General features: G+C 46.6%; 1 pseudogene; it reads left to right on the top strand.

Moving 5' to 3' along the window:
• The first annotated feature begins 27,931 nt into the window (after window positions 1–27,931).
• Window positions 27,932–69,708, top strand: LOC115325652 (annotated as a pseudogene).
• Window positions 69,709–72,089: the final 2,381 nt, after the last annotated feature.

The raw sequence follows: 72,089 nt of genomic DNA, 5'->3' as shown, positions 1-72,089 counted from the left end.
ATGCAAAGGTAGTTCTGAAGCTGGAAGGCTTTCTTTTATATACTTTCACTCCATAACATAGAAAAATAAACTCCGGTGTACTGCCCACTCTTACCAGACACTTGTGGAACCTACCCCCTCTCCGACACAAGTGCCCTCCCTCTGGCTTGTAGCTTTGAACACATCTTATGCTTTCACCCGCATGCCCTTCTGCTTCGGAATCTCTGTTGTTCTTGGGCTTGGCCACAGCCAAATTGTAAGAAAATGTGCTTTGACGTTTTGCCCAGTTAGAACGGTGCGGTCAAGGGAGCAATCGGCTTCAGGAGACCTGCCGGCTTCGTCGGCGGTTTCTTACGCCGCTGGCACTCGTGGCACGATCGTGTGTAGAGGTGAACGGCCTTCGGGAGCTTGGGCCAGTAATACCTTTCACGAATTCGGGACAGCTTACGGCTGTAACCGAGGTGTCAGGACGCCGGGTCGTCGTGGCAGGCTTGGAAAATCTCTCTCAGATCGGTAGGGATTACCAGCAGCCATGGCGAGTTCTTGTCTCTGAAGTTCTTGTAAAGTCCACGTCAGGGATCTCGAGAAGACACGGGGGACAGTACGCCCTCGTCTTTCGAGGTGATTGATTAGCGCGCGCAACTCAGGATCGTTCCTTTGACGTCGCTCCATGTCGTCGATATTCACTGAGCCTAGGAAGCACTCGTCGTCGTCGTCGTCGCCGTTACCGGAAGATGTCTCGACAGGGGCTGTGCACAGGCAGCCGGCGCCGCTGTGCTTGCTGCCTGACTTGTAGACCAGTCATGTTAAACTCCTGCAGTCCATCGAGCGAGGCGTCCTGAAGGGTTCTTTAGGTTCGCGACCCAGCAGAGCGAGTGGTGGTCCGTGACAACGCGGAACGGGCTCCCGTACAAGTACGGGCGAAACTTCGTGATTGAACAGATGACTGCAAGACATTCCTTTTCAGTAGTGGGGTAATTTACCTCCGCTTTGGACAGTTTAAGCGAGATGTATAAAATGCAACACAATTGTTCATGCCCTGCCCCAATTTTCGAGGACACTTATGCATCCTGCATCAATGTCAGGTATTGTACTTTTCATTTATTAATTGTGTTAAATTCGTAACATAACTTGACAGGTTGGGGCAGTGAAGTACTACGTTCTTATATTTAAAAAAAATATATTAATCAATTAGTGTAGTTTATACGCTGGAGGACGCTAGATCGCCAAAGAAAAAAATGGGTTGACAGAGTTTTGTTAGCCAGGCAAATAAAAATGCGACTATTAGTCATATATAAATATTTGACAAATGTTAATATAAAACTAAAATCCACACGTGCCATACGACCACAGTCATATACAAGTATCATGCTAATGTAAATTATTTATATCTAGTTGAAAATATAATGGTGCAGAAATATATGAGAACCGAATTCGAGCTTCCGAAATATCGGTGACGATATTCACAGGTTCGAGATCAGTCTCCAAAATGCTTATGCAAATAATATCTGAAGTAAAACCAACAAGAAACAAACTTGAAAATAGTACAAAAATACAAATATGTGACATTACTAAAAAAGCGACGAAAAAACTGGAAAAAAAAACTTTATAGACACTTAAAATCACCAACCTCGGCTAAAAGCTGAAGCTCAATATTTTTGTGTTTTCTTTTTCAATATTTTGGCATGTTTACGCCATTGTTTTCTGTTTGTACCGAAGACGGCACTACACGGCGCCGTTGAGGTAAGCTCTGAAGAGGATTGTCTCTCAGCCCGCAATGTAAGCGACGAAAAAAAACAAAAAAACAAAAAACACTACACTATTTTTGTTATACGTGCGTGTGCCTGGGTGTCCATGTGTGCGAGCGTGTCACCGAGGTCTAGGCCCCTAGTGCGAGCGCTGAGGCTTTCAGGGAGGAGTCTCGCAAAAGTGACTGTAATTGTGCCTTTCATTTCGGAAATACTGACACTAGAATGTAATTAAATTTCAATTAGAATTTATTTTAGCCAAAAGTAATTTTTTGCAATTACAAGTTACCGAAACATCAATTCAGTTATGGTATTTCAATCATTGCAATTGAATTACAACCCAAGTATGGGTCCAATGAGATGAAATGTAACGACTGCAACGTTCAACTGTGGAGGATCAACAGACGTCTTTAGAAAACTATCTGCACGCAACACTGTGCGTGTTGCAGAATAGCGACTGGTTGACTATGGAGAGAAGTGGCATGGTTTTGATTTCGACTGCCCGGTGTACGAAGTAGTGCATCTCACTACTGCGAGCATATCAAGTCAGTGTTCGCTTTCATTGTAGCCGGCAATGTTTGTGAGAGCCCTAATCAAAAAGCGAACCTCTAGCGGCTGTAAGAACCATGTCTAGGATAAGAGAGGAGTACGAGTACGGCCTGCGGCGCCCCATACCTTTCTGGCGGATGGGCTGCCGCTCCAGAGCCAGCATGACTTTCCCAGCTCGCGATTAATATAAGAATTTGAAGAAATCGATAATGACAGCTAGCCTAATGTACTTCTCTCATGCGTCATCGTCCTCCTGTGTTTACCTGTGTTCAAACTCCGGCACGCCGGGAGCTCGAACGAACGAGCCCCAGCATTCCCTTTCTATTGGTGAGCAATATCTACAGTATTAAATTCGAAAACAAAAGCACTGTATTTGGTCGTGACGGGATGTTCCAAAGTGAGGTTGGCCAATAGAAACCGAAACTTAGAGGCCAAGCACTATCCAAGGTGCTTCGCGTGGCATCTGGCCGCTAGGATCGCTTCGGCTCTGCGAGAGGACTATGGGGCCTGTGCAGTACAACCGGTAATTTAGTTACCTTTTTTAGAAACTTCACAATACAGTGGCAATTTGGGAATCGAAAGAGGTAATATAATACAATATGTAGTGTTGATTTATTGCTTCAGAAAGAACCACGAGTAGAGTTACGAACTACTTTTTACGGAAGTAATTAGGAATGCTACTTGCTTAAAGGTATGTGTGGGCTAGTTGTTTTACGAGCATCCTGGTTTAAAACAGCGCGACAAGACGAGGACAAAGTCTTGTCAACCATCCGCCGGGATGGTTGGCGGCGTACCATATCTGTGCTGCCTGTGCTAACCGGGTCGACTTTTGTCTGCGTTGTGGCGATGGACAGAACCTTAGAAACCTTCTCGTCTTGCAGTGTCACCGAATAAACTTATTTTGTACCGCAGCCGTGGCAGGGTCCCAGTAGCTTCGACAAAGCGCTGGTGTAGCAGACGACGGTGCCGGTACAAAGAAGAGGGTCGAGAAAGGGGATGCTTCGCAAACCAGCAAACGTGATAACCTCTCCCCTTTATTCGGTGGGCTCGTCCGACTCGGCTGGTCAAGCGTTGTTGCCTCCGTTGCCTCCGCCTGCTCGTGTATGTCACGTGGCAGCGGGAGGCAACACAATGAGAGAAACGTACCGAAGATTCCCATAATTCGTAGCGCGACGCGCGCGGCCTTTTGGGATTTTAGCGAGGTGTCTATACGCACCAGGGACAGATGTAGGCACGGAGCGATGCGCGCCAACGCGAGGTGTCGCTATCGGGGGTGAAGAGAATGGCATTAAATAAAGACGTTTCCTCAACTAACCTCTGAGTTAAAAACGTGCCTCCAGGTTGGGCGTTTAAACAACTGTGGCGTTCGGTCCGGTGTCAAGCTGCATTCAGAGTAAAACACTTAGCATATTCCCGTCAACAAACAAAACTTCAGCGCCGACTTTCTCTCTATTCCTTTTCGGTAGAATTTCGTGTTGCGAAGTATATTTTTTGTGCAATTCGGAAGTATTTTTTCAAAGTTTAGGTTTCGCTAAAATGCGGCGCCTCTCACATTTTTTTTTGTCATTTAGATCTTTAATTTTATTTTTAAATTCAGTGTGCAATTTTACTGAGTTTGTAACATCTTAAATTAAGAATAAAAATAAATGTTCAGAATGTACGAAGGAGTAAAAGCGATAGCTGCAGCATGGTTGTGTAACGCGTATGAAATGGTGTTGTCACGTACCCGTGGGCTGAGGTTCGACGTGGCTAATTCCCATTGCCGTCGTGGTTGTCGTCGTGGATGCCACTGACGACCGCCACGAGTGCTCAGTGATCCGTAAAGGAAGTGGGTAAGCGCAGTGGAAGTGTATAAAGCCATACAACATTACCCGTAGCAACTGAATACTGCCATAATGGTATTTCGTATAATGCGAATAATGTTTGAAAACAAGTGTTTGAAGCAAACGACAGAAAGACTGTCCCTTCATCGCGCCGTTACTGGCGGGACGCCGGCGCTCCCATTTTTTTAAGTTTGCGCGGCGAGGCAGTTGGGAAGACCCCACTTCCCTGGCCTTGCACGAAGATGGCAGAGAAGGGGTTTTCCACAGCTGCGACAACAGCCGACAACCTCGAAATCTCTGCAAAATGTTGCCCTTAAAGCTATCGCTTTAGAAATATACGGGCAGGAACGTACCCATTGTTCATAAGAACTCACCTGCATCGAATGATATTTCTGCGGCTGCATTCAGAATCGGCGCCATTGGCATTTGACGATTCTAATTGTTTCATGACAAATCTTGCAAAAACGTATTGCTTCAATTAACGCCAATACTTGGAAACTGCTAAACACCGGTGGAGGTGGTCGTCAATAAGGACAGAAGCTCCAGCAGACCTGCCCCCTTTTATAAAACCTGCAAGTTTGTAGATTTCTTTGTTATAACAACACCATACCGCGCTCCAAGAAGCAAAAAATAGTATGCTTGCAGCTGGAGACAAGAACAGTGGCTTTTGTCTTGACTAAGAAGTAAAATGGCCCTATGTTCAGAAGAAACCCACACGAGATTTACAGTAAACCCGTTTCTCAATAGTCAGAGATTTCAAAGGAAACTGAGGTTTGCACCTCTCAAGACCACAGACCCTATACTCTCACGAATTTCTTTCACAAAACACCAATTTCCTTTGATTTTATTGCTTATTATATTACCATCCTGACCACCAAATTTGAGTTTTTCGGATAAATTCAAATTCACGAAGACGTTACCGGCGAGTGTTTGTCGGATTTCTCTGAAAACGCTACAATTGTTCATTTATGTTTGGAGCTACAAGCTGGGTCGAAATTTTCTCCTTGGCGTGCAACTTGCGAAGATTGTATACTATCGCATCAATTGCAAACTCTTTCACCTGCCAACTGCAATGCCATCGGTAATGCTTGCCAACTCCAATATATGTTCTTGGGGGAATCCTGGAGGTAGAACAGTCTACAAAGAAAGCACTCAAGGCCCGGCCTAATTGGCATAACCTGCCTGCTCCTTGACCGTCGATTGGGGTCGCTGGGCATGTAAAAAAAAAAACGGTTGTAAAAGAAGAAATAAAAATATGATTTAAAAAGTGTCTACAGGTTGCTTTGGTCAAATATTTTAAACTCTTAATCCTAAAACTGAACAAAAATATGGAAAAATTGAATATTTAGGCAAGAAGACAAAACGAAAGACAGCAAAAAATATAAAGCTGCTCTTTAAACTTTTTTGTTATCCCGATCGTGAAACAGACTCTAACCTAACATCTGATAAGGATATATATATATATATATATCTGCACATAAATACTTATACATGATGTTTGCTTTTAATTCGAACAAATTTATTTTTAAAAAATCTTTGAAATGTTCGTTATTGCGGTCTGTACAGCTGAGTCATACGGCCAGGGGGATATAACAAAGGAGGTAATCCCCACGTTGTATAAGTTAATTAACTAAGCAGCAGTTAAAATTGAAAAGACAATGCTCTTTTCTACGAACAGCGCGTCGCCACACCTCCCTAAAAGTGACAACGAACTGTACCCGTGAATTGTTAAGGCTTCATAGCTTTTGTGTCATGCTTGACGTACAGCAATTAAATTTTAAAAAAACGAAAAAAACGCCCTCATTTCATGAAGTGTACGCAACCATATCATTTAGATGGCTTCCGACAGTGTGCACACAGCTACAAAATATAATAAAAACTTTTTGCGGAAACATGGCTGAACCAAAAAGATAAGCACCTGCGTTTAGATTAATATTTTAAAATTCACGTAACAAAGCAAATGGCCCTAATCTTGGTTGGAACAAAGGAGTACCTTATCAATTTTACGATTTAAGAGGTCTGGCCGCCCCCTTGACGTAACTCACTAAGAACGTGATTAGGCTATAAATCTGAACATAAAAGGCAACGACTGCCAACTTGGTGCTAGGTCCCGCTGCAACCTGGCTCTCATTCGAGTTTGTCGCCTCGTCTCTGCGGACAGGTAAGGTTCCCTTGAAAGCTAGCTTCCGAAGTGATTATATACGAAGGCTGTTTGCTTTTCAATATCTGATTAACTAAACAAAAAGAGCGACACAATGGTCTAAGGTTCGCGAACATTTAGATCCACACGCTAGCTGCTCCTCCACGTAATCACCTCACAGATTTAAACGCTAATGATGATGTAGAAGTAGCTTTCGTATGCCTTCCTCAAAAAAGGTGTCCGCGTGGGTTCCCCCACTCATTTCATCGCGCACCAGCACCCGCCACTCATCAGTCAATCACAGGGAACTTGTAACCTGTAAGGAGTAAATTACATGACGTTTCTGGGAAGGTGAACACAGTCAGTGATGTTGGAGGTCACGGAAAAATGGCTGTGACGATTGCAGGTCTCATTGAACATGGGACGGAATGACTGAGAACCTAGGCGGCAGTCTCCTTTGAGAACGACACCTGAGAGTTTGTGCGACGTCCTCACAAGCGTAGATATATGCGGGGTGATTGTTTGTAGAAGTAGCTATTGAATTTATCTAAATGTTGTGTACATTAAATCATTTTTAATCAATCCTATTTGGTTTAGCCAATTTATCGGAAGATAAAAAGTAACAACAGATCAAATAGACCTAGCATAAAGCACCGATCGCCACAAATAAATTGTTCATTCTTAGGATGTGGCTTTGGTCCATTTAGTCGGTATCATCCAATGCAGCCAATACGAAGCATTTCAAGAGCAACCAGTTTTAATTCGGAAGGCGGCATTTTCGCTCTTGTTAGATATCACATTTCAGAAGTCCGAGGGACTAGAAAGTATTCCAAAAGCATTATTAAAGGGAAATGTAGAGCGGGTTTCAATATATTTTACGCTAATCTGGAGCTTTTGTCACAAATTACAATTTCACTTTCTTATATTTGCTGAACCGCTAAAGTCGTGCGTACTTCAAGGCTCCAATAAATGATGCGAAAATAATTACTCACTTCACACACATACACAAGTTGTAAAATAACGTTACACGTGGTATCAAGATCATGATATATGACTGGTTGGTAAATAATAGCTTCTTCTACAATAACCAACATGGCTTTAAACAAATACTTTAAGCAGTCATGGAATTAAGTTGTTGTTTTTTATGATTTTCGAAATGCAATAATATGGGGGGGGGGGAACTGAAATAAAAATATTTCTATATATATCGCAAATGCTTTTGATAGAGTTCCTAGTCCCCATCTAAAATTTTTAATTGATACTAGCTATCACAAAATTGGTTCATTAGGTAAGAGCATTTCTTTCAAAGAAAGCAGTTCCTTGAAATACTGGGTGATATTTCGTATTCGAAAGAGTATTTTTAAAAAAGAGTTCAGACTGCTAGCAGAAGCCATATTCGCAGGGTGTTTGTCGAGTTCGACGGACATTAGAAGAGCGAATAACTGCCACAAATTATCTTTTTAATTAGTAAAAATTAACATCTGTTTTTTTTTAGAAACCTGCTGAGCACCACTGAAAACCACTAAACCAATCAAGTTTAGAACTACTAGAAGCACGTGGGAGACGCGCGGGGGACACCAGAGTTACGACTTGCGAAGCAGGCGCAAAGCTAGTGGTGGGGAAACGCTGATGGTATCTTATCATCCGCGTTTTCCCACCGCTAGCTTTGCGCCTGCTGCACGAGTCGTAATATTAGTGCACCCCCGGGTTTCCCATGTGCTCTAAGTTGCTCTAAAGTTGATTAAGAAAGGTTCTGGGAGTTTATGGCGCAAAAGCTACGAGGCCATTTGCGCTAATCTAATTAAAAAGATAATTGTACTATACTAAGAATTTCACAACAATATAACTAGAAATTCTAGAATTGGTGTCAAAGACCAGTACTACCAAGAGAGTCTATTACTTGTTCAAACGAGACGAGAGGATGTTCTCTTACAAGGAGAGCAGGATGAAATGGGAGGTGGTGTTGGAAAAATTCTGGCAAATAAATGCGGCGCTTGGGCTCAAGTTTGGGACAAAACCACAAGGGGTGCAAAACAGTGAGCTTGTCACCACACTGGTCACGTACTGGTGGATCTCCCCCCAAAGCAGATACCTATGAGCTATAAAAAATATTAAATTCTCTATATCCCATCCCAACTGCCAAAAATGAAAAATCGAGGACTATTAATAAAATCAGAACAACGCGCGGTTGTGTCCCGATTTCAAAACTAAGTCTGTGAAGTGTCATATCTACACAAAAAATCTTAGTGAAGGTCCACCCGATTTCAATAAGATCTAGGTGTCGGATCCGAGTACAAACAGGAACAGTGTACCACGAACATAAGCTTGAGCATCGCAATGCTGGAACTATAGTTGCTGCCGTTTGACAGACGCCGCAATGTCAAAAGACGACAAGGGAATCAATTATGTCATGAGAGTTTTCAACACCACAACTCCTGATCGTAATCCTCCTCTTGTCAGCTGAATAAACATATCTCTAATTTTGACCTCCAGTCTGACACTTGACACAATCATCTTTCGCGAAAATTCTCGGGATTCGGTGTTGTGATAGATATAGTTTTGTTCGTTTACTTTATGTATGCTTCCATCTGTTAGTATATATAGGTCGATTCACAAACCTGGGTTTATTTCTCTGGGTTTAATTACTAACTAGATGCTAACAGTTATTTAAAGCCTAACCAAAAATGTGTCGCAAATTTCGCTACTAAACAATTTTTGTTATATGTGAGTCGCCGCCCTGATAACGGCATTGGTTTGCTATCTCCTTTTCTCACAATTCATGTAACGCGTATCATATGAACGTCGTGGAGGGAATAAAACTTAAACGTAATTTTGATTCGTGCAAGATTACTTCAAAACTACAACAGGGTGATATAATTCTTTTTAATAATTACGTATTGTATATTGACGAAAAAAACCACCCACATTTTTGCTATCTCTAGAATAATTCTATGTTCAATATGTCATGTTTTTTGGACGTCCTGCTCCGCCTAATGGCTGTTAGGCAGCAGTGACGAAAATGCAGCAAGAGCGTTTTCGAACCTTTGAATAAGTAACATAATCGACATGTCCACTTTTTGGCACACAAGACAAACACAGGGTAGAACGTTAAAAAGACGACAAAAAAGTAACTATAGCATTTATATTTCCTCTATCACCAGTTGAGTGCAGATACCTGTTTCGTAAAACGTTTATTGCGATATCAAAGGGGCTGTGTGAGAGTATTCGTTCGGAATACTTTTTTTTTCCCTTTTCATGATATTACTGACACTAGTGGGACCCTAGTATACTCGCAAGCAACGCCATTAACCAAGAAGTATCTTTCTTGAGGTGTAAACTCAATATTAAAAGCGAGCGTTTTCTTTCAATCTCTACATCGCAAAACTCGATAACGTGGTCTGGAGGTCGCAGTGTCCTCCAGTGGCAGACTTGTACGTAGTCCAACTACTCTACTCAAGTTGCCGTAGTTTAACTACTTTTTTTAGTAGTTTAGTAACTTTGAATTACATTTTTATTTCGGTAAATGGTAGTTTACTGTAATTACTTTTTCTGAATACCTTCTACTCAAGTTACAAATTACTTCTTACAGACATTCCTGCACGAAGGAGATAAGATGGTGGAAGATCAGCTGATATTTGCAAAGGGGGGGGGGGGGGGAAGGGCGTGGCGTAGGAAAGGGGGGTCGAGAAAATGGTTTGGAGAGTCTAGGATTTTAATAATACTAAAGAACAAATGGCGCCACTACCAGAATACGCCAGGAACACTACCAAGCGTTCGAGCGGCACGGGAGTACATTCGAACAGCCCCACAATTCCCCTCGTTGCAAGGTTTCCCGGGATTTTCCGGGAAGGTCTATTGTTTCTGCGCCTATCAGTTTAGGCCAAGATATATCGTAGCTAAAACAAACATCCGTATATTTCATATTAGCAATATTTCACACGTTCCTCGAAAGAACTAATCGATTATTGTTACAATTACTGTCGGTTAAAAGGTCTCAAATTGGATTGCTCGATTGCTTACAAAGAAAAGTAATTGGTCGTTACTTTAAAAAGTAGCCATTACATTTTCGATTAATTCTGATTTTCAAAACGAAAAATGTTATGCTGGTTTGAGAACTAGTCTCTCGTGTATAATATTATTTTATTAAAATCAACCAATTATCAGCTACTTATATTATTATATCACCAGTTTTGGTAAACCATCCACTTCTCGGAGACTTCGTTTGATTATTTTTTGGTGGGAAACTTCTGGAAACAAAGGGGGCCTTTAGAAAGGAGAGGGGAGAATAGGAAAAGTCACAAGATATGTTAGTACTTCCAAAACTAATCAAATTTCTGTTCCGATAATTTTTAATGAAAGTGATCAAATTATTACAAAATTACTCTTAAATGTAATCGATTACAAGTAATTTGATTACTCCTAATGAGAACTTTACAAGTCTGGATATCAGTAGCCTCATTTAGGGCAACGCCGTCCAGTTCTTATTTCGATAAAAATGGATGGCTCTTGTTTCGTGAATCTAACATAATGGGGTTTATTATTATTTAGAAATATTTCCCACTTTCCACGTCATGTCATTCCTTTTTATAGGTCTAATTGATGTTGCAAATTTTAGGAATAGGAAAAAAAATAAAAGCTGTGATGGAAAAAACCTATGGTCATTGAATTTGTAGAAAGAAACATTTAATTCCGCAGTGTCTAGGAATTTTGTACTTTTTTTTCTTTCTGGTACTCCGAAGAACGAACAAAAGAGTCTAAATTATATTCAAAATGACAAACGTAAGTAGCCGGTTGAGATAAAAAAAGAGATGTGTTAAGGCATTATATTATAACGAGTCCTTGAGTTTTGCGCCCACTTTGACCTGATGTCGGACTGGTCGTATCATTTTCTGATAGATGAGGCAGAGAACTCTCCGTAATGCATTAAATTAGGGGTCCTCGATTAATTATGAAAGCCATGGATTCTCTTAGTTGAATCCATGCTCAAGTTCCCTTGGCACATAAAATGTACATTATGTACGCTAGACCATCACGCAGTCAATGATGAAAGGGTTCGCAGAGTAAATAAGAGCCTGTGAAGTTCTAGGTCAGCGGCAACCCGACATTCGATCTACTTGGTTGTCACGCCTACTTGGCAGACAGGTAAGCTCACCTTCAGAGCCAGCTTTATACATATTCCATTCGCCTGATTAGAGTCCCAAGCTATAAATATTTCTGACAAATCCAGTTCCTCAAATGTCACTTGAAACTTATGCAGAGGCTCGATCTTAAATGTTCAGCCATTACGTGACACTCTGGAGGTCCGTGATTGGCTCGCACTGCTTCTTGCCTAGGTTCCCATGGCTAGGAATATATGAGAGAAATATTGTGCGCTACATTTCTTTTTTCGCATCTAAAGAAATGAGTCTGCTGTGGTAAGAAAAAGCATCTAAAGTCAACCACAAAACCCCAAGAGGGTATATGCTCTTCCGGGGTTTGGCGTATATCAATTGGATAGAAGAAAAGGAATGCTATCATGTTACCAAAGATCAATAGTGACATACGCCACACTTTACCAGGTATGTTCAATCTTCAACATGCAAGGTGACGTTAGCGTGAACCAGCAGCACACATAGCGGGAGCTCTTGCATAGTCAGGACAAGGGGAGGTGACGTGTGCACATTACCAAATGCAGCGATATGTCATTTTCCACTGGCCTTCGTACTGGTTAAGAAGAAAGACGGAACGCTTAGGTTTTGTGTGGACTACCGGCAGATGAAGACTGTAACAAAGAAAGCCGTCTATCCACTCCCCCGCATTGAGAACACGTTAGACCAACTGCGCCATTCTCGATACTTTTCATTGATGGACCTGAAGAGCGGCTACTGGCAGATCGAATTTGACAAACGGGACCGAGAGAAGACAGCTTTCGTCACGCCGGATGGGCTTTACGAGTTCAAGGTGATGCCTTTCGGCCTATGCACGGCGCCAGCAACTTTCCAGCGTGGTATGGACACCGTACTCCCAGGACTGAAGTGGCAAAGCTGTCTTGTCTACTTCGACGACGTCGTAGTCTTTTCCGGCGACTTCGACGAGCACTTCCGACGATTCCGAGCTGCTCTCCAAACCGTACGGACCGACGGACTCACCCTCAAACCATCAAAGTGTCGCTTTGCTTATGACGAACTGTAGTTTCTAGGTCACGTGGTTAGTTACGAAGGCGTTCGCCCAGACCTAGAGAAGACTCGGGCTGTCGCGGCATTTCCAGCGCCGACAGACAAGAAGGCCGTACGCAGGTTCCTTGGACTATGTGCCTACTACCGGCGCTCGGTTCGGGATTTCGCAAGGATTTCTGCACCGCTCACAAACCTCACGAAGGACGCCGAGAAGTTTGAATGGGCCGAGGAGTAGCAGCAGGCATTCGACGAGTTGAAGCGTCGGCTCAAGATTCCTCCTGTCCTTGGACATTTCGATCAGGACGCGGAAACCGAGGTTCACACGGACGCAAGTAATGCAGGACTTGGCGCGGTACTGGTTCAAGTGCAGGAAGACACCGAGCGAGTTATTGCCTACGCAAGTCGGACACTGTCCAAGGCGGAGAATCAGTTCACGACTGAGAAAAAATGCCTTGCGGCCGTCTGAGCAATCACGAAGTTTCGTCCGTACTTGTACGGGAGCCCGTTCCGCGTAGTCACGGACCACCACTCGCTCCGCTGTCTTGCCGAACTTAAGGACCCGTCAGGACGCCTTGCTCGATGGAGACTTCGACTAGAAGGGTTCAACATGATTGTGGTTTACAAGTCAGGCCACAAGCACAGCGACGTCGACTGCCTGTCTTGACCACCCGTCGAAACACCTTCCGGCTGCAGCGGCGACGATGAAGACGAGTTCTTCCTAGGCGCAGTGAACACCGACAACATGGAACGACGTCAACGAGACGATCATGAGCTGCGCGCACTATTAGAGCACCTGGAAGGGCACGGGAGTACCATGCCACCTGTTTTCTCACAAGCCCTGTCGACCTTCGTCATGCGACAAGGTGCACTCTACAAAGAGAACTTCAGGGACAACAAAATGTCGTGGCTACTAGTAATCCCAACCGACTTTCGAGAAGAGATCTTTCAAGCTTGCCACGACGACCCGACGTCCGCACACCTTGGTTACAGCCAGACACTGGCCCGTACTCGTGAAAAGTATTACTGGCGAAACCTCCCCGAAACCGTTCACCTATACGCACGATCATGCCACGAGTGCCAGCGACGCAAGAAAGCTACGACGAGGCCGGCCGGACATTTGCAGCCCATTTCTCCTCCAACTGCACCTTTCCAGCAGATCGGAGTGGATCTACTCGGCCCTTTTTCGCCGTCGACGTCGGGAAACCGCTGGATCATCGCCGCCACCGATTATCTCACGCGGTACGCCGAAACGAAAGCTCTTCCTTCAGGGACTGCTGTTGAACCTGCCAGTTTTCATCGAGTGCATCGTCCTCCGGCACGGCGCTCCCGAAGTCCTGATCTCAGACCGTGGATCATCATTCATGGTCCAGCTGACGCAAGAAGTCTTTCGTCTCAGCCACACCAGCCATCTTCGCACAATGGCGTACCACCCGCAGACCAACGGGCTGACGGAGAGACTCAACAGAACCATCGCCGACATGATCTCCATGTACGCCGACATGGAGCACAGGACATAGGACGAGGTGTTGCCGTACGTCACATTTGCCTACAACACGGCCGTGCAAGAGATTACCGGGGTTACACCCTTTTAACTGGTTTGTGGTCGCAAAGTAACGACAATGCTGGACGCGATGTTACCCCACGAACCGGCTGTCGACGTTAGCGACGACGCCCAGATGGTTGTCCAGCTGGCAGGATAAGTCCGTCAGCTTGCCATACTCCGGATTAAATCCCTACAAGGTGTCTACACACGGCGCTACAACCTTCGTCGTCGGGGCCTCCACTTCTAGTCCGGAGACAGAGTATGGGTCTGGACACCGATTCGGCCGCCGTGGTCTCAGCGAGAAACTCCTGAAGCGGTATTTCGGACTTTACAAGATACTTCGTGGACTTGGAGATCTGAACCACGAGGTGATTCCCGACGGAACAAGAACATCATCACGCCGCCCACCACGCCCCGAAGTCGTACACGTCGTGCGTCTGAAGCCGTACTACACTGGATCAAACAGTGGACCTTATGTGTTCCCAATGACTCTTTAGTTTACCGTTTTTTAATTGTTTGTTTTGTTTTGTGTTGCATCGGGGCGATGCACTATTTAAAGGGGGGAGTAATGCCGCGCGCGCATCTGGTCACGTAGGCAGCGCGCGCGTGGCCTAACGGTTATTGTTCCTGCGTCCCACGCGAAAAGCCAGGGTTTCATTCGTGGCAGCGACGCACCTTTTGTTTGTTCCTGCAATTCAGCGTTTTGGTAAATTGGAGAATCCTGTTTGGGGGGGGGGGGGGGGGGGGGCTGTTCGAACCCCGAATGTTCTACGCCGTGGAACTTTCTACGTCGAATATTCCAGATGCCCACGCGTGTACATAAGGGGCTTCGCGTAGCGAGCTAAGGTCAGTCTGGCCCCTGCGTTGGATCCTGCTGTTACACCGACTTTGACTCCCGCGACGCTCTATTGTTCTCTTCTGTTCACTTTTTTGGGGGTACAAATTCGCCCCATTAAACGTTTCAGTTTCCTCAGTTATTCTTTGTTTCGTTACATTGTCAGTCGTGACAATATTCAGTCAGATCGATATTGGTTCCCAGAAAATGGAAGTAATCTATAAAGATAGCCGAATGTGAGGCCCGGGGGGGGGGGGGGGGGGGAGAAGAAGAAGAGGAGGGGATAGTATGATCCGATAAAAAGGCTGAACTTACCAGCGGAAGTTACCTCCACCCAGACCGATTCTTGATAAGTTTCTAGATCGTGACGTCCCTGTGCGTTCAAAGATCGCGCAATACACCACCGCCGTATCAAATCCCGGAAGTATATTCACAGTCTCTCTGACACACAAGAAAAGGAAGAAAAATAGTCACTACTGGCGATACCGTCATAAAACCAGGGTTCCAAAGATGAAACAATGTCACAATCTATGCCTAGTATGATAGACATAAATTTATCAGTTTTGGTTCTAAGACCACGGATATTTTTGCAGTATACGCTAAGATTTCGAGCCATGATCAGCTTGACTTAGGCTATTCGGAACAGCAACGCTATGCCATGATAAATCAACCTCCCCAAAAAACGGCGAAAAAGAGAGCCATCCGGCCACACATCGAATCTGTTAAACGCCACCAACGCTTCCTCATCAATGCAAGATGGAACGGATTGTAGGTCGGATGTACTGGCTTTAGACGCCTGCATGTCACTAATTTGTCACCGAAGACGATTCTTGGGGTAGCTTCGATCTCTGCGACCGTCGTGGCTGTCTCCATACCGGTTACAAACAAGCTTTTCGAAGGCGGTGCACGAGGAACCGCTTTAATGTTGCAATTTTTAGCGTGACCAAATGAGCCCCGAGGCCTTGGCCAACGAGCCTGGTTAAAGCGAGGATGATCACTCGCGTTGTGAGCCGTGTTGGCCGACTCACGGTTGCTCAGATGTGCGAACGATGACGATATCCCACGAGTCTGCATTTATGAGAAAATAACGAGCTTGTCCCTCCTTGCGTCAGGCGTCCTGAGCAACAGAGGCGTAGGAGGGCGCCGTTCGTTTCGGGGCGACGGGTGACGAGTTTTTGGAAGCAACCGCTACAGTCTCTTTTCAAATTGCTTGACGAAGTTGAGATACTTCCACTCGTAGGACACTGTTGTCACCTAGAAGCTTTATCGCGGCAGTCAAAATGTCGAGCCGAGACGACAGACGGACGAGTAGACGAAGAATTTCCAAAGAAGCCGCCGCAAGTGCAGATTCACTGTTGTCCCCTTCGCCGATGTTGGATTCCGTGTTCCCAGCGGTGGGTGTGGCCCCGCCATCAGATTCGGCACTGATAAGAGTCCTTGTGGAAGGATCGGCGCGCCTTGAATAGCCTCTGCAATTGTAGCTGCTTTTTCTGGACTGCATAAAGATTCCGTATTCTTCGGCCTGAATATCTAAGCGCTTGCTGTGGAACCGGCAAGTACATGACGTACAGTGTAAAAATTGTTGCCTGCCGAAAAACTGAGCACAGCAGCAATGGCACACGTCCTTGCTTCTAAAAAAAAAATCTGTGCGTCTACTTTCACGCACTACCCTCGGAGAGCCAATCACCGCAATTTACGGAGGCAGCTCAGCGAACGACAATGCAGAAACGTATGTTCAGACCAAAAAACGCAGTCTGAGTTGTGACATTAAGCAATGCAAGCGTGACGTTTAGCATTTCTTAATGTCACAACTCAGACTGCGTTTTTTGGTCTAAACATATGTTTCCCCATCGTCATTCGCTGAGCTGTATCCGTAAGTTGCGGTGATTGGCTCTCCGAGTGTTGTGTTAGAAAGCAGACGCATGGGCTTTTTTTAGAGTGTTGTTCCCAGGTCATACGCTACGCTTTTGACGGGGACCAAGGACGTGTGCGATGATAACATTAATTTAATATTACTGTTAACATTATTAAAGATATATCAAATTAATCAATTAACCAATCAGTGTTTATTATAGTGTCTAGGAACAACATATCGGTGTTAGTGCTAGCACACTTAAAAATACAAGCAAAAACACACACACATAGAAACACACATGCAAACACACATACATACGAGTGCAGAAGGAGAACGTAGTTCACTAGTCTTAGACTAAAAATATTCACAGGTACCAAAGACTCAAATCAACAAGGGAAGTCAAAAGCAGAAAACAGACACATCAACAGGCGTGAGGGCAAAAAGCAAAAACATGGATATCGTACTGACAAAGATCAACCGTTCAAGTGCTCAGCCCTTTTATTGCAAGAGGAAGTTTCGAACAGCGTTTCCAAACTTGCTCCCGCATGACTTGAAGATATCAACTCTATCAGAGTAGCAGTTTTAGCACTTGGCCGACCTTTCGACCGGGTTTAAGTGGCTAAAATGTCGAGCTATATAAAAACACGATTAAATACATGTAGGCGCACGTGGAACTCTATGGCTCACTTCTAACAGAAGGCTGGGAGAGCTAATCAAGCCGTGCACGGTCTTAAACAAACACAACAGATCTGCCTTCACCCGACGTTGCTGCAGGCTGAACAAGTTGACGAATTGCGAGTTACGCCCAACGTTTGAACAATGATAATTTTTCTCAAGGTAACAATATTTGAAGATAGAAATTAATTTCTTTTGCAATCGCTCCACAGATAAACTGTTAGTTTGGGAAATGCAGTTCCTAACCACCAAGGCGTACTATAGGGGGATCTAACTAGGGAACAGTACAGCGTGAAAAAGCGGACGGGCATCTGAATTCATTCGTTATGCGAGACGTGGCACCTAACATGTGTAAGGCCGATTGAACCACGCTGGTAACGTAAGTGTCGAATCTCGGGGATTAATTAAAAACAACACCAAGGTCCCTCAGTTCACTTACACGTGACAGCAGTTCGCCATGAAAACTATATGGAAAAATATATCGTGGGTTTTACGAAAATATGTGATTGCTTTTGTTGTAGAATGATTCAAATAGAGATCATAGTTTAAACTTGAATGACCGAAAAAATATGCGCCATCCTGAAGTCTGATGCAATTCTCTAAGGTCAATATTTTTGTAAAGATTTATATAATCAGCGTTTTGGAGAAATTAAGAGTTTGATATAACCTGAGAGACATCATATACAAAAATATTGAAGAGGAGTGGGCCCGAGACAAACCCCTGAGGCACACCAGAGCTTGCCTTGTACAAAGACGAGGTAGTATATTTGACACGGACATACGCTTGCCTATTGGACGGATAGCTTTTTAACAAATTACATACCGAACCACAAACTCCGTAAGAGGAAAGCTCGTGTAAAAAGATGTTTTGTTTGACTACGTTGAAAGATTTACTCCGGCCGAAATAAAAAAAAAAAAAAAAAAAAAAAAACGTCAAGCTAACCTTTATTACAAACTAATTCGGAAGCAGCAGACGTAAAAGACACGAAATTGGTAGATGTCGATCTTCCGGACATAAAGCCATGCTGGATAGGAATGATTATACTACAAAACGTAAGGGAGAGGAATCGATGGATGACCATTTCAAAGAGTTCGGAAAAAGAAGAAAGAAGGGAAATCGATCTGGTAATTGAGAACGTGAACACCATTTCCAGATTTCAGGACCAGAAGAACCGCTGCCACTTTCCTATCGTCCGGCATTATTCCTGACGTCAAGGAGTTATTACAAATTGTCCACAGTATAGGCGTCAATAGTGCATTATAACCCTTAACAATTGCGGCGGGTATCCCGTCATGACCTGCAGACAATGTGGGTATCATTTTCTTATTACGTAGCCTAACACATCCCTCGTCGACGACAACAGAACCTAATGGGGCAGCAAACCCATCCTAGTGAGGTAATATAGGTGAGTAGCAGTTAATATTATCATTGTAGATTGACGCAAAGTGATCCGGAAACAACCCAGGCGTGCCCTTCGCACTGTCGTTATGCTGATTCAAGATGATTTCGGACTCAATAGTCTTCCCCAAGCGGGATTTAGCGTACCTCCAGAATTTCATCCGATTCTACCGAGTCTCGCCTGGCGATCACGGTTTAAAATTTTCTGATATTGACTTCTGCAAATGTTAAACTAAACTTCCCACTTTGAAAGACCACTTTCGTTAAACCTCCTGTGCAAAAAAAAAAATCTTTCCTGTTAAAAAGTGTCCCGAGTTCACAAGAGAACCAGTGAGGGAAGCGAAATTTATTAGATGTTTTGAGAGGGATATATATGTCCATGGCCTCCTGAAGTACACTTGGGAGGAGATATACTTGGTCGTTGAAGTCAGACGACTCCAAGATAAAAGCCCAGTCAACACCCGACAGATGGTGATACGTTTCAGTGTTGTCCCCCGCTGAATACTGATACAGTGTGTGTGGGGAAGGACCATTAAAGAGACTGAGGAACGGAGGGTCAAAAATAGAAAGAACTACATCAAGAGCATGATGATGTCTATACCCAGGAACCATATAAAGTTCACTTCGAGCCACACGTACACCGTCCGTGTTTGAAAAGCATAAATCTAAAGAATTACCTTGGTCGTTTAGAATGTTATTGTGCTGTCTAAGATCTGAAAAATAAGTAAAGTTGAGGAGATAGTTGCACTTTTGCTTACAATAAAAGCTCTCAGTAAGGACGTTGAACTGTGTCCAGTTAATATTTGGAGCGTTAAAACCCCCCAAGACTAAGGTCTTGCTTCGCTGTGAGTCATTCATTGTATTTTCAGTGTGAGCGAGACATCTTCGGAAATCATCTGGTGTCGTCTGTGGTGGTAGGTAAAACAGACCTATTAAAATACTTTCCCTTCTAGAACACTCAATTTCTACCCACGGAGACTGATGAGACCTTTTCAAATCATCTCGCCTTCGTGAGCTATATTGTCTGTTAGCTGCTACCGATACACTGCCTCCTAATCGGCCCCAGGAAGAGAAATCACGATCGTGATGGTAGACATCCCACTCGGGCGGAAAGTAGTCGGAGTAACTAGCACTAGGACATAACCAAGTTTCCCAAGATCAATCACTATAAACGCATGCATCACACGAATACTTTGTGAGACGTAAGAGGCAAAACAGGACCCCATAATAGCCCTACAAACTGACCTTAGTAGGGCGTTTGACAGGGTGTCGCACTCTTTTCTGCCTGCTCGAGCGTTGCGGCCTTGGCGAACGTTTAATAAACTATGTCAAAGTTTGCTATAAAGCTATAACTACTCGAATGCTAGTCAAGGGGAGCAACACTGCTCCGATAAAAGTCAAATCATCCGTCAGGCAAGGATGCCCGATGTCACCATTATTGTTTTCATTATGTTTAGAACCTCTTCGTAAAACGATTATCGCTGACGGCGATATTTGCGGTATGAATCTAGCTGCGGGACCAACGCAAATATTGGCCTATGCTGAAGACATTGCGCTTGCTTGTTAGTCTAAAAGTGAGCTACAGTTGGCTGTTCAACAGATGTATAACTACTGTAAGGCGTCAGGGGCACTAATGAATAATACCAAATTGACTGGCTTTTGGCTAGGTCCATGGACAAAGACTCCTGAAAATTACATGGGAATGATATGGTCGTACTAAGTATACAGTTATCTGGAGGTTAAGTTAGAGACATCGCGGCTCAGTACTGCCTCGACGGCATTAATTTGAATAGTGTCCAAGCGAAAATTAGGCGGTGGTACGCTCTAAGAAAAAAGGGAGCGCGACTTAGTCCCTCGGGGGACCAAATGCGCTGCCACCACCATTAGTCCCCTAGGGGGAGCAACTGTCACGGGAGCAACTGTTGCGCCCCGTCAGTTAGTCCCTCGCACTAGCACCGTTGGGACTAACTGTTACACCGTTTCAGTTACACCTCGAGGACTAGCTGTTAGGCGCTTACACTTGGTCCTTTGGGACCAACTGTTACACCGTTTCAATTGAACCTCGAAGACGAACTGTTAGACCCTTGCGCTTGAACCCCTGGGACTAACTGTTACACCGTGTCAAATGAACCCCGAGGACTAACTGTTAGGCCCTTGCACTTGGACTCCTGGGTCTAAACGTTGCGCCCTTGGATTTAGGCTTCTGGGACTAAGGGTTTATCCTTTACATTTGGTCCCGAGCCACACATCTCCGAAACGAAATTGTGGAGTTCAGGTTAAACGTAGCTTTATTGCCTCGTAGATACACATCGCATTCAAGGATGACTGAAGTCGAAGTTCCTGGGCGGTAGAATCCACGATAAGGCCAAATTCCGAAGAGTGCGCTTGCGTCGACGATGGCTTGGACACTGGGACGTCTGTCCAAGCCGGTCGTGGTCCCAGCACCGTTTATTGGGGCACCGGCAGCTTCTTGCCTGTTTGCGGGGAATTTGGATTATTAGTAACAGGGCAGCGTAAACACCCAATCGCTTGACAAATATATGAGATATAGACGCTTTACACACGCGCCAAATTGAGCCGCCATAGCCGCCCTTCTGTTGTCTTAAAGAGATGCCGAGCCACTGAAGCGGGTGTTGACGGGTCTCCACAAGGGCGTATGCTGGGGAGAAGGACACAGTAGTACTTAAAGTGACAATAACCTGGCCTGCTGTGGCAATGGTGAAGTGAAGCGAATGGAATAAGAGGAAACAAAAACTGAAGGTCAGTTATGGCGGCGTCCATGCACAGCTGCTGCAAAGCGTGTATAAGTTATAACACAGGCATAATAAAATAACAAATAGGCTGCATAAGTGCTACAATGGTTCACATCCAACATGCGATCTGTTGACATCAGAGCAGCGCAATATTAGATTTTTAGTAGACCGTCCGCTGTGAACTACAGACCCAGCGCGTGCGTGCTCGAACTATGCTTCAATGCGACGGCACGATCTCCCGCCATCAACGGGAAAGTCTAGTGTACAATCGAATAAATGTCTCAATTAATGCCGGTTCTCACACGCAGCGAAGCGCTGATGTAGCGCTGCTCACGTGTCATGAGCTACTTTTCGTCTGCCATGAGCAAGAGTTTTGTCGGTGCGATACAAAGCGGGTGACCGATCCCGTCAGCACGCGCTTAGCGCAAGGTTAGCGCTATGCCTGTAGCGCTCCGCTGCATGTGTGGACAGGCGTTTATGGTCAAGCGATCCTGCCATGGTCTGCGAAACACACACACACACACACAAAAAAAAAGCCATAGGTAGAACTGGCGTTTCGCTCGATACGATTGAATATGAGGTCTCTGTGCTGCATAACAAAATCAGCAACTATGGTGCCAAAAAGAATAGAGCATGGCGCACGCTTTGCAAGCTAGAGAACGCGCTCAAAATGAAACACTTTCTGAAGCCGCAGTTCATAAATACACCATAAACAGAAGCACTTCGACATACCTTAATCGAGTTCCCTTGACTTGTGACTTCAGAAGAGATCAAGTGCAGTGCATCACCACCGCGAATCCAAACCGGATCCCGCCATGATCGGAGACGACACAAGGCGACTGCCCTCCGACGAAGGCTGTATTTCGACTTTCAACTTACTTAAAGGGGCCCTGCAATGACGTTTTGACTGGTTCTTAATTTGCACTGAACCTGAGCGTACTGAACGTAGCAACTTAATCAACCTTTTCTTTACTCAAAATTCGCTTTATTTTAAAAGTTATAGGCAAATTAGAATTACAAAAACAAGCAAAAAATAACCTCCTTCATGACGTCGTAGGTCCTGGCTTGAGTGGCCTTGAACCAGAGGAGGAGTAGTGAGCTCATCGAGCGCACACGGCTGCCGCACTCCGTGTCGACGGCTCGAGAGGGCGCCACTAAAGCACGTGTTGGAAAGGCCGTATGAAGCGGGCGGCCAGGGCAGCTGGCATTGCATTTGCTGCGCGACAAAACACTAATTCGGCATAACACTTCATTGGTCACAAACGACAGCAAACACGCGAGGGACCCCAACCCCTCGCGTGAAAAAGTTGCAAAGTATGCGGGGTAGGGGTTGGGGGGAGGGAGCAGTGCGCGCAGAAGATAATCTCTTTTCCCGCTCCCACTACACACGGACACCGAAGAGCTCCAAGGACGGCAGGAGGTCGCCACTCGCCACTTTCAACACGCCGGTCGACCGACGTACAAGCAAACACTTTTTTTTTCTTTCTTTTCTCGCTCTCTCTCTTAAGCATTTTCAGCTTTCTCGGGTGGCCTTTTTCTTTTAGTTTGCATTTGTTTTGTATTAGTAGGGTGCTGCCAGGTGTGACGTTCCGGGCGTGGTTCGTTCTTCGTTGTTCATCTCGATTGTTATCGGAAACAGCGACGACGATGACATGAAGGCGTCTGGATACTGCCCCTGAATGTGCTCTTTAAGTGGAACGTGCCGTGCATCAAGTGTGTCGTTGCGGATTTTGAGTTCGACATTGGACTACCCAGAAAGGTTTGTCACGCAGAGACGGAGGCGCGTTCCCACCGGCGATGCGATCTAGTCGCGCAATAACTTTCATCGCAAAAGCGACCATCACGGGCAAAAAGCGACGCGATTTGAGCAGTCGCTTCTCGACCCGACTTTTTTGCGATGCGATCTAGTCGCGGAGCGGCTGAGCTAATCAACGGCGTTCGGAGCGAGAGTTTTCGAAAAACGACACGCCAACGAAGGCGTTGGACTCGCTCATCGCGCACGCCGGTGTGACCATCTAATTTTTTTTGCGATGCGATCCAGTCGCATCGCGCGACTGCTTATATCGCCGGTGGGAATGTTCAATTTTAGCGATTGAAGTGACCATTTATTCTGACTTCTACAAACTGTTAAGTTTGATTGTAAAAAGAAAAAAAAAATTCAATATTTGGAGGTGTTGCGTTTGGATAAATGCACATTTTTTGCGCGAATGCAAATTACGTAAATGGGACTTGTGGAATGTGTCAACAGATCATTTTTGACGAGATAATTGGGTGAAGTAGATTCAACACGTTCGTTCACTCGCATTCGCACAACGCGCGAAGCTCTACAATGTAATGTCTGAACGTTCGTGGCACATTAAACAACTTCGCCGGTCTCGTCCGAGTTTTGTCAACACTTTCAGCCGTGCTGGGCTGAGTCTCGCCGATCCCCAACACAAGCGAAATATCACCCGTCCTCCTGGCGAACATTCCGTTTGCCTTCGGGGACTAAATCATACAGATGCACCCTGTCTGAGGGGGACTAATGGATGCTTTTGCTCGCACACGCCTATCGGTTGGTCTCAGTCGAGCGCAGTTAGTCCCCAGCTTTTGCGCACGGTACCTAGCTTGAACCAGGTGGTCCTTTCGGGGAGCAACTGGGAGTTTAGAGGACCAAATGCTGCCGTTAGTCCCTTGAGGTCAACTTTTTTCTTAGAGTGTATGAAAGACACCTCTCGCTTTTCAATAAATCGTTTGTCTGTAACTGGTTTTTTTTCTAGCTTATGGTACTCAGCACAAATTGTACCCTCTCGCCAAGCCAATATCTACAAGTTCCTCCGACTTTGTGCTTTATTCATTTGGCAATCCTTGTTTGAGAGGACACGCAGGTGCAATCTGTTTTCTGGACTTTTCGGAAGGCGTGCTAGGGCTCGTGAACCTGGAGATCAAAATCCAAGTTCAACGTTTCTTCTTCTTTTTTTCGTGACCAAATGAATTCGGTCATGGCAAAACCGTTCAAATGTTTAGGTGGGCACTACTTAACGGCATGGCAAGTAAGTTCTGTCGAGTCGTTGCACGCACACCGATTCTCGGATATTACACCAAAAAATCAGAAGCCGATACTTTTTTTCGAAACCGATTCTCCTGGGACTATCTAATGCAAGTGAATATATTATGAGCCATTCCGCTCTGTGAAGGTGGATGATCAGCGAAGCTGTTTAGCAAACGACACAGACCCCCCCCCCCCCCTCCCCCCGGGACGAGCCGGAGGAAACTAGACACGCGCGACGGGACCGCCACCCCGGGGGAGCAGAAGGAAAGGAAACTAGGCACGCAAGCGGGGCTTGGAACGACGATAAAGGGAGGGAGGTGCGAGCGTAGACTTAGCCGACGAGGGTCGCACAGCGGCAAATCTTTGCAAAACCTTTATTATCTGCCTCAGAGTCTAGTGGTCTTGAAAATGGTGTGTGTTGAAAACTAATCTACTGAATAGACCTATTGCTAACTTACGCTAGCGTCAAGTAGAAGGAGGGAAATGGTGTACTGCGCACCGCGCGTGCAGGCGTCTGCAGCAGGAACTGTTCTAAAGCAAATTCCTAACACAAATGGCACCTTGCACTCGCGTTTCTAGACGCTTTATTTTTGGTTATTTCCTTCGTATGTATTATACGCGGAAGGCGTGCGCGTATGGCGCCAGCGCCTGCAGTAGTAACTGTTTTAAAGCAAAAGCCTAAAACAAATGGCATATTGCACGCGCGTTCGTCAACGCTTTATTTTAGTTATTTACTTCGAATCCATTATACGGGGAAGGCGTGTCAGCGTGCGGCGCATGTGGCGGTGCGTGCGTGCTGTTTTTAGTCACTGCACACAAAAAACCCACGGCCATAAACAGGTTCGCTGTTAAAGAAAAGCTTTTCTGGGACACAATCGATCAGCTGATCCCGTCCCTGTTGTGACGTGCAATACTTGGAGCTTGGGAAGAATAACCCGTATTCACTAAAACACTTACGAAAATACCCCGTACAAACAGGCACCAAAAACATTTTTGCAAAATTTCATTTAGAAGTGCTGCCAGTCAAGACTTGACTTGAAAACAAACGATTGTTGGTGCTGTGGTCTGTCAATTTCGCTCTTTGTCGGACGCCAGAGACGTTTCAACATGTATTTTTATACTGCACATATGCTGAAATTTTCTGGCCTGAGCTCCGACATGTTTTTTACATCAACCCTCAGCCAGACTGGGTCACTCTGGAATTTCTGCAGGTTGAAAAGGATGCAAACCAAAAATGTGTACAAGTGTTATTTATGCATGGGTTGCATGGAATTTGAAAATCCCGGATGGATCATACGTTGGTAGTGGAAAAGGGCAAACGCGCCTAGAATCACTCCGTCGATGGCGTTGCTTACACGTGCACACTACTCGAGCACATTGAAATATTATGCTTCGAGCAATGGCCCGTGATCCAGTCCCGGTTAAAAGCGTGCATAATGAAACTAGAGCAATATATAAATAGAAATTGTATAAGATGAAATGATTTCTGCCACCAAATCATGTGTACTGTGTGCTGTTTATGTGACGACGTGATGCGCTATGTAAAGACTAGTTGTAATCGAGTGAAACCTAACTAGCGGCGTTTTTAACCTGTAAATGAACATGTGTTATTAATAAAAAAAAATACCGGATCAGTGGATGAGTGGTCTAGTGCACACCAGCTCGGAGCACGTGAAGCGAAAGCTCGCGCCACAGAACCCCGGGATCATGGGTTCGGTCTGGATGAGTACGGCACCGGCGTGCGGTCGTGTATCACAACCGCTAGCCTGGTGTCGTTAAAGACCTCAAGCTAGCGGTAGTACTGCACTGTTTAAATTGCTCATTTACATCTGGGAGGCAAGTCACCCGTTGAGATAAATTTTAGGTTTTATGAACACACACTCTACACAATATTTTTAACCTTCTAAGCTCTTATTGCCTGAAGGGACGATTGACTCGTGGTATGTTGGTCGTACGAATATTTGCAGGAGTAAAAAAAAAAACACTCTAGTTAGCGAAATGGCTAACTAATTAAATTTCTTATTAGTGAAAATAAACATACGGTACCAATTGGAAACTTGCTGAGCGTTATGAGTAACTTCATAAATCGGTCAATTCTAGGACAACTTGAAGAACGCGGGAAGCATAGGGGTGCAGTCAAGCTACCAGTCCTGTCACAGGCCCAAGGCCAGCGATACGAAAACACAGACGATAAGGACATCCGCGTCCTTATCGGCCCTGCACCCGTAGCACGAGTGGCAACTTCGCGCCCTTCCGCGCTCCCCACGTGTCGCCTTAAATCTCAACTAATTTAAGGGGTTTTCTATGACGCCTCGCAAGTTTCTAACTAAAACTATATGTATATTTTCAATGGTTAGAAACTTGATTAGTCAATTCTAGGTAATTATTTGGCTAATTAGTAAGTTCTTTGCAGTCCCTGACCGCCGCCGAAGCTTGCAGTCTGATCTAAACCACCCTAGTTTTAGAAATTCTCGAAGGTCATCGCGGAAACACCCTGTATAACTTCATTTTGTGTTGTGCCTGAGCGTATCGAAGGCTACAAGCTAATGGAGTCTATCAAACGGGCGACAAAAGTGCAGCATCAGGGCATTCGCCCTCTTTCCGTGTCTGTGCTATCATCGGCTAGATAAACCTAGCAACCGTAGTAAACGCACCTTGACCTTGCGCTTTTATACTTCGTTTCAGCTTCGGTCCGAGCGCGGCCGATGTTATGAGCCAAAGGGCCAATCAAACAGCGGAAGAGGCACAACGTCATGGCGTGCTCTCTGCTGTTGATAGGACCAGCCGGTATTCGCCGTCTCTCTGTGCGCGCTCCTCCGCCGGCTAGTCCTATCAAGAGCAGGGAGCACGCCATGACGTTGCGCTTCTGGCGCTGTTTGATTGGCCCTTCAGCTCATAACATCGTCCGCGCTCGGACCGAAGCTCAAACAAAGTATAGTGTGTGTTTGTGTGTGTGTGTATGTGTGTGTGTGTGTGTGCGTCTGCCTGTTCGTGTGTGTGTGTTTACTTGTACGTGGTTTAGCCTTGACTGCGCTCGGGCGTGTGGTGAGACGGAGCGTATATAGTAGTTTTTTCTTTGATTAATAGACGCCTTTCGGACGTTGCGCACATTATTAAATGTCGGAACCACTGCACAGTGGCGAAACAACTGAGCCATGCTATAAGATAGCGAACATGAAAGCACTGCCAGCGCTAGAAGCCGACGAGTCAGTCAAACCTCGTCGAAAAAGCAACGTCGCTGCGTTCATCACCTTTTCCGGGGTTGGGTTTTTGCCTTCTAACCCAACTAAACGCATAAATTGTGCCGTGACGTTACCGTTTTACTCCGCCATTGTGCAGGGATTCCACAGCTGCCAAGAGAGGGCAGTCATTCGGAAGGGGGTCTGTTTTGCGTCGCCTTACGGATGCCTCCCCTCATTCAACGTGCATCGTTTTCCAGATAGACCATGGTTCCACGCGCCGCCACTCTGTCGGCCGTGCTGCTCCTTTGGGTGGGCAGTGCAACGGCCACGACACCGGCGCCGACGGCGAGGCCTGCAGAAACCTGTTCCCGTCCCACGGATACAGAGCCAGGAGCGCTGCTGAGGGCTACGCCGAGGGCGACCGCCTCGTCCAGGACAAAGTGGACTACAAGCCGAATGACATTATCACGGGTAAAACCAGCTAGCCATGGACCACAGACGGGGAGCAAGTAATAAACACTTCTCGAACCTGTGCGCCCTATTCTTCGTTCCAACTTAAGTGCAGATGTAGCCGATGCCCGAAGCTTATAGGACCAATCAAACAGGGTCAAAAGGGCACCATCATGGTCTTCGTAATGTTTCTGTATGTTTCCTTATCATCGCAGAGCCAATCATAAACAGAAAATGCCTGGTGACTGCCGGTTTTGACGCAGCTTGGTTGTTCCCTTTAGCTCGTAGCGTCGGATGCCTCTGGACGTAAGCTGAAACGAAGTATACTAGAATCTGCTCCGAGGCTGCCATGTTTTGAGCACGCTCTTTGAGCATGCGTTGAATACGATTGCGACGTCAGCGTTCGGCGTACGGGTTATTATTATAAGTATGTGATCATCAATTGTGATTATGACGAGTAGGCTACTGTCCCGCAAGCCTTAAACTCTGACAGACCAGTGTGCCTACTTGAAGAACTACCTGCACGCATCAATATACTATTGTTATTATGAGTATTATTAGTATTCATAATTTTAGTATTTTTATAGTAGTGTTGTTAGTAATATTATTAAAGTTGGTGCACAAGACGTGTTGAACTGACGCAGTATTGTTCACCATCCTGTTGAACTCATTTTGTAATAAATTTAATTCGGAACTTCCAGTACGGGTTCAGAAGGGCAGGAGAACAAAAACATTGCTTGAACATTTCTTTTTGTTGATTAACAGAGCTCCTGAGCAAAGTAACTTCTTTTTGTTTTTAGATCTATCAATAGAATTTCATACAATGGGCAGTATTCATAATACCAGCGCCCCTAACGGTATAGATGCACTTTGGGAGCACGAGATTATCAATGGGTAGTTTCTGTTTTGACGCGCTGTGCGTCTGTCGTCTGCTATTTTCTCCGCGCCGCCAATGCTCACGTCGTCGTGGATTACCCCCCTGGTAAAAAATCTAATTTCTATGAGAAATTTCTGTGTGCAATAAACACATAGGAATCATACAAAATATATAAGAACTATATATGTAAGACATGTAAGAACCATATAAGAACTGTATAAGAACTAGATAAGGTATACAATAACGTATAAAAACCATATAAGAAACTTTGAGAAGTTTTTTTATAAGTTTCTGCTAGGGTTCATATATGTTCTTGTATATCTTATATAATTCTTACATGGTTCTTATATGTTCTAAAATATCTTGTATGATTCATATGTGTTTTTTGGACATAGAAGTTTTCTCTTACAAATGGCGTTTTCTCTAGGGTCCACACTACGCACGATGCAGTACCCTTTTATTCTCGTCGCTACGTATCAGACTCAGCGAATAAAAAAAAACAATCAGCATTTTGCTGGCACGGGCTCGGCGAAGGTACGAGTGCTACCCTAACGCGTGCGAGGTTGCAAGACGGGAAACAGCTGCCGATAAACTATCCTATAAACGCAAACTTCATCAAACGCGAACTGCTTGGGCTAAAAGACGTAAGCCCAAAGAACTTGTACATTCAACGATACGGGCACACTAACACCGCAACTGTGTTTCGATCATTCCCGTGGTCAATTTCCTCACAACAACGTTGCAAGAAGTGCATGTCTGCGCTTGGACGCACTTTAGTACAGCGAGATTCGTCAAGTACCGCGCTAGCCTGATTGAAAATAGCGATCGGTGAAGCAAGGGTGATGTAAAGCTGGAGCACTAGTCTCAATGTCCGTTTTCGAGGTTGCAAACAAATGCAGGAAAGAGCTCGCACGGCGGTCACCAGACGCAGATCTGCGTTCACTTGACTTCACCGTTGCGGCGTTTTCGCTCACTCGCCTTGCCGGCAAAATTGTAATTGTTTCGTTATTCGCTGTGTCTGAAATGTAGCGACGAGAAGAAAAGGACACTTACCGCATCGCGCGTAAGTGTGGGGCAATCTACGACGACGTGAGTAGTGGCGGCTCAGAGACGATAGCAGACGACATATGCACAACCCGGCGAAGCCGGAACCGAACTACACGTTGACAGTCTCCTGTTCCCAGCGTGCACATGAACAGCTAGGGGCACTGCTATTTTGCATATTTCTCATCGAAAACTCACAAATTCTTGATAAGTTAATGCATAAAGTTTAGGGTACGTTTTCTTTTTTTTTAAGAACTATTTTTTTTTATTGAACGCTATCAGTTAAAGTAAAGCAGTATCAAGGTACACTGTGCATATAAGTTGTGGCAGTCCGCAGGAACCATCGTGGGCTCAATTGTTATTTAATACTTATATTAATGACCTGGGAAAACAAATATTAATCTCTCTTATTTTAGTATGCTGACGATACGGCCTTAATTCTTACACAGGAGAACTTCGAGATAGTGGTAGCACTATTGCAAAGTGATGAATAGTAGACTGGTATGAAAAAAAAAATTATATATATTTCTGTGAATCCGAAAAAAGACAAAATTAGTGTTTCAGGAATCCGCATAAAAAGTAGTCCTAAACCGTTCGTTGTTTTTATTTGGAACAAAATAGGGGCATCAAAGTAGCGATAATTTAACTTTTGAAGCTAGTACAAGATATTTCGAATTACGGTTTGACAAACGCATGACATAGTTTACACAAAGAAAAAGTAAGGAATCGTTTCGTCATACATATTGACGCGCGCGCAGCTGGCCAAGTAGGCAGCGCGCGCGTGGCCTAATGGTTATCGCGCCTGCCTCCCACGCGAAAGCCAGGGTTCGATTCCTGGGAGCACCGCATCTTTTGTTATTCCTGCAATTTAGTTTTCTGGTAGATTCGAGAATAATGTTGGCGTATTCGAGGTCCGAATTTTCTACGCGTCGAACATTCAACTCCGATTATTCCAAAAGCTCACGCATGTACATAAGGGGCGCCGCGTGGCGAACCGGACGGAGTTTTTTCGCCTCAGCGTTCGATCCTGCTGCTTCGCTGCTTTCGACTCCCGCGACGCTCTGTTGTTATTTTCTTTTACCTTTTATTCCTGGGCACAAGTTCGCCCCATTAAACGTTTTAGTTTTCTCAGTTATTTCGTTGTTTTGTCACCTTGTCATTCGTGACATTTTGGTGGAGGTGCGGGGTAGCAGGGCCCGTTCCATGTTTGTCGCCTCCGTGACGAACTTGTCGACTGTTGTCGGGGGATCCCGGATGAGACCGCCGAAAATCTCGCTTTTCACACCCCTCATCAGGTGGTGCAGCTTCTTCTCCACGGTAGCTTGAGGATCGGCGCGGGCGCTCAGGCGGAGAACATCCTCGACGAAGCTGGGGATGCTCTCATTTAGGCCTTGGGTGCGACGACTGAACCGGATCTTGGAAGTGCTTTCGTTGGTTCTTTGAGAGCTAAGCATCGGACTTGCACTGCAGGCCCTCGGAGGGGTACGCGGCAGGGGCATACGGTACCCCGCACCTCCGCCCCGCACTGCTCGCGTCGAGATCCACGGTGAGACGTGCCCTGTGAAGTTTGTCGTTCTGCAGGACTGTTCGATGGACGTTATCCTCGGGATGGACTTCCTCTGCGAGTATGGCACCGTCATGGACCTCAGAGCAAACCGGCTAACTCTGCGAAAGCCTGTTTCACCACCGGAGAAACCCAAAGCGACGTCATCCGCGGTCCGAGTCTTCGCAAGTCACGTAAACTTACCGCCGCGGTCGAGTGTTTTCGTAACTGTCGGGATCACCGAAGCTTTCTGCGGCGAAGTTCTGCTCAAGGGGAGCCTCAAGTTGCTTCGGGGAAGAGGAATAGGCGTCGCAAGAGAGGGGTAGCTGAACTTCATGATGGCCGCACTCTGGTCCTCATGACGAACTTCCGAAACGAAGCGCAACACCTCACGAAAGGGGCAGCCGTTGGCCACGTCGAGGAACCCCGAAACTCCGCGGAAATCGCCGTCATTGCTGACGAATCCTCGCCACCTCAGCAAGACAGTACGTCGAAGCTTCCGGGCCCGAAACGACGTCAGCTGATTAACCTCCTCGCCGAGTACCACGACTGCTTTGCGACGTCGTCGAAGGTGCGCCAAACCGCCGTTGCGAAGCACCGCATCGTTACCGAGGACGACGCGCGCCCTGTGCATCGATCTCCATACAGAATCTCCGTCAAAGAAAGGCAGGTGATCCAGGAGCAAGTTCAAGAGATGCTGAACGACGACATAATTCAACGCTCAAGCAGTCCTTGGGCCTCCCCAGTCGTACTAGTTAAGAAGAAAGACGGAACGCTTAGGTTCTGCGTGGATTACCGGCAGCTGAACGCAGTGACGAAGAAAGACGTCTATCCACTCCCCCGCATGGACGACACATTAGACCGGCTGCGCCATTCTCGATACTTTTCATCGATGGACCTGAAGAGCTGCTACTGGCAGATCGAAGTCGACGAACGGGACCGAGAGAAGACAGCCTTCGTCACACCGGATGGGCTGTGCGAGTTTAAGGTGATGCCGTTCGGACTATGCACGGCGCCAGCAACTTTCCAGCGTGTCATGGACATTGTAGTGGCAGGACTGAAGTGGCAGAGCTGTCTCGTCTACCTCGACGACGTCGTAGTGTTTTGCGGCGACTTCGACGAGCACTTGCGACGACCCCGAGCTGTTCCCCAAGCTATACGGACCGCCGGACTCACCCTCAAGCCGTCAAAGTGTCGGTTCGCCTATGACGAACTGAAGTTCCTAGGTCACGTGGTTTGTAACAAAGGCATTCGTCCAGACCCAGAGAAGACTCGCGCCGTCGCAGCATTTCCAGTGCCAAGAGACAAGAAGGCCGTGCGAAGGTTCCTTGGGCTATGTGCCTACTATCGGCGCTTCGTTCGAGATTTCGCAAGGATTTCTGCACCGCTCACAAACCTCACGAAGGACGCCGAGAAGTTCGAATTGGCCGAGGAGCAGCGGCAGGCATTCGACGAGCTGAAGCGACGACTGCAGGCGCCTCCTGTTCTTGGGCATTTCGAACAGGATGCGGAAACCGAGATTCACACGGACGCAAGTAACGCAGGACTTGGCGCAGTACTGGTTCAAGTACAAGAAGGCACCGAGCGAGTCATCGCCTACGCAAGTCGGACATTGTCCAAGACGGAGCGAAATTACTCCACGACTGAAAACAAAGGCCTTGCGGTCGTCTGGGCGATCACGAAGTTTCGTCATTACTTATACGGAAGTCCGTTCCGCGTTTTCACGACCACCATTTGCTCTGCTGGCTTCCGAACATCAAGGACCCGTCAGTACGCCTTGCGCGATGGAGTCTCCGACTACAAGAGTTCAACATGACCGTAATCTACAAGTCAGGCCGCAAGCACAGTGACGCCGACTGCCTGTCCAGAGCTCCCTTCGAAACGCCTTCCGACGGCAGCGACGACCATGAGGACGAGTGTTTCCTCGGCGCAGTGAACACCCACGATATGGCCCGACGACAACGAGACGATCCTGAGCTGCGCGCACTAATACAGCACCTGGAAGGGCGTGGGATTGCCATACCACGTGTTTTTTCACGAGGCCTGCCGACCTTCGCCATTAGACAAGGTGTTCTCTACAAAGAGAACTTCGGCAACAACAACTCGACGTGGCTGCCTGGTAATCCCGACCGACCTTCGAGAGGAAATCTTCCAAGCCTGCCACGACGGCCCGACGTCCGGACACCTTGGTTACAGCCGGACACTGGCCCGTATTCGCGAAAAGTATTCCTGGCCTAAGCTCCCCAAAACCGTCCATCTATACACACGATCATGCCATGAATGCCAGCGACGAACGAAACCTCCGACGAGGCCGGCCGGAGTCTTGCTGTCAATTCCTCCGCCAACGGTACCCTTCCAGCAGATCGGAATGGATTTACTTGGCCCTTTTCAGTCGTCGACGTCAGGAAATCGCTAAATCATCGTCGCCACAGATTATCTCACGCGGTACGCCGAAACGAAAGCCCTTTCTTCCGGAACTGCTGTGGAAGTTGCCAAGTTTTTCATTGAATCGATCGTCCTCTGGCACGGCGCTCCCGAAGTCCTGATCTCAGACCGTAAATCCTCGTTCATGGCCCAGCTGACACAAGAGGTCCTTCGTCTCAGCCACACCAGCCATCGTCGCACCACGGCTTACCACCCTCAGACCAACGGGCTGACGGAAAGACTCAACAAGACCATCGCCGACATGATTTCCATGTACGTCGACGTGGAGCACAAGACATGGGACGAGGTGTTGCCGTACGTCACCTTTGCCTACAATACGGCCGTGCAAGAGACCACCGGAGTTACACCCTTTCAACTGGTTCATGGTCGCAAAATGACGACAATGCTGGACGCAATGTTACCCCACTAACCGGCTGTCGACGGAAGCGACGACGCCCAGGTGGATGCCCAACGGGCAGAAGAAGTCCGTCAACTCGCCAGACTTTGGATTCAAGCCCAACAACGTATCGACACTGGCCGCTACAACCTTCGTCGCCGGGACGTCCACTTCCAGCCCGGACACAGGGTGTGGGTGTGGACACCGATCCGCCGCCGTGGTCTCAGCGAGAAACTCCTTAAGCGCTACCCTACAAAGTGCTTCGTCGACTCGGGGATCTGAACTACGAGGTGATGCCTGACGGAACACGCACTTCATCACGCCGCCCTCCACAACCAGAAGTCGTCCTCGTCGTGCGCATGAAGCCGTACTACGCTCTATAGGACAGTGGACCTTACGTATTCCAAATGACCGTATTTTGTTTGCTTTGTTTTGTTTTGTGCTGCATCGGGGCGATGCACTTTTTAAAGGGGGGAGTAATGCCGAGCGTGCAGCTGGCCAAGTAGGCAGCGCGCGCGTGGCCTAATGGTTATCGCGCCTGCCTCCCACGCGAAAATCCAGGATTCGATTCCTGGGAGCACCGCATCTTTTGTTATTCCTGCAATTTAGTGTTCTGGTAGATTCGTGAATAATGTTGCGTATTCGAGGTCCAAATGTTCTACGCGTCGAGTATTCTACGCCGATTTTTCCAGAAGCTCACGCATGCACATAAGGGGCGCCGCGTGGCGAACCGGACGGAGCTTTTTCGCCTCAGCGTTCGATCCTGCTGCTTCGCCGCTTTCGACGCCCGCGACGCTCTGTTGTTATTTTCTTTTGCCCTTTATTCCTGGGCACAAGTTTGCCCCATTAAACGTTTCAGTTTTCTTAGTTATTTCGTTGTTTTGTCACCTTGTCATTCGTGACAATATATTGATTAAGAACGGCAGCAAGCACTGTTATTAAGGAAAACGTTTATCAGTCATTGGGTATAGGGCATTACAGTTTATGGGTGCTCATCAAACAGAATACAAACTGTAAACAAACTTTAACTGAGCCTGGTAATGAAAGAAGACGACGATTAAGACTGCACGGAGAAGAATAACGAAAACGTAAGATAGATTAAACTGGTTTGATTAACTTCCCTATTAGGGCAATAATTTGTTGACCCTTACAAGCTTGGCCCAGCCGACAGGATCAAAAAAATGTGGGTAACCTTCAACATAGATGCAAGTTCTCTTAAAGAGTCTGTATTTTCGAGTTACAATACTCAGGATGATGTCACGACAGATCTTCCTCGACATATCAGTTGGTTGGGCTGGTCACAAAGAGGGTAAAAAAGTAAACCACGAAACTTCTCAGCTCCTGATCCGTCAAGGGAAACCTTCAACTGTTAGTTTTCGAAGAAATAGTGCTACACATGTCGGCATAGGCGTAGACTTCGGGGGGGGGGGGGGGGGGGGGCATCGGGGCTCGTGCCCCCCCTGGTGAGATCCACTGGGGGCAGAGCCCCTCCCCCCCCCCCCCCCTCGGGCCCGGGCCGTGATCCTTACCGAGACGCTGTTTACGTGCCATGTAATGCGCTTCTAGTAGTGGAATGTAAACAAAATAACGCCCAAGTTGCCTGTATTGACAAAATACATGGGAAATAGATCCCAGCATGCTTTCGTTAGCTTCAGTGTCCTGTTCTGGCATAAAAATAAAGCTCAGCACCGCCCCCCCCCCCCCCCCCCCCCCCCCCCGGGAAAATGAAAAGTCCACGCCGCTGCATGTCGGAGATTATCGGAAAAGGCTCCGATATTTACTTCGAGCACCGCAATGATGCTACGAGCCCTGCAGCTACAGCAACAAATAACCCAGCAAAATGAGCTGCTCCAGGCTATCGTTTCTTCCATGAAAGAAAAGGAGAAACGTAGATTTGAAACAGTGAAACCAGACATGTTTGACGGATATTCATCGAGTCCGGAAGGGTGGCCTGACTTCTATGAGAATGCTTCAGAGACGAACTTCCCGAACTCGGAGCAGGATCGCATCAAGAACATGCACCTTTTTTGACGGGCGTCGCAAAGCAGTACTTTGAACTTCGCCTAGTGAACCACCGGGAGCAAGTTGGAATGATTAGAAGAAAAGTTTTCTCACCAGTTTCCAGACAAATATCGTAGATAAATGGGATCAAGCTATCTTCCACAGGTAGAAGACAGGTCTGATCCTCGAATATTATTTGAGCAGAGAAAGCTCCTTCAACTTGCCGAACCCCACCTGCCAGAGTCAGCAGTAATATCATTGATACTTCATGGGCTTCCACGTGAAATCCAGAAACAAGTACAAGCTCTAAATCTCAAATCTGTGAAAGACGTGCTTCAGAGCTTGCAAAACATCAACATCTCCGGCAACCACATCGACAGAAGTTTTCCACCTTCAGCTGTCGCGCCCATGACACCAAACTCCAGCCATGCCATAGATAGAAATTTCAATGTAACGCTATAACGCAGCGTACAACACCAAACGATATGCGTCAGCAATGGCGTCCGTGGGAACAGCCAAGTTACAACTCTAACCGGAACCAGGCGGTACGCTTCACGGATGCCGAGGAGCAGCCGGGATGTTCAGGACAAGAAACAGAAAAAGAATAAAGGAGGGTCCTCAGTCTCACCCGAAGATGCCAAATGAGCCTGTGATCTTCAAGCCAAATAATCTTCAAGCCTCTTACATATCCCCGTTGATATTGATCGGCGTAAGACGCGTGTGCTTGTTGATAGCGGCGCTTCGATATCGATTATCGAGAAGACAAAAACAGATGTATTGAAGACCTACATAGGAAAAACAATTCAAGTTTAAAGTTATGACGGCAAGAAAATCTTTTATGAGGAATGGACGACTGTTACCGTTAACTTCGAGAGTCAAAGTATTGAAAGTGCTGCTCTGGTGATTGGTAGAGTGGATTATGGCTTCCTACTCTCACGGAGTCATGAAACGGCTAAAAATAAACATCTCCCCTGATGATGAAGTCACAGTCAAAACGACGGCTGACCGCAGATATTTGGCCAGCAATCACCTAGATACTCCGCCGCCAAAGCTTACTACTGTAGCTGAAGACATTCCAAGTTATACCCTGAATTGTTCAGCATTGGCAGCTACCCTCTAGCTAAACCCAAATTCACGGTGCCCTTCAGCATCAGGGACAAAAGAGTGGTGCGTAAAAAGCCCTAAATCATGACCAGAGAAAAGAAGGTGTGGCTCAAGCAGGAGCTGCAAAACATGCTAGATGCAGACATCATCAGGCCGTCGGTGTCTCTGTTTGCGTCACTTATCACCATTGCACCCAAAAAGGACGGGACCTTCAAGCTCAGCACGGATTACCGTGCTTTGAACAAGCAGACTCATCTAATCCCTTTCTCAATGCCACGAATCGAAGCCGTCATAGATGAAACACGAGGCTTTTTATACTTTTCGCGGATTGACTTCTATAAGGGATTTCGGCAGATGGCCTTATAAGAAAAAGCCGAGATGTATATACCGTTCACCCCTCTTGACTTGTATGACTATAACCGCCTCCCATTTGACGGGAAGAATTCTCCTGCTTGGCTTCAGAAGATAATGAACAAGGTCCTAAATTTGTACCTGGGACATTTTGGCATTGTCAACATCGACGACATCATCATCTACTGCAAAACAAAGGAACAACACCGGCAACACTTATCACAATTGTTGTCAGCGCTTAGCCCCGCAAAACTGAAGGTTGATTTCAAAAGGAGCGACTTTTTCAAGATCCAAGTAGTTTTTCTCGGAAGAACTTTTAACGTCTCTAGAAAAAGCACAAAAAAAAAAAGAGTCTGTGGTAAGGATTTCCCAACTTGTTAAGCCGTATGACGTACACTCCCTCCGAGTGATCCTCGGTCTGACAGGGAACTTCAGAGCATTTATTAAAGGCTACGCTCTCAAGACGAAATGGCTAACTAGGCTCACGCAGAAGGACGTGATCTTCGATTGGAAGGAAAAGTGTGAGAGAGCGTACCAAAATATGGTTCAAGCTATCTCTTCGGACCCTATTCTATCTTAACCATATTTTACACTACAATTCCAACTAAACACGAACTCCTCTCATCATGGGGCAGGAGCCGTGCTTTACCAACGACACGCAAAGCAGCCCGCTTACCAAAAAGTTTTGGGTTGTGGGGTACCACAGATATACGTTAAACAAATCAGTGTTGAATAGTACGACCACAAAAAAAGAGGGAATGGCAGTTCTTAAGGCTGTCCATTATTTTCGATCGTATGTGGAAGGGGCTCCGTTCAAGTTGCTCACAGACCACCAAGCCCTGACTCACCTCCTTAATATGACACAGCCAAAAGGCCGACTTGCGAGGTGGGTCAATGGACTCCAGCAGTTCAAGTTTGACATTATACACCGCTCTGGTTCATTGTTAACGGACGCTGATGCTTTTTCACGCCCTCTTGTTCCTCCAAGTGACGGAACTCAAGGAACTGTCAACCGAGCAAAGCTGTGGGAGGGAACTGAACATCTATTTTTGGAAAAGGGCCAGTTACAAGTACCTCCTTCAAAGATCCCTACAGTTTTACAAGAGTATTCCGACAGCCTAAAATCCGGTGGACACGATGGCGTTCGGCGAACCTACAAAGAGCTCACCAAGAGTTTCACGTGTTTAAACATGAAGCAGGACAAAGGCAAATACTTTTAGGCTTGTCACGAATGTAAACTTCACAAGTCAAAGCTCAAGCTAGCTACAGACGCAATGACAATTTCGGAGTACTCAAAGGAACCATTCGTGGGTTGTCCACTGGGACTTTGCAGAGTTGAAAAAGAAGAGCGAAGGAGTAAAACAGACGCAAGCGTTTCTTATCATTAGTGATGAATGTACAAGAACGGCAGTCACACGAGCTGGAAGAGAAGATGCGAACAGCGTTATAGATTTACACAACCAAGAAATGTTCAAGAACGTCAAGATAATCAAACCCGACAATAGACCAGCCTTCAGAAGCAAGAAACTCGAACAATGCGCAAGACAGTGAGGTATTTCACTGAAGTTTTCTTCACCAGATCATCCAGCAGCCAACGTTCTTGTTGAACGAGTAATAGACCTATTGCTAAATTACCCAAGCATAAAGGTGAACGCAGGGATTGGTATTCCACGCGCCGCACGTGCTGGCCTCAACAGTAGTAACTTTCCTAAAGCAAATGCCTAAAACATATTGCATCTTGCACGCGCATTCGTCAACGCTTCAGCTTGGTTATTTTCTTCGAATCTTTTATACGGCGAAGGCGTGCGTGTGTGCCGCGTGGAACACCAATCCCTGCATTTTTTTTTATGCTTGGGTAATTTAGCAATAGGTCTATTTCGGACATTGATTCATACATGAAAATGTACCCAGGTTTTCCAGGAGGCTAGAAGTCCTGGTTAGAAGCAGTTGTGTCTCAGCAGAATGTATCGTACACGAAAGGCCTAAAACGTAGCCCGATCTTTGCGGCCACCGAGAAAGTTCCCTTTCTATTGGCCCATCATAAGCTGAGGTTAACAAAGCAATTGCGTCTCACGCACATACCCGAAACAGACGCTGCAAAACAAAAGTATCCGGGCAACATGAAACAAAACTTTGATAAAGGTCACAAAGCCGCGATACCGAACCTCAGGGTTGATAATCTCGGTCTCGTCAGAAAACGAATTTCAGGGTCAAGCGCAAGTTTTTCTGGGCCTTACCGCGTTCTGAAACCAGCTGTAGAGCAAGGCATATTGCCGCGAGCTTAGCTGCCTAACTAGGCAGCTCGCTCGTGGCCTAACGGTTATCGCGCGTGCTTTTCACGCAGGAAGCCCCCGCAGGGGGCACCTGTGAAAGCAGGTGTTTGGAGAATGGCGTCTCCACGGGCCCCGAGCCCCGCAAGGGGCGCCTGCGCCTTAGGTGCTAGGTGCTTGGTGAGTAGCGTCACCACGGACCCCAGCCACATTGGCTGCATTACGGACCCTGAGTAACAAGTAGGTAAGACCCACCCACGTCTGGCTGTGCTTGGCGAGCCCGTGTCCAGGGAAAAGGGCATCCTGGTGGTTGAGCCGAGCCCGGAGTAGGTTTGGACCCTTCAGGGCCCCCCGGGCGAGGCAGCACACCACTTTGGCCCCTGCTTCCTGTAGACGGGAGTCCTGGTAAGGCCCGGCCAGGATGATTCAGTCTAGTCGCCTTTTCTTCTACTATCCCCTCCGATCTCTCACTTTTACCTTTCCTGTTTCCTTTACTTCTCTCTCACTTATCTTACTCCTTTTTCACCCCTCTTTGGCGGCAAGGGCTAACCTTGGGTGGCAATAGACCTCTGTCTTGACCCACACTTGGGTATAGTTTCCCGGCAGCACTGTTAGCGTAACGTCTCCAGCCAAGCCCTTCTTGTTATGGTGCGTTACCTAACCCCTTGTTGGGCTCGGTGGCGGGCGGTGCACCGTGGATTCTGAACATTCTTTGCCATCTTATGGCACCCCACCGTTCTAAACCCTCTGCTCGGTCCCTGAAAAGGGGTCGGACCGAAGTAAAACTGAATGATAAGTCTTCACCGGTACAGAACACTTTTAGCCGATTCCTTGTTATGCACTCTGAACAAGAAGACAAACATCTCGCGAAATTGTCACCTTTTCTGATAGCAAAAACCCTAGAAACCCTTGTAGGCAAAAACTTCAAAGCAAAGAAGCTAGTATCTGGTGACTTGCTTGTTGAAGTGGAAAATGGCACGGAGAATGCTACCCTCTTGGACCTAAACAAGATTTCTGAGTATAGAGTCTCCGTCACTCCACATCGAACACTAAATATTTGCCAAGGAGTAATTTCCGAGGATGATTTGCTAGAGTCAAGTAACGAGGAGATTTTGGAAGGTCTTTCCAGTCAAGGAGTAACGGCAGTACGACGAATCCTGCTTCGTAAAAACGGAAACGAGCGACCAACAAAACATGTAATACTTACATTCTCCTCCATTGTGCTGCCTCAAAGTATCAAAGCGGGCTACCTCCACTGTAAGGTGCGCCCATACGTCCCGAACCCAAGACGCTGCTTCAAGTGTCAACGGTTTGATCATGGCTCTGCCACCTGCCGCAGAAAAACAACCTGCGCAAAGTGTGCATGCACAGACCACCCAACAGATACGTGTGGCAGCTCAACCCCTAAGTGCATCAACTGCACTGGTGCCCATCCTGCTTACTCGCGATCGTGTCCAAAGTTTAAAGAGGAGAAAGAAGTTTTAACCTTAAAAACAAAGGAAAACTTGAGCTACCATGAAGCACGAAAACGCTTTTCGTTCCTTCAAGGAGGAACGTACGACGAGGCGGCCATCAGGGGGACTAGGTCGCTGTCAAAGGCATCAGTGGGTGGTACCCAGTATAGTCTTCGAGACACTGAGTGCCCACCCAGTCCCCTCACCCCTACAGAGACTTTGATGGGATCTCAGACGCCTGAGGCCCCACAGAAGCTCACGAAGTCCAAGGCGTTTCCGCAACGCCTGGCCCCGAAGGTTCGGGTGGTGCTTGACCCCACCCGTTCCCAAGTCCGAAAGGGATCCCCTCCTTCCTCTACACAGGGGGTGGAGGAGGTCATGGAGGTCAATGTCGCATCCACCGAGGGTAGCATGGAAACTGCCACCCCTGTGCCTTCATGCTCGAAGGCAGGCAGTGTTACCTCTGCACCCCTAAAAAATCAGCGCAGGCATCCCAGGTGCCTGCCGGCTCGTCAGGCAGAGGCCGGGCACAGCCCACTCGCCTGACCGACAATCCGAGAAAGCCGGGTCACTCTGACGAGGCAGTCTCGTTGAAGGGCCCAGAGGTATCAACAGAAGAGAAAATGGAAGAGGCCTGTCTAGCTTCAGATGATGACTTGCTTCCTTCGGGAGCGGAGTCCTTGTCGTCTTCTTCGGGTGAGCCCGTAGAACAACAGAAGGACAATGCTAGAAAGAAAAGAAATATTCCTCGGATTTTAGCTCCAAAATAATATTAGCTGAACTATATATAGGTATCTTTTTAACTTTTTATACGTTTTTAGGGAATTTCACTAAAAGGCAACCACACCGATATTTTTATGCACTTTCGCCCACGACTTTTTATCGATTTTAAATAATTTTTATGGGTCATCTCTCGTTTATGCAATGGAACTGTCGAGGTCTCCTACGCAACATTGATGACATTAGTTTTTTTCTTAGTGAGCTACGACCGATAGCTCTGGCTTTGTAGGAGACTCATTTGAATTGCAGTCATTCAAATGTTTTACGGTCCTATCACACTTTTCGTAAAGACCGCCCATCATCTCATTCAGCCTGTAGTGTAGCAGTTGTTGTGCAGAGAGGGGTGGCATGTGCCGAGGTGCCCCTGGACACTCCGCTCGAGGCAGTGGCTGTGAGGGTTCTGACCGACCGTTTAATCACCGTTGTTTCATTGTACCTTCCGCCACAGATCACAGTGCACATGCGTGAGCTTCAAAAGCTCATTGCCCAACTACCACAACCCTTTTTAATATTAGGGTATTTTAATGCTGATCACACCATGAGGGGAAGTGCACGAGTTGATTCGCGTGGAGAACTCATAGAACGACATTTATTGTCATCGAATCTTTGTCTTTTAAACACGAAATCTCCAACCTTTTTTAGTGATGCTCATAACTTCTTCACCTGCATCGATTTATCTTTATCATCGCCACCTCTGCTTCCTTGTTTTTCTTGGAAGGTTTTAGAAAACCCATTCGGGAGCGACCACTTCCCGATTGTCGTAGAGAGCCTTGCTGCTGTTACTACGCTTTTAGAATATACGCCGAGATGTCGCCTTGACAAAGCGGATTGGGAACTCTTTTGCTCGTCTGCAACATTTGATATTTCTTTATTATCAGTCTTGTCTCCAGATGATGCTACAGCCTATGTTACTAAGAAGATAATTGAGGCTGCAGAAAAATCTATTCCTCGCACCTCTGGGAAATTACCAAAAAAGTGCAGGCCCTGGTGGACTGAAGGATGTTCCACGACAATGAAGAAACAAGACAAAGCTTGGGGCATATTTCGACGGTACCCCACCGTAAATAACAAGATCGAATTCAAAAGTCGAAAAGCTCAAGCCCGCTAGACTAGAAGGCAAGCAAAAAAGAAATCGTGGACGAAATATGTCTCCTCACTGAACAGCTTTGTCCCCGCAAAGGAGGTGTGGGACGGTTATCGCAAAATCAAAGGGGATTACTGCTGTTTTATTATGCCTCCATTGTTCAAGAATGTTCCCACATCACTGAAAGACTTAAGCAATACTCTTGGCGTTGACTTCCAGAGCGTTTCGATTTCTAAAAGCTACAGTGCCACTTTTAAACAGTTTAAAATGAAAGCAGAATGCGAGCGAACAGTTCTGTCGGGGGCAACCTCTACACCATACAACCAGCCCTTTACGCTCCGTGAACTGGAGTTGGCTCTTGACATCAAGAAACAGTCTGCCCCAGACCCTGATTTCATCCACTATGAGATGCTTCGTAAGCTGCCCCTACAACATCTGCTTAGTTTTTTCAACCTTCTCTGGGAAAGAGCTTACTTCCCTGAATCCTAAGAAAGAGCACATGTTATACCCCTCTTGAAAGCTGGCAAAGACCCCTCTTTTTGCTCGAGCTACCGCCCAATTGCCCTTACGAGCTGTCTTGGTAAGACGTACGAAAGACTTATCAACAAACGGCTGGTGTTTTTTCTTGAAGAACAAAACCTATTTGATAACAATCAGTGTGGTTTCCGCCAAGGCCGGTCTACTCTAGATCACCTCGTGCGCCTCGAGACGAGGATCCGGGAGGCTTTTGTAAAGAGGCAGCACTGTGTGTCTGTATTTTTTTACCTGAAAAAGGCGTACGACACGACCTGGAGATATGGAATCATGCGAGACCTTTATGCCTGCGGAGTACGGGGCCGCATGTTACGTTGTATAAAGGCTTTTCTGACTGGGCGGACCTTTCTGGTTCGACTAGGCACCACATTATCGGACACATTTGTTCAAGAAAATGGGGTTCCTCAGGGGGGCATCCTGAGTGTCACATTATTTGTTTTAAAGATTAACACCCTAGCTCAAAGACTGCCACCTTCCATTGAACATTCATTTTATGTCGACGACTTACAGATATCATTTTCCTCTTGTAATCTGTCCAGCTGTGAACTCCAGCTGCAGCTAGCAATTAATAAGATCAGTAAGTGGGCCGACGAAAATGGCTTCAGGTTTTCATTCGGAAAAACGGTGTGCATTCCATTTTCTCTACGACGAGGGCTGTCCCTTGAGCCAGTGTTGGAATTGAACAGAGCACCTATACCAGTTAAAGCCGAGCATAAGTTTCTGGGAGTCATATTTGATAGGAAGTTGCATTTTATCTGTCACTTAAAGGAACTGAAACAAAAGTGCCTGAAATCCCTAAACATCTTGAAAATTTTGTCACATAAAACTTGGGGCTCTGACAGACTATGCCTGCTATGCTTGTATAACGCTTTGGTACGATCCCGTCTTGATTATGGTGCCGTCGTGTACAACTCAGCGCCACCATCCTCCCTGAAGATGTTGGACCCGGTACACCACCTTGGCTTGCGCCTTGCTACGGGTGCTTTTCGGACATCGCCTGTTTTAAGCTTGTACGCGGACTCCCACCAGATGCCCCTTTCCAAGCGACGGCAGTACCTGGCCTTGAGCTATACTACCAGGATTTTGTCTGATCCTCACCATCCAACCTTTTTTGCTCTCCAGCAATCTCAATTTGCTCGCCTTTTTGAAAATAAACCAAGCATTGTGCGGCCATTGAGCTTTCGTGTTCACAGTGACCAGTCATCTCTCGGTCTCGACCTTCATGGCATTAACCTTCTTCAAAAGGCCGAGAGTATTCCCCCTTGGAAAATGCTTCCAGTATCATGCGACTGGTCATTCACACGGTATAGCAAGCATAATGTCTCCCCTCTGCTTATTCAACAAGAATTTCTTGGCTTACAGAATAAATATGACGACTATACTCAATTTTATACAGATGGCTCCAAAACTTTTTCTGCAGTGGGATCGGCTGTTTATTCTGAGGTTTTCATACAGGCCCAGCGGCTTAGCTGCATGGCTAGTATTTTTATTGCGGAGCTATACGGTGTTCTCCTTGCAATCGAGTATATCACCACCAGCAAAACAGTGAAGGCAATTCTTTTTGTAGACTCCCAAAGTGTCATCGTTGCCCTCTGCTTTCTAAGAGATACAAAAAACATGCTCGCTAAGCTAATACGCTATAAAATCAATCGCTGTTTAGAGCGTGGGTTCGTTATCAAATTCTGCTGGATCCCAAGCCATGTTGGGATCAAAGGCAATGAGAAAGCAGACCAGCTGGCTACCTCCGCAAGCAATCTCCTAGAAATCCGACGGGGCATACCCTTTCAAGATATCAAACCCCTCCTTAGGAAAGCTCTCCTCGATGCTTGGCAATCTGAGTGGAACCTAGAGAGTGCAAATAAGCTGCATGCTATTAAGCCAGTTTTGGGGTTGTGGGAGAATTCATCTCGTAAAACCGTTTTCATGAGGTTCTCTTGTGCCGTCTTAGAATCGGCCAAACCTTCCTGACTCATGGACATCTTTTTTGTGGAGAAGACGCTCCAAGCTGCGAGCATTGCGGTGAACCTTTGACAATTTTGCATATTTTGTGTGCCTGTCCAGGCTTTGAGCAGAGCCGGCTTGCCTGTTTTCCAGAGCTTTTTACATATCAGATTCCTTTCCATCCAGCACTTTTGTTAGGCCGAGCATCCCATCATTCCATTCAATCGGATCCTCAACTTTTTGCAAGCGGCCTTCTACACAAAATTTAAGTACTGCATTTTCTGTTCACCATAAATATATAAAACATCAGCTTCATGAGTGCTTTAATTTACCATTACTGTGAGTCGCATTAGTCTTGTAGTCTTGCGCAGCATGGCCTTCGTCGCTTTTGCGCCATTAAATCGTTAATCATCATCATCATCATCACGCAGAAAGCCAGGGTTCGATTCCTGGCCGCGGCTACACATTTTTGTTTATACTGTAATGTGATGTTCTGGTGAATTCGAGAACCGTCTTGCTGATTCCAGGTTAGAATTTTCTACGTGCCGAACCTTCTACGCCGAATGCTCCAGAAGCCGACGCGTGTACAAAAGCGGCTCCGCGTGGCAAGCCGGGGTCAGTTTCGCCCCAGCATTCGACTCTGCTCATTCGCCGACTTCGACGCCCGCGACGCTCTGCTGTTATCTTCTGTTTCCTTTTTATTTTTGGGCACAGGTTCGACCCCATTAAACATTTAAGTTTCCCCAGTTATTCTTTGTTTCCTCGTTTGTTCCGCCGAAACAATATTGAAGACGATATGGAACTTCGGCCCTAACGAGACGACGGAGACTGCCTCATATCGAAATGTTTTCAATATTCTCCCAGGAGGGATAACTTCTAAAGTCCGGAGAAGTGAAGTGAGCCTGGTAATGAAAAAAGACGACGACGATCAAGACTGGCGGGGAGAGGAAGAATGAAGTAAAATAGAATAAACGGGTCTGATTAACTTCCTCAATGTGCAATAATTTGTAAACCACTACATAAGAACGGCAGGCAGCGCTCATATTAAGAAAGAGAATTTATCAGTCATTAGGTATATGACATTACAGTTTATGGATCCTTCTCGAAAAGGATATAAACGGTAAACAAACTGATATGCAGGGAAATAAATAACGTTGCATATACTACACGTCATCAAGAAGCGCTCACTAAACTTGAAGCATTTGGTATCATGCCGTTAGACTACCGCGTTTACTTTCAACAAACAGAGATTAAATTACCCAAAAAAGACAGACCGCTTAAAAACACATATATGTTTTTCTTACCAGGAATACATACTCTGTTGGCCTTGAGATCAACTTAGAGGTGGCGTTACTGTTGCGATATTATCATCATCATCAAAGCGGGGATAGAAGCATTGCCGCCTTATAGGCTCTCCACGTTCGCGCGCGAGACGGTGTAGATTCTTGCGTTTATTTTGTCGCATATTATCGGTGGGAAAACGATTTTAGCGGAAAATGACGCGGTACCGTTCGGTGTTTCAGTGAAGATCGAATTGTGTTACCAACGTACAACCTAAATTTAAAAAAAAAAATATCGCTCGTGTGAATGCTTCGTTTGCCCTAGGAAGACGTTGAGAAGCATGGACCACGAGCAATGCCTATCTCCAGTTGAACTGCACTATTTATGTTAAGGCATAGGAATTCTCCAAAACATCGAATTCCAACCCGGATAACATAGTACTGGCACTGTGGGCTCTACAGAAATCGCAGGTTCTATGCATATTTTTATTTCTTTTTCTTTACTTTTAGTTTCTGCAGTAGCAAAAAAAAAAAAATAGAATAAAGAGAAGTTAGTTTTGTATTAGAAATTATCGTGCTATTTAGTTCCTCTGCCGCCAATGTTTCCTTTTACTGCGCCACGGTGTGGGTACGTTTTTTGGAGTCGGATTAATTTCACTACGTTGCGATGAGGAGAGAGCCTCTTCTAGTTATAATCCGCAGACTTTTCGTTACAGGACATCTGAAAAAGGCGAAACAAACTAATTTAATGTATCTGCCGCGAGTGGAACAAACGAGTGTAACCGAGCGTGCGCGTAATTAGATGGTTTTCTCGGAATTGTGGGTTCACCTGCTTCAATTTTCTCGGTGAGGGCTGCGGATGTCAAAAGGCTAATATTATAAATATTCTTACGAAGATGAAGGAAATGAAGGCGGGCGATCTGGCAGGAAAAAGGAAGAAGTGTCCGACCGCCGGATTCCTCAAGTTCGAAGCAAGCACCTCATCCTTCTCCTACAACCCTCCTTATTCTTCTGTAAATAAAGCATCTTTCACCGTAACATTCTTTGGTGGAGGTGCGGATTAGCCCGGCCTGGATACATAAAGCAGACGTAGCCAACCTCCTGTAGTGGGCGCTACTGAAGTGATGGTGTTTTTTCCTATTGCTCACCAGAGGACACCATCATATATAGAGGATTATATAAGGAGCGGCGCGTGAGATTAAAGGGCTTTTTTGGTTGTGGTCACGAGCGGAGCGGCTGTCACTTGGCCGTCGTCCGTTCCGAACGTTCCGAACATGGTGTCAGAAGCTGGTTAACGCCGTCACTATGGCGGAAGGTGAACCCCGTATTCAAGTGGTTCGCGTCGGAGCGTCGGGACTTCATCCTCCGGCTCCATTCACTTTCACCAGCCCGGCGGAATGGCCGACATGGATCGCGACTTATCAGGACTACGCCTTCGCAGCCGGTCTCGATACTGCCAGTGACGAAGTGCAGGTACGCACGCTCTTGTACTGCATGGGACCACAAGCCCGAAGCGTCCTGTCATCGTTGGGAGCGCCAACTCCAGAGACCCTGTCGTTCGCGGTCGTCAAAGAGAAGTTGGCCGGGCACTTCGTGCATCCCTACAACGAAATATACGAGAGTCGCCGGTTCCACCGTCGGACGCAAGAGCAAGGCGAGTCTGTCGACGACTTCTTCACGTCGCTTCGTAACCTGGTCAAGCGCTGCGGTTACAACAGTGCGGACGTCGAAGACCGCCTGGTACGTGACAAATTCGTCGTGGGGTTGCGGGATGACAAGCTCTCTGACCAGTTGTGTCGTTCGACGAGGCTCTCTGCGGAAGAAGCGCTCTGTCAGGCCCGTGTTCATGAGGACGCCGAAAAAAAGCGGCTGTCACGCTCCAGCGTTGCCCGCGGGAATACCGCCCCCGAAAACCTGAACGTCGACACCGCGAGACGCAAGAAGATAGCGACCAGTCAATCGGCACGCTATCACGGCAAATCTGAGCAGTCCGCCAGTTCAACTTGTGAGTATTGCGGACGTCACCCTCACCTGCGGTAAGATTGCCCAGCACGGAAATCGTCTTGCCATTTCTGCAAGAAGCAGGGCCATTTTGCAGAAGTTTGCAAAGCTAAGAAGAGAAAAGAACTCTTGGGCTCCGTGGAGCTTCACGCAGTCAGCACACGGCATGCAAGATACACCGAGGTGCGCGTGAATGGTCATCTTTCCAAGTTCAAAATTGACTCGGGTGCGGAGGTCACCGTTGTTTCACCCTCTTTTCCGAGGCTTCCTATTGTCCTGGACGAAGCCGACGGCGAGGTGTCGGGTCCCGGCAACCTACGTCTGAACGTTCTGGGGACTTTCAAGGCTACCTTGGAGTGGCGTGGCAAGTTCACGGTCCAGCGTCTCTACGTCGTGCAAAATCAGCACACGTCTCTTCTCGGACTGCCTGCCATTGAAGCTCTGGGCGTTATTCAGTTCCTGGACTCGACGGAATACGTTCCATCAACTCAAGCCAAGATTTTTCAAGGCTTGGGGGAACTCCAAGAGGAGTATCACGTCTGTCTCCAGCCGAATGTTCGTCCATTTTCTCTGAGCGTTCCAAGACGGATTCCAATCACTCTGCTAGGTGTCGTGAAAAAGGAACTGGGTGACATGGAGGCCCAAGTTGTCATTCGAAAAATCGACACGCCAACTCAGTGGTGTTCCGGTCTAGTCGTTGTTCCCAAACCATCAGGCGGGTACAGACTGTGCGTGGACTTGACAAAGCTGAATCAAGTGATTCAGCGAGAACGTTACGTCTTGCCCACTGTCGAATACATACTGGGTCAGTTGGGTGAAGCTCAGATATTTTCCAAGCTCGATGCTAGGTCCAGCTTCCATCAGGTGAAACTTAGTCGTGACAGTGAAGAGCTCACGACGTTCATCACTCCCTTCGGCCGGTATTGCTACAAGCGTCTTCCATTTGGCATCGCATCGGCACCGGAGTACTTTCAACGCCTGATGTCAAGACTTCTTGAAGGTCTCTCGGGTGTCGTCAACATGATTGACGACATTCTAATCTTTGGGAGGGATCGTCGCGAACACGATCAACGTCTGGCCGATGTCTTGAGTCGCCTGGAACAAGCTGGGGTTACACTGAACGAGAAAAAGTGTGAATTCTGCGTCACCTCTGTCAAGTTCCTAGGCGTTGTCGTGGATGCCGAAGGAATTTCGCCAGATCCACACAAGATCAAAGCCATCAAGAATTTGATGCCACCAGAAGATATCAGCGGTGTACGCCGGTTGCTTGGGATGGCTAATCACATCGGACGGTTCATTCCACACCTTGCTGACGTTACCACACCAATTCGCTCTCTGTTAAACAAGAACAGCGTCTGGATGTGGGGTCCTAGCCAAGAGGAGGCTTTCGCCCGCCTCAAGTCACTGCTTAGCTCTGAAACATGCATGGCAAAGTACCACCCGCGCTACCCTACCGTAGTATCTGCAGATGCCAGTTCTTATGGTTTGGGAGCCGTGCTGCTTCAAGAGCAACCTTCGGGGACTCGGCGGGCTGTCGCCTTTGCTTCCAGATCCCTCACTCCCACGGAGGGTCGCTACAGTCAAACGGAGAAGGAGTCTAGCCGTAACGTGGGCCGTCTTACGGTTCGACCAGTATATTCGTGGTCTGAACTTCGAGGTCGAGACAGATCACCTTCCTCTTGTCGCCCTTCTCGGAGGAAAGGACCTGGAGCTTTTGCCACCGCGGGTGCAACGCATGCGAATCAAGCTGATGCGTTATCAGTACAACATGAAGTATGTACCGGGAAAGCTCTTGGCGACTGCCGACTCACTCTCACGAGCACCTTGTGACGCGCCAGCTTCGAAAGAAGTAGGGAGTGTGGAACTCTTCATTGGCGAAGTCTTCAAAGACCTGCCGCCAGCGGTGGCGAGTCGACTGGAAGACGTCCGCCAGCACCAAACGCAATATGGGTAGTGTTCCATGGTAGTAACTTACTGTGGAAGAGGTTGGCCCAGCAAAAACAAAGTGCCAGCTCACATTGCTCCGTATTGGAAGGAGAGAGAACGATTGAGCGTCTACAAAGGCGTACTACTTCTAGATCGCCGCATCGTCATTCCGTCCGCTCTCCGACAGAGTATCCTGGCCTTACTGCACGAAGGGCACCAGGGCGTTCGCCGCTGTCAAGAACGCGCCAGAGAAAGCGTTTGGTGGCCGAACTGCAATTTACACATCGAACATCTTGTAGCCGAGTGTGCCAAATGCGCCGAAACTCGTGTGGTACACTCTGAGCCGATGATGCAGACTCCAACGCCAGAAAGACCGTGGCAGCGCCTCGGGATAGACCTTTTCCAGCTAAAAGGACGTGATTACGTTCTGATTGTAGACTACTACTCAAGGTTTCCTGAGGTCATCTCTCTCGGATCTACATCTGCGCAAGCAGTCATCTCGGCTGTCAAGAGTTGCATGGCTCGCTATGGGATTCCGGACGTCGTGCGGTCAGATAACGGACCGCAGTTTGCATCTCACGAGTTTGCAAACTTTGCTCAGGCGTACGGATTTCGCCATGAGTCTAGCAGCCCGCGGTACCCCCAGAGTAACGGCGAAGTAGAGCTTATGGTGCGTACCGTGAAGGACTTGTTCGGAAAAAGTTCTGATCCGTACCTGGCCCTCCTAGCGTACCGAGACACACCTGTTGTCAATGGCGTGTCTCCTGCGCAGTTGTTAATGGCGAGAAAACTCCAAACTCGACTTCCTGGTTTACCCGAACGACTTGAGCCAGCATTGCCCAGCCATCAGAACGTTAAGGCGAGAGATGCCGCAAACAAGTTATACCAGGCAAAGAACTACAATCGCCGGCATAGTTCAAGTCCTCTGACTCCCTTGAAGTTGGGGGAGGACGTGTGGGTTAAGGACGTCAATTTCCGAGGCCGTATACTCAGCCCCGCTCAGCGACCACGGTCATATGTGGTGGAAACGCCCAGGAGCACTCTGCAGCGAAACCGTCAGCATCTTGTCCCCTTCTCAAACGGCCAAGCAGAAGAAGAACCGTCGGCTAGTTCACAGCAGTCTATGCCTGTTGAGGGTCAACGAGTATCATCGCAAGAGCCTCAGCAAGAAGGACTTCGGCTGAGACGCACACGTTGCGGTCGTGAGATTCGACCGCCAAGGCGATTGGACTTATAGATCTTAAGAGGGGAGATGTAGTGGGCGCTACTGAAGTGATGGTGTTTTTTCTTATTGCTCACCAGAGGACACCATCATTTATAGAGGATTATATAAGGAGCGGCGCGTGAGATTAAAGGGCTTTTTTTGGTTGTGGTCACGAGCGGAGCTGCTGTCACATGGCCGTCGTCCGTTCCGAACGTTCCGAACACCTCCGACCGACATGGCTTCCAGTTCCGAAACACCACCAGAAGGCGCTCAAGCTTCGCCGCAGCCTTCACTGGTTATCGCCAAACCGCGAGATCCTGGCTTTTTCACCGGCACAGGAGACCAGGAGGTTGAAGACTGGATACACCTCTATGAAAGAGTAAGTTTCCACAACCGCTGGGATGGCACTATCATGCTGGCGAATGTCATATTCTACTTGCGTGATACCGCCCGAACATAGTTTGAAACACATGAAGAGGAACTAGCGTCGTGGGACCTCTGCAAAGCCAAGCTTCAGGACCTCTTCGGACGTCCAACCGGTCACACGCTCTCGGCCAAGCGAAAGCTGGCATCCAAGGTCCAAAAATCGACCGAGTGATATGTGACCTACATCCAAGACGTCCTATTTCTGTGCAGGAAAGCTAACCCGAAATGCCAGAAATTCAACGGATCGAACACATCTCTCAAAGGCATCGCCGATTATGCCTTTCAGCTACTTGTCATTAAGGATTGCTCGACTGTCGATGACGTCCTGAAAGAGTGCCGCAGGTTAGAAGCTGCAAAGACTCGCAGGATAGTGCACAAGTTCGACCGTTTGCCAAACCCCCCGGCAACATCATCTTGTGAAGACTCCGATACTAACAAAGAGCGCATCACGGAAATCGTCCGCCGAGAACTGGAGGCGATGATGCCCGCGGACAGTGTTTCCCGGTTGTAGTAATCTCTTCTATACGGCGGTACGAAAGGAGAGGACGCTAACAGCACTCACATGATGTGGCCGGGTAGGAAGCCGCGGCCCCGCGCGTTCGGGGCCTACGAAGAATGAGACAAAGACATGTTGCCTGGTGGGTGTCCCGTAGTTCTCTGACGTCGCTGACGGACGGCGGCTCTTTTATTAACATATATCCCGTGACATCATTGATGCATAAACACACATAACACAAGATAAGACAACCCGATAAACCCACCATCAAAGCATACTAGACAGAACACACGTTGCGCCACCTGGTGGCAAAATCACTTATCACAGACCACTACACTGGTCTCCCCGCTCATCGACTAGCGAGTTATCCATCGCCGCCGTTAAAACTGTCGTTAGGCAAGAAATGGAGAAGTTCTGCGGCTCGCCGCGTCCAAGTCTCCGACCATCATTTGATCAACAGGCACATACACCCGAATGCTGCGCCTGTGAATCTTCAACTGTGACGCCATCCTTCAGATCGTACCGCCGACGTGATCCCGCCACGTGGAGGACCCCCGACAACCGACCCATTTGTTTTGCTTGCGGTATGGCTGGTCATGTCGCCCACTACTGTCGAAATCGCTGGAACAACCGACAACCAAGCAACCGGACGTTTCTACCCACCAATGACGGTCGTTATTACAATAGAAACTTCGCTTCTCCCTCTGATGACCTCCCAAGCGAAGATGCAACATTCTATCGCTCATCGTGGAATCTTCGCCCTCAGTCCCCGCGTCGCCGCCAATCATTGTCTCCACTCGTTCGCCGCCCCGTTTCGCCGTCCCAGGATCTTCGACCCTCGGAAAACTGAACCATGCAGCTTTAGGAGGTGGGGCTGCATCACAGTTTATAGCCGCAATTCCTCTACAGAATATCGTCGCTACATCTCATGATCGACTTATGGTTCATATTGACGGTATTCGCGCATTAGCCCTTGTAGATACTGGAGCCGCAATTTCTATTATGCGCAGAGATCTCCGACGACGCTCACGAAACGCACTCACGCCACCTGCCACGAAAACGCTCCGCGGTGCAGATGGCGGCATTATCTCACCTCATGGCATGTGCGGCGCTCGCATAATTGTTAATAACAAGACTAACTTCATCCGCTTTACAGTCCTTATAACCTGTCCCCACGAGATCATCCTCGGCTGGGACTTTCTCTCCTCACATTCGGCCCTCATCGACTGTGCCAAAGGTGAGATTGAGCTCTATACCAGTGAGTCCTGCGACGTTTCTGACTCAGTTGTGTTCAGATTATGTTGTCTTGAGACATCACGCATTCCTCCCTTGTCTGCTGCCGCCATAAATGTTACAACGACCCACTCGATCCAAGACGGTGACTATTGTTGAAAAAAACCCCGAGACTGCGGGTTAACGACACAACACTAAAAAGTCTCTAACACAGCTGAAATTTTTATTTTCCAAACCTGGTTATATAGGCACTTCGATACAAAAAAAGGGGGAGAGGGTGAGAACCCCAACAATGTGCAATCTACTCGTTTGCGCCCTTACATTTTGTTCACGGTTACTAAATTATCACACCGAATATCAGCATCTTGCTTGAAGGCAACTTGCACTACCACACTGCGTCGCAACTTTACAAAGTGGTGTCACAGATTTATGGGTAGTCAATATTGGTCAGAGTCATCAAATATTCCCGAAAGGTATGACTATTGCGCGAAGTTTCCCTACAATCAATTGTGTCGTCGCAGCCATTTCCGAGGAACAATCAGAAGGCACCGTCGCTACGCAACTATCGAGCCCTGCCTTGGCCAGCATTACAACCATGATTGATCCGACTTTGGACGAGGATAAGATCCATCAAATTCAAGACTTTCTTTCCAAGTACCGCTCCATCTTTGACTTTCCAAGTCGTCCTCTTGGCCAGACAAAAGCAATTACTCACCGAATCGACGCCGGTATTTAACCTCCAATCCACCACCGTCCGTACCGAGTATCACCGAGCGAACGCCGCGCTATCCAACAGGAAGTTAATAAGATGCTGTCACAAAACGTTGTCCACTCCTCGTCAAGTCCTTGGTCTTCTCCTGTCGTCTTAGTAAAAAAGAAGGACGGATCATGGCGCTTCTGCGTCGATTACCGCAAATTAAACAAGATAACAAAAAAAGATGTGTACCCTCTGCCCCGTATCGACGAAACTCTCGATTGCTTATATTGCGCTGAATATTTTTTCTGCATTGACCTACGCTCTGAATATTGGCAGAGCAGCATCGACGAATCGGACCGCGAAAAAACTGCGTTCGTCACACCTGACCGACTCTTCGAATTTAAGGTGATGCCCTTTGCCCTTTGTAATGCGCCAGCCGCGTTCGAAAGAATGATGGACCGTCTCCTCAAAGGCCTAAAATGGGTAACCTGCTTATGCTACCTCGATGATGTAATGATTTTCTTTGATTCATTCTCGAAATACCTCGAACGTGTGCAGCAAGTTCTTGAAGTTGCTGCATCCGACAAAAATGGTATCCTCCCAGACCCAGAAAAAATTCAAGCAGTCAAAGATTTTCCAAAACCTTAATCAACGAAAGACGTTAGGAGCTTTTTAGGGCTTTGCCCCTACTTTCGCGGCTTCGTTCGAGATTTTGCACACATCGCACTACAACTGTCATCTCTCCTCAAGAAGAATCAACCTTTCGAATGGCACCATCAACACCACTCGTCGTTCGGGTATCTCAAGGCTGCTTTGACATCAAGCAGCATTCTTGGACATTTCGACGACACGGCACCCACGGAAATTCGAGCCGACGCCAGTGGTCACGGCATCGGAGCTGTTCTTGCGCAACATCAACTTGGTACAGAGCGAGTAATTGCCTACGCCAGCCGCCTCGTTTCACCTGCTGAGCATAATTACACCATCTCTGAGAGAGAGTGCTTGGTTGTGGTATGGTCAATTTCTAAATTTCGGCCATACCTCTTTGGGCGTCCCTTTCGTGTCATAACTGATCACCACGCGCTCTGCTGGCTGTCTTCCCTGAAAGATACTATTGGCCGCCTCGGCTGCTGGTCGCTTTGACTTCAAGAATATGACTTTACCATCGTATAAAAATCTGGAAAAATGCACCAAGATGCTGACTGTTTGTCCCGCTACCCTGTGAGCCCAGTCGATTCCTCAGATGACACTGAACTGCCTGTCCTTCTAATCTCAGACCTCCTCAACCTTGCCCAGGAAAAACGCCGTGACCCAGCTCTTCGAGCTCACATTGAACATCTAACGTCAAACCTAAACCAGCCATACCCAGGACTCTTTCGCAATCAAAACGACATCCTATGCCGGCAAAAATTCTGACCATTTGGATTACCGTGGGTAGTTGTTGTTCCTAAACACCTACGGACAACTATTCTTAACGCACTACATGACGTCCCTTCATCAGGTCATCTCGGTCTGCTTCGCACCTACACAAAGGTTAAGGAACGCTTTTATTGGCCTGGCATGTATCAAACTGTAAAGAAATATGTCTCCCCATGCGACCCTTGTCAAGGTCGAAAGAAACCGCATAGTCGCCGATCTGGACTCCTTCAACCACTGCACCCTGCGCTCAGTCCATTCCAGCGACTCGGTGTTGATTTCCTAGGACCATTTCCTTTGTCACGCACTGACAACCGCTGGATCGCAGTTGCAATAGAACACACCACTCGTTAAGCGATCACCCGCGCCCTTCCAACCAGTACTGCTGTTGACCTAGCCAAATTCATCTTGGAGGACGTCATATTGAGATACGGAGCACCCCGAGAACTTCTCAGCGATCGTTTACGTTCTTTCCTCTCGCGCGTGGTGTCAGAAGTCCTACAATTCTGCTCCGTACGCCATTAAGTCACCACCGCTTATCATCACAAACAAATGGATTGACCGAGCGATTGAACAGGACATTATCCGACATGCTGTCTATGTACGTCTCGTCCGATCACAGCAATTGGGACGCCGCCTTACCCTATATCACTTTGGCATATAATTCTTCACGCCACGACGCAACGGGTTTTACCCCATTTTATCTACTCTTTGAAAGTTAGCCTCCCTTAATGACTGATTCTCTCCTTCCACTTCAACCAGACGCTTCGCTCACAGCTTTCGCATCTGATGCAGTAAGTCGAGCCGAAGGCGCCCGCCAATTAGCTCGTGTACGCACACTCGATTCTCAAGAGCGCCAGTGCACTCGGTATGACAGTTCCCACCAGCATGTTAGTTTTTCTCCCGGAGATCTTGTCCTTCTTTGAACACCGCAGCGCCATGTCGGATTGGCCGACAAGCTACAACATCGTTACATTGGACCCTACCGGATCTGCCACAAATCCAGTGACGTCACCTATGTCATAGAACTCCTTCATGAACAAAATGACGGACGCCGCAAACAACAAAACACAGTGCACGTGCTCGGTCTAAAGCCATACATTGCACCGTAGGCCCTGTAGCTCAACGACGAGACGTCGTTTCCTTCGCGAGGGGGGTAATCTTACGAAGGAATCGAAGACGGGCAATCAGGCAGGAAAAAGGAAGAAGTGCCCGATCGCCGGAATGCCTCAAGTTCGAAGCAACCATTTCATCCTTCTCCTACAACCCTCCTTAATCTTCAGTAAATAAAGCATCTTTCACCGTAACAATATATTGCTAAATAATCTTTTATTTATACATAATAGACTCATCAACTCTGCGGATGTCAAAAGACTAATATTATAAATATATTGCTAAATAATCTTTTGCTCTTACATAATAGACTCAGCAATTCCAACAAACGACTCGCATCACGACACCGACAGCATCGGCCGCAGCGACACTCTTTTACTGATGAGGGCTATCGACTCTCACGAGACTTTCCGATCACCCTCCGCCCTCATCGCATATCGGGACTGCGCAGTTCATCCGTTAATTTTTATATTTTTCGAGTGGTGCTTTAATTGCGATTTCATTTTTGCCATCGGAATCTTGTGGTAAAAAAAGTCAGGAGAAGGTAAAAAAAGAATGAACGGAAGAACAGAAAAAAACAAGGACGGACAAGAAGGTTGCCAACTGTCAGCAAACGTTCTTCCCTTTGTTTCTATTGCCCTTACCAGCACGCTCCCCATTCCAGGTAAGTGAAAAATGCCTGCTTTAATATTTCTGACGTATTTCTTTCTTTTAGGACGCAGGCTTGCATGGTAAACCATTTTACCGTGCTCGTGATTGCCATCGAGGGTGATTATACTGTGTAAATAATAACTTAAAAATTAATTTACTTTAAAAGGCTTCCCGTGTTCACATTTCTTTGGGCGTCACAACGTAAAGTTTAAAATAAAAATGCAATATACCATTTATGACTTGGTAAAATAGTAAAATCAAAGTGTAGTTTTAACGTTTTTCATGTAAAACGACTGAAGAATAATTAATTAACAGATTTATAAAATGCTTAGTTTATTAAAGGGTGGCGATCAGTTGGGTTAATTTGTTAATAAAGACCCAGCTCCAATCAAGATTCAGTTTTATGAAAGCTACGGATTGTGAGAGATAAAAATATGTAGGACCAAACGTTCGACTAACCACAGCATTAAAATTATGGAAGCATCCGACTTAATATTGATCGCTTTGCTGGATTTCCACGCGTGTGAAACGATACAACACAGAAATAACAACAAGAACATCAAACATTTAATAAGGAGGGTCCAGTTCAGCCGGAAACGGGCTTGCGTCGTCCAGATCCATGCTTCTGAACGCGCGCCCGTAGCAGACGACGCACGGCGGTATCCTCGCTTTCGCATGTTTCCAATTTCGGCCGCACGGTGGCGACACGGTTCGATCTCGAGGCGATTATGCCAAGATATCACTTTTGTATATTCCACGTATACTTAACGATGTACCGGATGAAGTTATGAATCTGGTATTTGCAAAATAAATTGAAAATATGGTGTTTACAAACATTACATTTGAAGGCTTGTTTTGATGCTGCGTAAGCGCTTTTTTTTAAGCAGAACTTCACACTTGCGTAATCTTTCTCTGTGTGTGTACACCAACCAACGTTACTAGAATAACTCAGTTGGGAAACTGCCATAGAGCCTGCATTAAAAAAGTGGCTCCGATCCGTACTCCAGAACCGAGCTAAAGGCGATCGCAACGCCGTCATTTCTCCTGCAGCGTCCACTCTGGGAACTGCACAGCTGCACGTCGAGTCGGGCAAGGGCCGGTAGCGCCATCTCTCAGGGCCATCTCACAGTAGCTATGTAAAGCAGCTTTCATGTTTAAACTCGTCACTAAAGGGAGGCGCTGTTATCGTATTTAGCTTAGAGTTCCCGTATATAGCTACCTACGGTAGCAGAGTTGCGCATTCAGCCTCGCCGGGTGGCCGTAGCGTCAGCTTTCCTGCACGCCCTGGATACTCTGCTCGTCACGTGACTAAATTTGGCGAATAGCGGCGCCGAGCGCGCCGCCGCGCATGGAAAACGGAAAAAGAGGAGAAGGAGGGCAAAGCAGGGGAACATACGCCGGGGAGCGAGCAACGTCGGCGGAGCGACCATGAAGGTGGCTTTCTTGCACGGCACCGGATGCTTTGCTCCTCATGTGATGGGTCTCGGCGAATAGCGGCGTGGCGGCGCGGGGAAAACAAATGCGCAACTCTGCTCCTTCTCCGGAGGAGCATATCAAGGAACTCTAATTTAGCTCGGTCTCGGTGGACGCCAGCGGCCCAGGTTTCAGAGGTCAGTTTCCCAACTGAGGGTTTTAGTAACCTTGACAGCAACTCATGTTTGCAAACAAACCAGAACGCCCCTGGTGGCACACCACCTGCGCCGCGCATGGGCGAATGGTGTAGGCAAAAAAGCGCCGCGTCCCGCATCAACAAACCTTTAGAATGGGATGTTGTCGGTGACGGTGTGAGTCCCCGTGCACCATTTCGCGTTGCAATTGCTGATTCTACGCATTTCTAGCTATGGCCTACTACCTTAGAGGCCTGAGAAAAATGAACGAGGGTGGTTAAATCGCAAAAGTTCGTGTAAATAATGTGACGTGCGACGATTCGTTCCGCGTGAATGCCGCAGAATGGACGTAAAGCCTGATTCACGTGATGAGAGATCTGCTCACTGTTTGTTTAGTCGCGACGTTGCTCGGGCTTAGAAAGCGTGGACGGTAACTACGATGCTCGGCGTCGACACTTAAAAATGCAAACAGAATCGGACCAAGTGAATCAGGCATAGAAAGTCGCTGATGGCCACAGGTAATAATGGTCAAGATCTCCTTGTATGTACTGTTTACACCGAGCCTACTTACCCCAAACATCCCTGAAACCTAGAAGTATCTTGAGGCCTGCACTTACTTCTTATTGCAACGTATGGTCTACTGGCCGCTGTCATTTGAACGAACAGACGGCAGTTTGAACAAGCTTGAAAGAGCAGATGACAGTTTGAACGATCAGACGGCCATTTGAACGTGAAGACGCACTGAACGTGGTCCGCAGACGGTCCGGACAACTTGGCGGTTTCGTCGCGTTCATGTTGTAAAAAGCAAATAAATCTGACGACAGCAAGTATCCGCGGATTCAACCGTAAGTGCTTCCGGCACAAGCAATTGTGGTCCGATAGTCTCTGGTTTCCAATTTTACGACACCTATCCACGCTCACGGACGAACAGAGCAGGCAGAAAACGCGTGAAAACTCATCTTTAAATCTTTTCCGGCTCTTTTGAAACGGCCCCAGTTGAGGCGTTTTGACGAGAAGGCAGGTTTTTGCCTGGTTTCTACCAAAACAACACAGGAATGCCCGCCCCGCACGGCGATTTCCGCCCACTGCCCCAAACCGCTAGTGCGTTCGACGCGCCACCACCGTGGTGTGACGCAACAGAGTTGAGTTGCTTATAGAATCGTCCTGTACAGACCTCACATTGTGAACATACCTGTAACTGTTTATTATACACCTGCTTGAGATTACAGTTTACGAATATTATTGTTGTATTTCTATTTTGTGACGCAGTTTTGTACGCTTTGGATCAACAAACAGAGGAAACTTCATGTGTTGTGGCGATAGCATTGTTGAATAACATACTGTATTGCTAAACCAGAGCGCTTTGTATTATTTTTGTAATATTTCATAGGGACCTTTTTTATACCTTTTACTGTCTGCTAAACCAGATATATCATGTGTTGTCTTTTTTTTTTTTTGTCGCAACTACGGTGTGTCAATGAAATCATGTTTCACGCGGCTGCCGGTCGAAGTCATGCAAACCTGACTGTCGGAAACGATACCGCTTTGACGGGTTCGACTATCGTTTTTGAAGATATACACAAATGAACGAATATACTTATTCCGTATGGCATCCATCCGGATTAGTAAACTTGCACGATATCACTTTTTATTCTCGCGCGTTATTGTGCTTACTGCGGTATATCAGCCTAACTTCCGTATCTCAATAGACCCTTTAAACAGTTCATCAAGCAACATTCGCGGTCGCCATTTTTCTGGCTTGACACGTGTGATTGGATCCAAGTCCCCGCCGAACGCTGACGAAACACTCGTTTTCGATGCGAGCTGAGCCGAGTTTGCGCCAAGCGCTGACGGAGTCCTCGTGCCCAATAGCCGCTCATGGTACCCCCCGGACAATATGAGCTGAAACATTCAACCCGATGTTTTTATGCGTCGGAAGTCTCTTCAATTTGTTTTTCTTAAGGCGAATTCTACTGGTCGTTTTGGAGCGCGCCGGGGCCGACATTTCTGGAGCCCGCCTACTTCACTGGTCGATCGGGATCGAGACGGACGCGTTCCACTCGTCTTTTTGAATCAGCTCCCAATTTTGATCTCGATTCGGATCCGAGAAGAGTCGCTCCGCCGATTTCGGCGGATTCGGCCGGAAGCAAGCCTGGCCAGAACTCGGCGCGCACGCGTGACTTACTTTGTCGCCGGGCATCTCGCCTCAGAAAAATTCTTAATGGCCGCTGGCGAAGTGCCACCCGCTTTACTGCTGCTTCTGCTTGATGACAGTTCGTCGTCAAGTTGCTCGAGCAGCTCGTCCAGCAGCAGGGAGTCGTATAGAAGCGACGAAAAGAGTTTCTTCTATGTCCAGCATGAATTTGGCTGCCTCTTCGGACCTCCGCAGTAGAGGCCGAAAATCGAGTGGTACTTGGGCACCGTTCACCAGTACTCCGATGAAGAGGCAAGTGAGCTACACTGATGCACATCGCTTTTCGACACGCATATTTCACATCATGATTAACTTAGCTCGTGCGTTCAACATGTGTTGTTAGCGCACCAATTGCGGAATCATGCGCTTCGACATCCGGGATCGCGGTAAGGAAATTCCCGGGAAGCGAATGACGGGAAGTCATCCGCCGTCTCCGGTGGAGTGGTCATGTATTACAGGAGATCCGGAGGCGGAGCGACTTCGTTCGGATCGCAAGCTCCATCTGGGATCTGCTCTGCTGATCCCGGCGCACTCCAAAACAACCAATGGAATTCGGCGTCAGTTTGTTAACTAGTACGAAGTGTGGGACCTGAACTTCGGATTCCATCCCTGGTTCGAAGCACAGCTCTCTCAAAAACTAACAGCCACGCCAAAAAAGCGTGGAAGACATTTCCAGTTAACATGGTCCGCGATACCTGGCCAACAAATTGCCGATTTTACAATTAGCGCAGCAACTCCTAGGGGGTGCGCAATTTTGGAAAGGGTCAATTGAAACCATGTTTCCATCCTGTTTCGTATTTTACGCGCAGTCACCTTGTACACGGTGGGGGTGCCCTTCAAGGCTTTCCTGATCAAGGCCGTCGACGAGGGCGAGAAAGACGTGGGTCAGTTCGTGCAGCTCAGAGCCCACTCTAGGTTGATACCCAACTGCTCCGCGATCACGCACACACGCTCCGAAGAGAGGACGAACTTCCTGGCTCGCTGGCAAGCGCCCAAGGACCGTCGAGGAAAGGTCCACTTCAAGTAAGGCTCACTCGTTCGATATGTTTGTTTGGAAGGGCTCGCAGCCTCTACCTTCCAGACGTTACGTTCGAGGACGCTCGAGAGTTTTACTGGCTGCTTTTGTAGGTCGGGGTTCATCAACTAGGCCATATACATTACAGCAAAATCCAAGAGGGCTTCGCGTCAATCCCAAATTGCAGCTCGAGAGGCAAGGAATTGTGGGGCTTGTCCCATGTACGCGTTGGCTGGCTTGGGTGCTTCGTATATTCTGAAAGCGGCACGATCCATTTCCTCTTATTTTTTACACTTAAAAACGCAAAAAAAAAAATAAATAAATAAAACGAACGCGAAACAAGTTCAATATCCCACTAGGTTTTCTTATCATCCTGGTTTTTTCGCGTTCTGAGAGCGTGAAAAACAAAACCACCATAAACTTCGTCTTCTATGCCTGAACAATCTTGCGCGTGTTGTACATCGTATTGTCATAATGCACTCAGTAGACAGTGAGGGCGCCACAAGTTTCTGGAATGGTATATTTGGGCATATGCCTCGTACTGCAATGTCGCTGATGTCAGGTTTTTGGAGGAGACTGGCTAGGAGTGCGTGGAGTTGTTTTGGAAAGTAACAATTATTTTTTAGGAAACAAAGATCGGGCCTTAAACAAAATTTTAAGTTTGCAAATAAGTAGAAAACCATTGTGTTACATGATTGAGAAGGCGCTCTTTTCATATTGTCGACCAGCAACAGCGCAGTATAGCAAAATGTCCAAATCTTGGAGTAAATACGGAAATGTTGGTCCCTTTGGCCCTTTAAAGGAGCCCTGCGGTCCTATTTAAGCGTCTATTTTTTTTGCGGTTTCCAGGTCTCTTTTAGTTTGGACAACTCAGCGGGGACAGAAAGAGTAACTAAATATCACTGCGTCAAATTTTAACCGGACGCCGCGGGAACCTCCTCCTCCTACGGGGGCGCCCCGTGGTGTTGAACGCGCGCGGCATGTGACGAAATCGTGACGCTTTTGGTCCTGGTCAGCCGAGGAGAAAGAGGTGCCCTGGATCTGGGCAGCTGTCTCTCCTCGGCCTCACCTCTTTTCCCCGTCTTCCCCTCCCTCCCCACATTCCTCAGTCACCGCGGCCCGCTGGCGGGGGAAAGGGGGAGGGGAGGGGGGGAGACAGAGGACCAAGGACGTCATGAAGGAAGTCATGCTTTGCTTGTATCTGCAATTTTAATATGCCTATAAATATTAAAATAAAACAAATTTTGAGAAAAGAAGAAGTTCATAAGTTACTACGTTCAATGCGCTCAGGTTCGGTGCAAATTAAAGAACAGTAGAAAGTTGTTGTTTTTATGCTCCTTCGCATAAAACGGAATGAAACCGCTCATTTGCTGGCACTGTCGAAGAACCTTTAGCATGACGAAAGAGGTAATTATGAGCGTTACTGAAAGCTTCGACGTTGCTTTGCTATACGTGATGTTATTTGGTGACAAGTGGTCGAATTACCCCCTCACAATAATACGGCATGTATACCTACTGAAGAAAAAAACACATTTGGTTTGTGTTGCGATAGTTGTTTAAGGCGTACTGCAGTGCGTACTTTCGCGTGTATAGACGCTTTAAACAAGTGCCTGATTGAGCCCCCATTGCCGACCTTACCGTGATGCAGAGCCACTGAAGCGTGCGTTGACGAGCCTCTACAAAGGCATACGCTGGGGAGAACACAGTAGCACCTAAAGTGGCAATAACCTGTCATGCTGTGGGAATGATGAAGTGAAGCGAACGGAATACGGGGAAACAAAAACTGAAGGCCGGTTATGGCTGCGCCCATGCACAACTACCTGAGAGCGTCCATAGCGCGGAGGAAATCCGCTAGGGTTTCGTTTCTACATCGATATTTCAGGAAGCTCACGTCGTACAATCTGCCTGGGCTTGCACTTGCGGGTTGGTCTTGTGCATAGAGTTATTATAATGTAAGCTGGAGGTTCAACTGGCGCTAGTGTCTATGCGACTTCCGTGACGCAATTTGAAGCAGACAGCAACCAGTCTACTTTTGCGGTGCTCCTGTGCATTCCTATAGGAAAACGCGCGTGCATTTTTTTTTCTTCGCCGATAATATCTCATTTGAGTCGTACCGAATAGTATGCACCTTTCTTAACACTGTAAAAGTGTAATTGCTTTAGTTAGCGCATTTTTCTTCATCGGTGGACGATGTTTAACTTCGCTACATTTGAGTCCCAAACGTGTGTTCCGCAAAAGGTGTGTAAAAACAAGCGACGATTCACAGCAAAATTACAATCAAAAGGAATATAGAGTGTGTTCAAGGCTCGCCAGCATTCCGGTAACACTTAAATATTGCTAATATGCCAGACCTGTCACTATATGGAAATGACCCCGTGGTGCTTGAACGGATAAAAACAATTAAAACGTAAACAGTAAAGTACGTGGGCGATGAAAGGTGTCTCTTCGTATTCTCTTCTCTGCCGGGCAGCTTTTATTAGTGACTTGTGCCCGATAAATTTTTGAGAACAATTGTTCTGAAAGATTTCGAGCGTGCGAGTGATGTTTTGAAGGTAGAACGCGTATTTTCGCACAGAGCAGAAAGAATAAAGCAGTACTTATTGAAAATCGAAATATATTACGTGGCTTTTAATTTATTTTGATTGTACATGCACGGTTAATTACTGATCCAGTGTTACTGCGTAGTTCTTGCCGTCTCTCTTAATTTCCAAATGCCCTTCGTTCGTTTGGCATGTACAACCCTCATGCTAAAAAAATTGCAGTGGCTTAGCTCGGCTATGCCAGGATATAGGTAGCGTGAGCTAAGGTTCAGCTGGTTATTCTTAGCTTTCCTGGTTGTCTACGATTAGCTTGATTATCATGCTTACTGCTGCTTCAATGACACACACACGGTATACGCATTATGTGACGAATGTATATTTTTTTTTTTTTGCTCAACGTCTGGTTGTTTCTCTATTGCCACAAAGACGGCTCGGCGGTCAGTGTAGTAACACGCTGCCGTCTCTATGGCCCCAACGCAGTATTTGGAATTGATTGTCTGTCTCTGATGCACAAGATCAATGATGGTTCCCGATTGGATAGGCGACGCCGCTAAACTCAACGTTTCACGCATGGCACTACTTACCGGCGTCAAGTCTTTCACACACGTCGCACACATATTCAAACGGATTGTTTACGAAGTACGTCTCGAAGGTCCGAGTCGCACTGGCGCTTTCGCTAAATTACACCGTATAGTCAGTCAATCGGCGAGCCTTGACGTCATCGACGGCGTCTTGTTGTTGCTGCTGCTAAGATGGTCGGGCACGTCGCTCAGCCTCCTGGCGACGCCGCTTTGCTAGACGTTTCTCCCTTTGCTCCGATGTCTCCGCAGCACGATTAGCCTTCTTCTTTTTGGTCTTCCTACGCTCAACCGCTAATTGCCGGGACCTACTTCGGAATCCGAGTTAAGCTTCGCCGCTCTTCTGCGCCGCTGAGGAGCAATTTCGCTCTCCTTCTCCATGGCTATTAGCCCCGAGAAGTTCGCGCGGCGCCCCTTACGGCAAACCGGGGTGACATCACAACGAGGAAAGAATTTGTCCCCGACTCGCCCCGCTCGCCCTGTGGAGGCTGTGACGACGCTAGCTGTCTGCGCGCTCCTTTCTATTTAATTTTTTTTCGGCGTGTTTTTTGTAGGAAGGGTAAATTTTTATATGCGCCTTTATTGAGGTATGGCCTGTAGCTACAGGCGAAACTTCAACCAACATTTTAAGCATGGTTGACAGGGCAGGCAACGCATGAATCGGAGCTGGTATATGAAAATAAAAAAAATTCGGCCGCAATTGCAGGAGCATCACTATAGATTTACATCTCGCGCAATAAATGCTGTTGATGGTCTGAATGAATTGGCAGGTTATGTATACTATTTTTTTGTATCTCTGTTTTTAAACAAGATCGCCGAAGCAGAAAAGCTGCATGCTGCTCGAGCAACATGCTAAATACAGTCTGGGCCATGGGGAGAGAATCACAAGTAAGACAGCCTAAATGCAAAGGCAAAGTAAAAAAAAAAAAAAAAAAAGCAAGGAACATTTATTGTATAGATTGCTGGCATTTGACCTTTGCTGGATTCGGATAGTATTTCAATGGACTACACGGGTGGTATTTGTGGATTTGTTTATATCAGCCCTCAAGTAATGTATAACAAACGTAGGTGAAGGTGTCTAGCTCATTATTAGTCTCTTAAGCCCTAAAATTGAGATTTTACTTAAATCGAATTGTCCTGAAGCTAAAATACTAGCAGCTTTTTTCACGCAGACTGTCGCTCTTCACAGGATCCACATTTTCTGCTACTAGTGCTGCATCTACCACTGGACAGACGTTCGAATGCTTGCTTTTAATCCTGTTTTCCTATGTTTTCAGAGAGTCTAGCTGTAGGGAGTTTAGAGGCTGAGAAAGCTTTTGGAGACCTGCAGCAGGGTCTCTTTTAATTGGAAATGACAATTCTGACTAAACGGTGTATTTTCCGAATACCCAAGGCTGGAAAAGAAATGTCAGGAAAAAGTGTAAACATTCCAAATTACGGCACTAATGCTGTGCATATTTTGGGCAGTTCAATAGACCTAGGGTGCCTTCATGCGCGCTTTGCTTAGGGTGGAGACATGCGGCCATTTTGTCCCACACTTTTATTTTTCTTTTTTGTTCAGCAGCGCGTGAAAGAGCGTGTCCCTGCACGCGTTTGTGGCGCTGACTGTGCTATGGCGACATTTTGTTTTCGTCGATTTCTTTGTATTTTCCCCGTGAGCGCGTGCTGTCGGCATTGGGTACTACAAAGGGTGGCATCACCCTAAACAGAAGGACATTAAGGCACCCTAAATAGACCTATTGCTATATTACCCAAGTATCAAGGAGAATGCTGGGATTTCTGTTCCACGCGCCGCACATGCTGGCCTCAGCAGTAGTATTTTTCTAAAGCAAATACCTAAAATAAATGGCATCTTGCACGCGCGTTCGTCGACGCTTTATTTTGGTTATTTACTTCGGATCTTTTATAGGGGGAAGGCGTGCGCGTGTGGCGCGTGGAACACCAATCCCTGCATTCTCCTTGATGCTTGGGTATTATAGCAAATGGTCTATATCTATCATACAGGCAACTGGGGGCGTTTCGGCCGTCTTTGGTGCTACCACACAAACTAATTTCCAATAATAGTGTATCTTCTAAGAAATATGCCTGCATACATGTATACACTATATAATTAATTCGCGAAGAAGCTACATTTATCTAAAACAACCCTGTTCCACGAGCACTTCAAAGATAATCAGACGCAAGGTCTTTAAAACATATGCGAACCAGCGCATGCAGAGTGGCAACCCATGCAGAGTGGCAGCGCAAAGTCGGGGTCGCGAGCTAATTTGCCGACCACCCAAAGGCCCATGATATAAATGCCACTTCGAATGCCTTGAAAGCGGGATGTAATATTGTCCTAAATCATGAACATGCAAAGAACAGAATTCCAGCGTCTGAAACACTTGCGGCACCGCTTCACCGATCCATCGCAAAATTGCCTTGTGTCGTGTGGACGGACGGGGAGGTTCATCGGCGGAATTGCCTCCGCCGATAGCTTTCGGGATTTGTAACCCAATTTTAAAGGTAAAAGGGACGAGCAGGCTTATAAAATGTACGGAAGCACGTCAATATCGGCCTAACTCAACGTATTGTACACCGGGTAAACGAAGTCCAGCTCCTTGAAGAACTTGTGGCACACAACGCCAAACCAGGAAACCGGTGCTGGGAAGCGAGCCGATGCGAGATCGCGGAGCGGAGTCATCGCCCTGACGTCACGGTCCACCTCACCCAATCAGGGCGCGGCGACCGCAGCGACGCTTGTGTTCGCTCTCGGGGCTAATAGGTCTCTTCCTCTCGGCCTGGGGGAGCCGTAGCGTTCACTGCTCTTCGCGCTTGCGCAGCACGGAGCACGGCTGATTAGGCGAGCCACGCGAAACTGCTCAACCTCGACCAGTGTAGCTCACGCTACAAAAGCGCCTACGTCGTGTTCGCGCTAACAGTGTCCGGCAGTGCACATAAATACACGTGCGAAGCCGTTTTAGCACCGTTTTTGATGCGACGAATTTGAAAGAAAAACGTCGTAACTGATCAATTATTTCGTCGGCCTGACTGAGAAATGTCCCAAGCTACCTAGCACGTACCAATAATTCGGGATATTTGCTCTTATGATTGAGCGCAGTGAGAAAATTCTCTCACTATTTCCCATAGAAATGCATTACCCGGAAGTCAGTTTTCGACCGGTTGCTGTCTGCTTCAATTTGCGTCAGCCCAGTAGCGCCACTTGAACCTCTGGCGTACATTATAATAACTCTATGGTCTTGTGCCATCATGTGTGATCATGAATACTTGTTTCTGCCGTTTTACTATTTCTTCGCTCACACTTTTTTTGTTATTTTTTTTATTCTTTCTTTTATCTTATTCCTTTGTTTAGGGCCACCGTCCTTTAGGACTTTTCCCACTTCTACCACGCAATGCCAAGCACACTTCCCGAAGAAGAATGACGAAGCCCTGACGTAGCTGCATTGGCTCCTGTAACATACTAACAAATAAAGTCGAATATAATTAAATGCGCTGTTTTTGTTTGAATAAGGCAAGTGCAGTGTGATGTGTATATGCTAAAAATCATGTCAAGACATTAATTTGCGGCAAGTGTTGTACATGAATATCCTTTCATGATCTCACATGCTGTAATAACTTTTTTTTTTAATTCTGTCGCCAGGTAATCTACAGAATATGGTTTGAATAAGCAGTGTCAAATAAAATGTATCTCAATTACTCCTCCGATTTTACCTCGTTGCTTCGGTGGGGCTGTGCGCAGTGTGCTTGTGTTTCAGCATCGCAAAAAGCACAGCAAACTCGTATACTGAATAACGGTTAAGAGTTGAGCTTGTTGGTACATACTTGTAAATATATCAGCTTGAACTTTAGAATTAAACGTGTTCTAGTTTAATTCTAAAGTTCAAGCTGATCTGTTTACTTGGATACTGATTTGGAACAGCATCGTCGTTTGCAACGTGGAAAAGCGATACTTGGCCCGAGCGCAAAAGCACACGCCTCATGCCAATGTATGCATACCAAGACATTACGCATGTAAGAAGAAAAGACAAAAAAAAAAAAAGTAAAAATCAAAGAGGGCAAAAAAAGAAAAACACGTTTTTAGTTTTTTTTTATTTGCTTGGTGAAGCCATTTGTCGACAGCATTGTGTTTTAAACTCGGACCAAGTTCGCCGTTGTGTCAATGACTTCGCTAGTTTTGTAATAGCATTGTGAATACTACTGATGCATCCGACTGGCTGAGCGATTAGTTTCTGGCCGTCTGGTATGTTCGCGAGATGTATGACGCAATAAAACTTTGCTTGGGTCTAGTTGGTTCATATCACTTAAAAGGTTAAAAAGCGCGAACTGAAACACGGACGAAATAAAAAACGACACGCATTTTTTTTCTTTTTTATCGAACATTACTACTATCGGTGTTGACTCGGTAATTGTTTGCCAACCAGGTAGGGATTGAAGACAAAACTCGAACAGCTGCTGAAATGTCGCTCGTTCGCACTATATCAGAGTTTTATATCGTAATTTATATCCACAATTTTACAATAAAAATTTAGATCAAACTTTTTACGCAAAAAAAACAAATTGCGGAAATATATTTTCTTGGGGTTTGTCTATGAAATAAAACTTTGTATGCACATTTGTTTTGTGTTTAAAGCATAGAATCACCTAGCAGACAAAATTTATATAATGCTGAACACAAGCAAAAAGAATAGCTCTCCCGAGGAAATCGGAGCGCTGAGGTTGTTTCCTAGCTCCCATTTTGTTCGTCAGCTTCGTAACGTCCCACTGCAACAAAATCGCAACGAAGAAAAACCCCAAAAAACTAGAAAAGTAATGTCCTGTTGCATATCAAGTCAGAACACGAAAGAAAAAAAAAAGCAAGCAAAGCTTTATAACTGATTAAAGAAATCAAATTATTTTTGTGCTAGTATGACGTAAATTACAGTAATTAGCAGTAAACTCAATTTCACTTTACATTCACAGTAATATTTCAGCATTCTTATCAGTGATCGGACGAATAGATCAATTATTCTGATATATTGAAAAATATATCTATAGTTGTCAAGAGTCACTATTTCCTAGCTACGGTGATTTAAACCAAATGAACACGATTTAAGGGGGAATGGAAGGGTAAATAACAGGTCATCTTGGTGCTCATTTTGTACCTCAAATACTACTGCATATGTTATTGCGACATTTTATGGATTGAATGGCTACATCCTTGGAAGTAACTTTCCGTTGTTTTTTGCTAAAGAATTTTTTTATATTTTAGTAACTAAGTCAAATTTTAGGCCGAGTTTTAGTTTTTAATTTACCTTTTCTCGGCAACAAAAGCTAGGATACTCATTTAATGCGGTAGATATTTTCCACGTATTACTGTCTTTCAACTGAACCCGAAGAAAACTAAAATTGAACATGCAGCACGTAAGAAAAATAAAATTCTGACTTGTCATGAGCCATAAAAGTGTAGCTTTTTATTTTAATTTTTTTAACATCATAATGTTATAAGTGTTTGAAATTTTAGGTTCGAATTTTTGTCAAAATATTTTACTTTAAGCTGTACACTCCTTAGTGTAATCGCGTGAGTAGTTTTATTAATAAAAGTGCAGCAAACATTAAACAAAAATTGCTAAAGTTTCCGTTTGAGAAAAACGCAATTTTGTCTTCACATTTGTCACACGAAGATTCAAAAGACTCCAGCGGAATACAAGTCCTTTCTTACTTTCTTTTTATTCTCCCCTAAACCTTTGTTCGTGTTCCTCTTTCTTCTGTGTTGTTCCTAACTTTCCCTATGATGGGGCCTTCGAGGTGTCAA

The sequence above is a fragment of the Ixodes scapularis genome, unplaced genomic scaffold (assembly GCF_016920785.2).
Source record: "Ixodes scapularis isolate PalLabHiFi unplaced genomic scaffold, ASM1692078v2 PGA_scaffold0__279_contigs__length_252992795, whole genome shotgun sequence".
Taxonomy (NCBI): domain Eukaryota; kingdom Metazoa; phylum Arthropoda; class Arachnida; order Ixodida; family Ixodidae; genus Ixodes; species Ixodes scapularis.
This window is presented reverse-complemented; position numbering and strand designations above follow the sequence as displayed.